The sequence below is a fragment of the Rutilus rutilus genome (assembly GCF_951802725.1).
Source record: "Rutilus rutilus genome assembly, chromosome: 19".
NCBI classification, from domain to species: domain Eukaryota; kingdom Metazoa; phylum Chordata; class Actinopteri; order Cypriniformes; family Leuciscidae; genus Rutilus; species Rutilus rutilus.
Window position 1 is genome coordinate 12,940,124 of NC_140232.1, and position 72,089 is coordinate 13,012,212.

The 72,089-nt window shown below is 37.3% G+C and overlaps 4 protein-coding genes and 2 long non-coding RNA genes across 7 annotated transcripts in view; 3 read left to right on the forward strand and 3 right to left on the reverse strand.

Moving 5' to 3' along the window:
• Positions 1–436, forward strand: part of LOC311277952 (uncharacterized protein) — a 2,481-nt gene extending 2,045 nt beyond the window's left edge. The window contains exon 3 of the mRNA XM_084388457.1: positions 1–436. This exon is cut by the window's left edge and continues 292 nt beyond it. The gene's annotated coding sequence lies outside the window, so the exon portion shown is untranslated.
• Positions 437–4,815: 4,379 nt separating this feature from the next.
• LOC311277950 (uncharacterized protein) lies at positions 4,816–10,459 on the reverse strand. Of its 2 annotated transcripts, none has more exons than XM_084388456.1 (13): positions 9,947–10,459; positions 9,701–9,823; positions 9,266–9,581; positions 9,093–9,178; positions 8,769–8,821; positions 7,576–7,615; positions 7,431–7,498; positions 7,226–7,315; positions 6,787–7,100; positions 6,459–6,637; positions 6,056–6,228; positions 5,315–5,529; positions 4,816–5,235 (listed from the first exon to the last, which is right to left on the reverse strand). In XM_084388456.1, exons 1-13 carry the CDS (start codon positions 10,115–10,117, stop codon positions 5,000–5,002), a joined length of 2,064 nt encoding a protein of 687 aa, XP_084244582.1. In that variant the 5' UTR covers positions 10,118–10,459; the 3' UTR covers positions 4,816–4,999. The 2 variants fall into 2 exon arrangements, with proteins under 2 accessions (XP_084244582.1, XP_084244581.1); XM_084388455.1 differs by having other exon boundaries at positions 4,818–5,235; positions 9,701–9,826.
• Positions 10,460–13,397: 2,938 nt separating this feature from the next.
• On the forward strand, positions 13,398–15,612 carry LOC311277957 (H-2 class II histocompatibility antigen, E-D alpha chain-like). The gene is made up of 4 exons (XM_084388462.1): positions 13,398–13,532; positions 13,939–14,184; positions 14,335–14,613; positions 14,806–15,612. The coding sequence occupies exons 1-4, from the start codon at positions 13,475–13,477 to the stop codon at positions 14,925–14,927; spliced, it is 705 nt and encodes a 234-aa protein (XP_084244588.1). The 5' UTR covers positions 13,398–13,474; the 3' UTR covers positions 14,928–15,612.
• A 1,446-nt stretch (positions 15,613–17,058) lies between these two features.
• Positions 17,059–19,389, forward strand: LOC311277954 (H-2 class II histocompatibility antigen, E-S beta chain-like). The gene is made up of 6 exons (XM_084388459.1): positions 17,059–17,175; positions 17,384–17,659; positions 17,999–18,280; positions 18,453–18,566; positions 18,664–18,691; positions 18,795–19,389. Exons 1-5 carry the CDS (start codon positions 17,112–17,114, stop codon positions 18,684–18,686), a joined length of 759 nt encoding a protein of 252 aa, XP_084244585.1. The 5' UTR covers positions 17,059–17,111; the 3' UTR covers positions 18,687–18,691; positions 18,795–19,389.
• Positions 19,390–20,652: 1,263 nt separating this feature from the next.
• Positions 20,653–41,577, reverse strand: LOC311277962. Its single transcript, XR_014625361.1, has 3 exons — positions 41,275–41,577; positions 40,696–40,831; positions 20,653–21,888 (listed from the first exon to the last, which is right to left on the reverse strand). It is a non-coding gene; the product is annotated as an uncharacterized lncRNA (long non-coding RNA).
• Positions 25,164–28,187, reverse strand: LOC311277961. Its single transcript, XR_014625360.1, has 3 exons — positions 27,959–28,187; positions 27,344–27,499; positions 25,164–25,399 (listed from the first exon to the last, which is right to left on the reverse strand). It is a non-coding gene; the product is annotated as an uncharacterized lncRNA (long non-coding RNA).
• Positions 41,578–72,089: the final 30,512 nt, after the last annotated feature.

Below are 72,089 nucleotides of genomic sequence, written 5' to 3' on the forward strand. Positions count from 1 at the left end.
CTTAATTGTTTTTAAGTGTGAAGTAAATGAATCAAAAATAGTACTGAGTATTTATTGTTTCTTTATCTAAAACAGTGAATCACAAAGGGATCCCAGTTTGAGAGTCATGGGTCTAAAACATTTTCAAAATGTTAACTGAGAAAAGAACATGCTCACATACTGTAACATTATAACTTTGGCAACGGCACTTTAAAGGGATACTCAACCGTTTTTTCATATTAAACTATGTTATTCCCTTAAAGGGATAGTTCACCCAAAAATGAAAATTCTATCATTGTTTACTCACCCTCAAGTTGTCCCAAACCTGTAGATCTGTTGATTACAAACATTCTTCCAAATATCTTCCTTTGTGTTAAGCAGAACAAAGAAACTCATACAGGTTTGGAACAACTTGAGGGTGAGTAAATGACAGAATTTTCATTTTTGGGTGAACTATCCCTAAGACGAGTTGATACATACCATTCTCTTATCTCATTGCGTGCACTCAATCGCTCTGGCGCATGGTGACACTTTGATAGCACTTAGCTTAGCCCAGTTCATTCATTAGAGACCAAACAGAGATGAAGTTAGAAGCGACCAAACACCTCCACGTTTTCCCTGTTTAAATACAGTTACACGAGTAGTTACACAACCAAGTATTTTTAGATTAGATTAGATTCAACTTTATTGTCATTACACAAGTACAGGTACAAGGCAACGAAATGCAGTTTAGGTCTAACCAGAAGTGCAATAGCAGCAAGTGCAGGATATACAGTGGTTCATAAGTGCAGAACATGGATATGTACTGAATAAATATAGAGTTGAATACTATTATAAACAAAAATTTACAGATAGATTGTCCTATGAATATAATATACAGATAACTCTTACTGTGAACAGAATTTACAGCTAGATATGTACTGAATATAATAATATACAGATGGCTATTACTATAAACAGAATGTTTACAGATAGATATGTACTGAATATAATATACAGATGGCTGTTACTATAAACATAATTTTACAGATAGATATGTACTATGAATATATATACAGATGGCTGTTACTATAAACAGAATGTGAGCATAATATACAGATGGATATTACTATAAACAGAATTTTACAAATAGATATATGTATAAGTTAGGCTAATGAGCAGTATAACAATGGATTTAAAGTAGTGCAAATAAAGTTTGGACAGAAGCTATCCGAGTGAGTGCAGTGGAAAGTAATTGCATATTACAGTTAAGGTACGATATTGCAATGTATATATAACAGTCGGTACTGTAAATAAACAGTCGGCAGTGCAAATGAGCATATTCCAGTCAAGGTAGTAGTGCAAGATGCATATGTAAACAGTTGTTACTGTAATAACAGTCAGCAGTGCAAATTAACATTATAGTATTGCAAATAACAAAATGGAGGCAGGTGTGAGGAGGGAGAGGAGAGTCAATCAGTATATAAGGGGAGTGGGATCAATGAGGGTTAGAGTTTAATAAAGAGACAGCTCTGGGGAAAAAACTGTTCTTTAGTCTGCTGGTCCTGGTCCGGAGGCACCTGAAACGCCTGCCGGAGGGCAGGAGAGAAAACAGTCTGTGGGCTGGGTGAGAGGAGTCCTTAAGGATGCTGCGAGCTCGATGCAGACAGCGTTTCCTCTGGATGTGCTCGATGGCAGGTAGTGGAGTCCCAGTGATGCGCTGGGCGGTTTTCACCACCCGCTGCAGTGCCTTGCGCTCTGCAACAGAACAGCTCCCATACCACACTGTAGCACAGTTGGTCAGGATGCTTTCTATTGCACAGCGATAGAAGTTCACCAGGATAGTGGAGGAAAGCTGATTCTTCCTCAGTGTCCTCAGGAAGAAGAGGCGCTGGTGAGCCTTCTTGACCAGGCTGGAGGTGTTGGTTGTCCAGGTCATGTCCGCCGAGATGTGGGTCCCCAGGAACTTGAAACTGGAGACACGCTCAACAGCCATTCCATTGATGTAGATGGTGTCGTGTGTGCCTCTTGACACTTTCCTGAAGTCCACGATGAGCTCCTTCGTTTTGGTGGTGTTGAGGAGCTGGTTATTTTCGGTGCACCATGTGGCCAGGTGCTTGATCTCCTCCCTATAGGCAGTCTCATCGTTGTTGCTGATGAGACCAATCACCGTAGTGTCGTCCGCAAACTTGACGATGGAATTAGATCCGTACACAGGCTTGCAGTCGGAGGTGAAGAGGGAGTAGAGGAACGGGCTTAGCACACAGCCCTGTGGTACACCAGTGTTGAGTGTGATGGATGTGGAGCAGTTGGAGCCTGATCGAACATTCTGGGGTCTGTTGGTCAAGAAGTCCAAAATCCAGTTGCACATGGAGGTGTTGAAGCCCAGGTCTCCAAGTTTGGCTATTAACTTAGTTGGGATGACAGTGTTGAATGCTGAGCTGAAGTCAACAAACAGCATGCGTGCATAAGTGTTCTTATTGTCCAGATGTGTGAGCACAGAGTGCAGTGCCATGGAGACTGCATCCTCTGTGCTCCTATTGCTACGGTAGGCAAACTGGTGTGAGTCCAATGTGGATGGTAGAGAGTCTTTTAGGTGTGCCAGGACCAGCCGCTCAAAGCACTTCATTACGATGGGTGTGAGTGCTACAGGGCGGTAGTCATTAAGGCACTTCGGGCTGGAGTGTTTTGGCACTGGCACAATGGAAGTGCATTTAAAGCATGTTGGTACAGTTGCTTGGGCAAGAGACAGGTTGAAAATGTCTGTAAAAACCCCAGCGAGCTGCTCCGCACATGCCCTGAGTACGCGTCCAGGGATGTTGTCTGGTCCAGCAGCCTTGTGCGCGCTGATCCTGCTCAGTGCATTGCAGACATCTGTGGAGGAGAGTGTGATCGGTGGGTGGTCAGCTGAGGATTTGAGCTTGGTGGCAGTTTCTCTGTTGTCTCTTTCAAAGCGAGCATAAAAGTCATTTAGCTCGTTCAGGAAGTTGACATCAGTGGCTGCGGGGGTGGAGTGAGAGGGTTTGTAGTCACTGATGGCCTGAATGCCCTGCCACATGCGCCGAGGGTCAGCGTTGGAAAAGTGTCCCTCTATCTTAAGCTTGTAGCAGTGCTTGGCCTCTTTGATGCCCCTTTTCAGATTTGCTCTGGATGTACTATAGGCTTGTGCATCTCCTGATCTGAAGGCAGTATTGCGTGTCTTCAATAGGAGTCGCACTTCCCTGTTCATCCATGGCTTCTGATTTGGGTATGTGGTGATCTGCTTCTGGGTTGTGACACTGTCAATGGTGGTATTAATATAATCCAGTACAGAGGAGGTGTAGCAGTCAATGTCCGTGTGAGAGCCACTGGTGGCTTGAGAAGCAAACATACTCCAGTCTGTGTGTAGAAACCTTTCCTGGAGTGAGAAATCTGCCCCCGCAGGCCACACCTTGATGGTCTTCACTGATGGCTTCACGCGATTGATCAGAGGTGCATATTTGGGGGTGAGGAACAAAGAAAGGTGATCTGACTGTCCCAAGTGGGGGAGGGGTGTCGCGACGTAAGCTTCAGCCATGTTTGTGTAAACATGGTCTAAGGTTTTGTTTCCTCTGGTGTGACAGGAAACATGCTGGTGAAATTTCGGTAGCACTGACTTTAAGTTTGAATGATTAAAATCACCCGCAACAATAAACGCAGCTTCCGGGTGAACGGTCTGTTGTTTACTGATGGCTGCGTGAAGTTCTTTCATAGCAAACTTGGCATCAGCATCCGGGGGAATATAGGCTGCAGTTATAATAGTGGAAGTGAACTCCCGCGGTAGATAAAACGGTCTACATTTAACCATGAGAAACTCAAGGTTAGCTGAACAATGTCTCCCAACAATAGCAGAGTTTGTGCACCAAGCTTTGTTAATGTAAATGCACAATCCACCACCTCTGGTCTTACCGGAGCCATGTAATGTTCTATCCGCCCGGAATGTATGGCGTCCCGCTAGCTCAATAGCGTTGTCCGGTATTCCGCTGTTTAACCATGTTTCCGTGAAAATTAGAACATTACAGTTCAAAAGTCTCTTGCTGTATGTGATGTTGAGTCGAATCTCCTCCATTTTGTTCAACAGCGACCGTACATTGGCAAGGAAAATGCTGGGTAAAGAGAGCCGGTGTGGTGTTAGCTTTAGCTTAGCTCTTAGTCCTCCGCGCTTCCCCCGCCTTTGTTTACGATCTCGCCGGCGCCTGCGAGCACTTCCGCCCGGCCGGGCAGAGTGCATAGCCTCGGGTGATCTGGCGATCTCAGGAAGGAGTCGAAGGTTGTCCATAAAACTGTCGGAAATTCGCAAACCAATATCCAAAAGCTCACCTTGGGTGTACGATGTTAAGGCACAACTGTTCTGGACGAACAGACCCGAAATGAGCAAGAAAAATACTGCTAAATTACAGAATCTGGAGAGACCGCGAGCCTCGCGATGTACTCGCGCCGCCATCTTGGATGAGTTCCAAGTATTGTATGGTGACACAAAATAAAACGTGGCGCTTTTCTAAGCGGGTTAAAATGGATAACTATAATGTATGGCGGAATAGCACTGTTGGGAGTACTTTGACTCGGTGCAGTAAAAAGACACGTTTGTTCTATTGACAGAAGTGAGAGGAACAGGATCAGGCGTGACTTTTTACTGCACCGAGTCGAAGTACTCCCAAAAGTGCTATTCCGCCATACATTATAGTTATCCTTTTTAACCCGCTTAGAAAAGCGCCACGTTTTATTTTGTGTCACCATACTTGGTCGTGTAACTGTATTTAAATAGGGAAAACGTGGAGGTGTTTGGTCGCTTCTAACTTCATCTCTGTTTGGTCCCTAATGAATGAACTGGGCTAAGCTAAGTGCTATCAAAGTGTCGCCGCGCGCCTGAGCGATTAAGTGCACGCACTGAGATGAGAGAATGGTATGTGTATCAACTCGTCTTATTTAAGGGAATAACATAGTTTAATATGAAAAAACGGTGGAGTATCCCTTTAACAACAACTTTTTCAGTCTTAACTCTAGGGGTCATCCATCATATAGCTTAGAAACAGCCAAAACCTGGACTATTTTGAATTCCAAAGTCCATTTGTGACTTAAACAAAGGGTATGAGTCTAGGAGTGGTAATCTCAAGGAGTTTGAACATGTATTTGCCATTGGGAACGCAGAGTCATCCAGGAACTCTATTTGTGGCAGTGGTTCCAAGCCAGATGGGGGAAGTGAAGACAGCCCAGTAGCAAACATCAAAACATCTTCCACAGACACAGCAGCCTGGCCTTCTGCAAAGAAAAACAATTCAGATACATCATTGCCATGTGTTTTCTTAACTAGTTATAAAAAACAAATGAACTAACAAACCTTCACAATCAAGGAGATAGTCTGCCCAGTAGGCCATGGTTTGACTTTCTTTAAGTCTTCGATTACTCCCCGAAGGACTGAGGTCAGGTTTGAAGAGACTCTCAAGTTCAAAAGCAGTGAGTCGCCTTTCAGAGTGGCACAGGACAGGGGCCAGCAAAGTAGGGTGTTGCTGTAGTGCATTCAAAAACTCAAGGGTTGAAAGACCATCTCTGAATCTACAGAGTGAACACAAACATTGTTTCACTGCTGTGTAGTGCCAATTGAATTTAAATTATCTAAAGAAAACTATTAAATATTCTCTTCTCTACAATTTCTATCCACCTTAACAAACATACATTTTGGGGGGGAAATGGTTGTGTTGAAAATTGATCTAAGAAACCCTATTTTTGCGTTGCACATTAAATGTTAATTGTTACAGACTGTAAGTATAACACATAGAAACAAAAGACAGGAATGACACAGACGACTGGGTGGATTGAGCACTCAAACAATGCCTTCAGAAAGTCTACACACCCCATGTACTTTGTGTGAAAACTTAAGGCACTGTAGTTTGACAAAGAATGAAGCAACATCACATATCAGTTGAAATGCACTAAGGTACAAATTCTGTCACAGTGACAAATTGATAACAGATATACATGCTTGCATAAACCAAAGATGGGGACCATGAGGCATTTTAAACTAAAAATTCATGCTTAAATACATAAAAAAAGAAGAAAATCATCACAAATATCATCTTACCTGTCAATAACAGATGAGTTGCGGTCAATAATATACCATTGGAGGTAGTCTGACACGATTTCTTTCTTTTCTTCCACAGTAGCCACATGTCTCAGACAACCTGCTGTCTGTAACATTGTGCTGTGTCTCATCATACATTCTTGCAGAGCATCCAATGAAGCAGCATTCTCAATCTGAAAGACATGAAAATGGGCATAAACACCCGTCAATAACTGTGTGCACTGTATCTCCTTGCCTATTTATTAATGACATACATAGCATGGTGTAATCTTACACTATCGAAAACTAATAAATTAATTAAATAAATTCTGCACGTAATATAAGTAAACATTGTCTCAAAACACTGCAGGAACTATGTAAACTTCTGCCCTACCTACCATACGTAGCCTTATGCTATTCTCACCTCTTGCAAAGCTTTCCCTATTTCTTCATCAGTTATTAAATTATTTGTTGCTTTGAATGAAGGCTGGCCTGCAAGATAATGTACAAGATCTTCCGACAGGAAATGGGGTCCTGGACCTCCATGCACAACTGACACAGCAATCATCTTTCCTGCCAGGTAGTATTCATCCTCCCTAACAGCTGTGAATTAATTCACATTGCAAAATAAAACAAACAATGCATTACTGTATAAACTGTAATATACAAGCATATGTCATGTGATATATGTGGTCAATGAGCATTAACCAACCATTAGTAGCCTATAGTACACATCTAACCAATATGCATACCATTTGCATTGTAGACCAAGAACCGATGTCCTTCTGGTCCATCAAAAATGGGCCGGTCTTTTAGGTGTTTCATTAGTAGAGTTAAAAACTCTCGTCTTGGACCACCAGTGTAAATTCCCTCTTCCAGAACACCAGTATCATCAGTAAATTTCACCAGCATGTCACAGGTTTCAGAATATGTTGTACGCTTGAAACCTCTGACTGCCCCATCCCAAACATTAGCCCTTGAGATGTTGAACCGGCTGACTTTTTTATGATCAATAGGAAGTGACAGGTTTGCTACGATGTCAGGTAATGTAATGTCCGTCTCCTCTCTGTAATGACAAAAAGTGACTTCATTTGTGGATATTCCAGATATACCAGAACTATTGTACAGTGAAAAAACTACTAGCTACTACGAGTAACTACGAGTGCTAATAGTCAAAAGCTGTCATATTACATTGCTGTGTGTTGGAAATTCTTCACATTGACAGCAACCGGCTCTTCGTCCTCTTGCTCAACATTTGGTGAATACAGGTCTGTGTATTTACTGTTGGGAAATTACCATTTCCATGTAAAAACATCTTACAAACAAATGTCTTCCCCATGTAATCAGTTAAATAAATCTAAATTATGTCAGTCTTTATCCTTTTTTTTTTACTTACCTGTAGCAAGAAGTTTTTTCTGGATTTGTTTCAGGTGGATCCAGATCCTCAGCATCAGATATTACTATCTGAAAACAGATTAAAATGTCTGAAACGACAACACTGAAAGCAAGAAATGTCATGCTGCCACAGTCTGCCTTATTACCTGTCCTGGCTGAATTGTTGATGATTGTCCTGGTGCATCTCTGAAACATGATAAAACATATTAAAATGATTAGCTCCATGATAAAAGCTATAAGGTAGTTTTGAGTAACATGTAGTAGTAAAAACATTATTTTGTTATAAATCACACTATACATATGGTATTTTCTGTTTCAAGTTCATCCGAGCAAATTCTCTGATCACATCAACAACTTAAAGATAAATTATTTCTTAAGAACATGTGGATAGGAGCGCATCCTGGACTCAAATCTGAGTTTGTTTGAGTTTCTTTTTGAATGGAAAAGGTATAAAATAAGAGAAAGCTCAAACTACTAATTTGTAACTATTAAAATGCTTGTATTGCAAGTGGCCAAGTCATACAGAACCAATTTAAAAGAACTCTGATGCGTTTTGGCATCTAGCCTTCGTCAGCGAGTCAAATGGATGAAATGAGACAATGGGTCTTTTCTAGTGTCCAAAGCTTTCTGGGCTAGAGTGGGTGTTGTAAACATCTTAAAACCAGCAGGTGTCCTTCAGGCCTGCAATAGTCAAATCATGTAAACATTATGTATACAGCAAATTGGTTGATTACCACTTGAAAAAACCCATTGTCTCTCATTACATCTATTTGACTCCCTGACAAAGGCTAGATGCTGAAACGTGTTGGAGTTATTTTAGTTGGTTCTGGATGACCGTGCCACTTCAATAAAGGCCTATAGTACCTATGTAGGATCGACAATGATGTGGGACAGTGGATACCCCCCACTTCATTCTCATGTGTTTTTTTTAATGGTTTGGTTAATTTATGTTTATTCACCTGCAAGAGCAACTGTATTTCAGTAGATTTATTCTGTGATGTTAAGTAAAGCTCACACAGACAGCTGTGGGTCCTTTAGGTAGGGAGCGAGGGGGTGCACCTCAGTCAGTTACAGAAACAGCCGATAGCATGTAGCAACGTTGAGCTCATGTGCAGCAATATACATGCATGTATAATGTGTATGTGAATAAGTAGTGAAATATCTGCTAGTAGTTTTATCAGTTTTGTGAGTTAAATGAAAAAAAACTTTTCTGGTAGTGAAAGCACTGTAGGCCAATAAAATATGAATTATTATTATCATTTCCAGTCAAGAAGTAAAGAAATAATTTCAACCCATGCACTCCTGAAAGTTCCTTTGTGTCCATTTGTGCAACACCTACCTTTCATCTTCCAGTTTGTATTTGGGAGTACTTCGATTTTGTGGTTCAAAAACCTGAGAGGAAACGGATAAAATGATCAACAACTTTCAACAGCTTCTATTATTTTTCCATTACCACTTACAGTATATATCAATGCTGAATGGTTGTCTGTGTTACTGTATAATAGTAACTGTATAATAATCAAAACAAGCCTTTTTCCACTAAAATATTGACCAGGACATTGATGTTATGCTTAAAATTCAATGTACATCTAATAAATTATATGAAAATGAATAAATACAAACATACATAAATGTTTTTAAAAAAGAGAAATAACTGATGTACCAAAGTGTCAGCTCGATTGAATTCAGCTGTGCTCCTTGTTGTGATGGCAATTTCAGAATCAGAATCAGAGTCTGAGGTATCGTACTCTGAAAAAAATAAATCAAACAACCATTATTTATCCTCCAGCAAAGTATCTAAATATGTAAAAATATTGAATTATGAGATCCACTAACCTCTTTTATAGTGTTTTTCTAGGCAAATGAAAAAAGTAATCCTGGAATATGCCTTTCCTATTTCCTTTTTATATTCTGCCAATTTAAATGACCTTTCTGACCCAGGCACAAGAACCACCTCTGAGCAGTCTGGATACAAAAGGACATAAGGTCCTTCGTGCATGTCCTTGTTAAATGTTCTCATTTTCTGGACAGCTTGTTTCAGTAGATCAGGTGCTGCTACCTCTGGGTCAGTAAATAACGGAAGTGTTTTTCCTCTTAGAGGTTTTAAATCAGTTCCATCAGTTCCATGTGGCCCCATCAATCCTACGTTTATCTAGTAAAATAAAGATATAATTAATGTATGGGTAAAATAAATACACACGCACGCACGCACACACACACACAAATACATAGAACATTGCACAATTGTATAGGACGGTCATTACAACTTACCTGGACTTGCTTTCTTTCTTTAGGCCTAGATCTTCCTTTTGGCCCATAGTTAAAAGACTGTCGTTCTTTTGACTTCGAGCTTCTGTACTCCATGAACTGTTTGTATGATGGGCATGGGTTGTTCTGCTGAAATGGACAGAGTTACGTTTCAAAATAGAAAGTTCGCTCGAAAAATCATTAGCAGCTAGCATTACTACTGACTTTTATTCACATGTCCTCAGATAGCTAGGGTTTTGCTACACTTACTTTGCTTAGCACTGTGTCCAGCTGTCGAGAAGTCCCCTGTGTTTCCAATGTTTCCGTCTGGTCCGCATCCTTTAAAAACTCCAAACACCGACCACACGTAAAGCAAAACCGCGTTAAGCTGTTCATGTGTTTGCCACAAAACGGGCAAAACATCCCTCGGCCGCAGTCCATGTTCGGTCACCATAAACTTCATTCACGCCATATACTCATAGACTGTAAAAAAATATACTCCACATTGACAACACAAATTGACCGCGCTCACCAACAACACCTATCACCCGCTTTCACCTCATTACTTCCGTTCCGTGTCACTTCCGGTATGTGGTACATTCCCTTTCCGTGAAGAATCTATCATTTGTAAATTTGTTTCGGGACTGGTAAAAGTGTTTTGCGTCTTGTTAATTTGTTTTCTAAAATGTTAATTTGTTTTGTCCTTGGTAAAAGTGTTTAGCCCATGTAATTGTGTTTTATGGTAGGTAAAAATGTTTTCCAAAATGTAAATTTGTCTCGAGCTTTGTAAAAGTGTTTCATTCTTTCTAAAAGTGTTTAATTCTTTGTAATGTTGCTTTGCACTTCCCGGCCACCGTAGAAAACGAACAGTATTTATATCGTTTTTAGCTCTTGAAAACAGCACACCGTCCAAATGATCTGACGGCGCGGGCGGCTATAGATGTATACTTAGATGTCGCCTTGACTACTGCAGTTCATTGGAACGAAACCGTAGCCAAGCGACATCTAGTGTATATATCTATGCGGGTATAGATGTATACACTAGATGTCGCCTTCTCTACTGCAGTTCATTGGAACGAAACCGTAGCCAAGGCGACATCTAAGTATACATCTATAGCCGCCCGCGCCGTCAGATCATTTGGACGGTGTGCTGTTTTCAAGAGCTAAAAACGATATAAATACTGTTCGTTTTCTCACACAAACCGCTCGTTTCGTGTCTTAGGCCATCAATGTGTACTTATGATGGGGAATTGTTTCATTTGGACGATGGGGAATTGTTTTAATTTGGACTCTGCGCTTGGGGTTTGAGACAGTGACCACAGACCTGCATTATATGACTGACAGACAAGAACGGTTTGACCTAAAATATCAAAATTGAAACTACTGCGGAAACAAAGACACCTACATCTTGGATGCCCTCGAGGTAAGCTAAAACATATCAAAAATTAATTTCAAAGTGAACTATCCCTTTAAGAACTATGGCTGAAGCAATTGTTACTGATCAAGTTGTAATTTTGATTTTTTGTGGTACAATTTACTATCATTTTGCAGCTACTTGGAATCCTCTATTACTGCAGTGGTCATTGAGGTGTTAGGCTCTGGCCTTACAGTGCTGCCATTATGTCACCTGTTTTTTAGCCAGCTTTGTCCCAGAACACACCACCCCTTCAGGGTTTTCCTAATTTTTTAGGATTTTTTTTATTGTAATTTAAATGTTATGTCTTTATTATGGCTTATTTAGTTGATTTGGGAATAGCACCATTGTACCAGTCACAATGAGACATTTTAATGTGATAAAGGGTAAAATCTCTTTAATTCACTCATAACTTCTTAAATGGTATAGACATTCCTGGTAATTGATAGCAGCAAATGCACATATCGAGCATCACTGAATGAGGTTTAGCATTTTTTTCTAAAACCTAAAAAATGCTGCCATTGCAGGCATTGTACAGGAAGGCCTCTCTTCTTGGTTCTTAAAATTCTTGAAATTGTTCTAGATCATTAGACATTAGACAGCTCTTTTGTCACTGAACTGTTAGTGTCAACTACATAATTCATCTGGGCTTGCAGATTTTGACACACAGGGATCGGGGACAGGTAACATAAGATGTAAAGAACCATAATGCATGGTAAATATTAAAAATGCCATCTAGTGGCCATTGATCCAAATTACAGTTTTTTTCAATTGCTTACACACTAAAATTAAAACTTTCCCACAATTAGCAAAACCTTACACTCAAGGAGCAAAAAACCGGCCTATATTTGCACGATTGTAAGCACATGCTCAGCTTCACACTTTTTGCAAAACATTACACACAGTGATTTGCAAAACACTAAACACACTTGCATGCATTTGACACAGAAATTTATCATGATGTAATTTCCTTGCAATTTCAAAGCAAAGGCTTTCAAATGAACACACCCATGAACCAATTGGTTAAACACAGCCACCAGATGTGCACACACACTGGTGCTTAATTGTAGACACACCAATCAGGTTTACAGTAAGCAATATAAAGGGCAACAGGTAAGTTCACCTGTCTTCAACAATACTGTAAAACTGTATGAAAACTGGAAAATATTTTGTTATGAATGTTTTGTTGAAATGTTCAGTATTGACTGACTTGAGTATATGAAAAGAAATAAATATTTTCATTAGTCTGCACAATTGGTGTCGTGGTGTTGGTGAATTTATTTTGACCTTATGATGGTTGTGTTTATGTTATGACAACAAAATAAGGTTTTTATAAGATATTGTATAGTTTTGACAAAAGTGTTCCATTTTGCAAATGATCTGTGCTACTTTGGTGTAGTGTTGTGCTAATTGTGTGAAGGGGTTTGAAAACCCGGGCCCTGTTTTCAAAATTGTGCTTAAGCAATTGAAAAAAAAAAAAAACTGTAAACTGACTGATGGATTTAAAAGGTTTTCAGTGTTGCAACGGCTAAGACAGTTTTGCAAAAAAATAAAAAATAAAATGGTTTTGCACAAAAGCAAAAGCAACACATGCAGAAAATTATTTTGAAGTTTGATTATTTTACCTGCTATGATTTATGGTGATTACATTAAAATTATATTTAAGACTGAAATACATAGGTTACCTATTGTATTTAGAGTTTGTGTTAGTCCATCCATCCATTCTCCAGTCATCTTGTCATATTGTAAAAGTGATGCTGGAGCCTAACCAGCTTCTCAGACAGATGACCAGTCCATCACAGGGCCCACATACACATTCAAACTCAGGCAATTTATATTCTCTAATTCACCTGCGAGTCATTGTATTGTTGGAAACCAGAGCCCCCAGATGAAACCCAAAGGGAACATGCAAACCCCATGCAGATTAGTATTGTTTCAAACATATCCTGGACACTTTTTATTTGATATATCTCAGTTCTCATGCACAAAACCACACAATCATGCACAAACAAGGTTATTTAAAATGTTCCTGCCCTCAAAAGTAATCCATGTATCACTGCATTACTTGTATGAACCGTTGTGCGTTTACATATAGGCTATAGTATCTTATGTAGTAGATTATTATGTAAACCAGTTTTTTAAATACAAAACAAAAAAGATTGCAATTGTATACTGAAAAGTCATACATAACAAACTGTTTGTAAATGTAAAACAGGAAAAATATATATTTTGCCAAGTTACAAGAATATCAGAGTTAGGGACGATTTTGATTGGTTGAGGGGATTATGAGGCTGTGACATGAGCCACAAGGCGGAGTAAAGATCTGCTATCATCAAACAAAAAAAGAGTTTATGTAGTGTTTGTCCCATTAAGCTTTGAGAAAGATGGAGCTCTACGTGTTTATGTTCATGCTTGTCGCTCTTGTTTCTTCACAGAATAAAGGTAAGTCATTAGATTCATAAAAAAAAACCATAACAACTTAAAACACTTAACATTTTCATAATCTTTAACTGTATGCAAGGAATACTGATAATATAATTCATAAAAGGCTGTTCTAGTGTTTAAATGAGTATGGCTTGAAAATATTTGTTTTGTATTAATATTTAATTTATAATAATAGTATAATATTCTGTAATCAGACAAGGCTGAGACAGAAAAATCTACAGCTCATACAATTATGGCATTTTTAATTAACAAAAATTATTTTGTTCTCATTTGCAATCAAATGAATACATCTCATATTCAAATAATCCCATATTAACCTTTCTCATGTACAGTATTTTGTCTAGATTGAAAATAATGTGTTGTTATATTGAGCTAATACTGTTTTTTTCCCCCTTTTTTTCAGTTGTGCATGAACATTTCTATTTAAGTGGATGCTCTAATACAGATAAAGAATTTATGTATGGGCTAGACGGAGAGGAAATATACTATGCAGACTTTGTTAAAGGAGTAGCAGTAGATGCTCTTCCTGACTTTGTAGAACACTCTTCCTTCCCTGGTCTCTATGAGCAAGCTTTAGCTGTGATGCAAATTTGCAAAGCGAACTTAGATGTCGCTATCAAGGCTTATAAAAATCCACAAGAGAAAATGGGTTGGTATGCATTTGAATTACAACTATTTAATTACTTATATTTATATTTATACAAATACATCAGTTTAATAGTGTTCTAAAGTTGACTGTTTAGAAAAAACTGTCTCTCAGAAATGATAACAGCATCAATGTATTTCCCCGTGTTCACAGACAAACCTCAGGCTTCCATCTATGCTAAGGATGATGTGCAGCTGAATGATGAAAACATCCTCATCTGTCACGTGACTGGATTCTTCCCTCCTCCTGTCAGAGTCTCATGGACTAAGAACAACGAGGCTTTAAAAGAAGACAGTCTAAGTCAGTATCGCCCAAATGATGACGGCACTTACAACATCTTCTCCAGTCTGAAGTTCACACCTGTAGAGGGAGACATTTACAGCTGCACTGTGAACCACGCATCTCTCGAACAACCTAAGACCAAAACATGGGGTGAGTGTGTGTTTTGTTTGGAATCACTGGACTATTAGATTTCTATAATTTTTTTTCCCCAGTTGTTTCTATACATAATTTATTTAATTATGCCTAAAATATACATATGAAACCATATACATAGTGCAACTCTGAAAAAGTCTACATTATTAAAAAATGCATAAACAAAATGGCTGTGTGTGTGTATCCTAGACGTGGACGTTGCTCTCCCCAGTGTTGGTCCAGCTGTGTTCTGTGGAGTGGGTCTGACTCTGGGACTGCTGGGAGTCGCTACCGGAACATTCTTCCTCATTAAAGGAAACAACTGCAACTGACATCCCTGAAATGAAAGCATTCTTTGAAAAGAAATTGTGTGTAGCAGGCCCTGCAAATAAAGTCTGTTTCAATTGGCACCAGTGGAATTTAAAACAATAATACTGTGCATCATTCTGTCTCTCGTAATTAGATGCCTATCTATCTATCTATCTATCTATCTATCTATCTATCTATCTATCTATCTATCTATCTATCTATCTATCTATCTATCTATCTATCTATCTATCTATCTATCTATATCAATGTAATCTTTAACATTAATATTTCCTGATATTTCTAATAATGCACCAATGTGCAACATCTTTGCTTGAAATGTAACACCATATACACTTACATACAGATGTCTAAAAATCTTAAAATGATAGTCGATCTCTTTGCCTATACATCACATTTTCAAATCATCCAGAGTGATATCTCGAGTTTGAACTTTTAATTTGAATAAAAGCTTATTTATTGTCTGGTTGAGCGCTCATTGTCTTTCTCATTGCTGGATCAATTCAAATCTTTTCCCACAAACATTATGACATTTTTAAAAATTGTGGTAAGGTGTGCTTGAAAATAAGGTATAAATTACTTTGAAATTTAGAAATTTTCCATCATTGTTGTAATCAAGTTATACATTTTACAGGGTCTTGTAAGTTTTCTGACATACACTCCAAATAAAGATTCTTCATTTTGATTTCACATGTGATTTTATATTGTGTTGTCATTTATATATCTGTCCCAAAGCAAGGTAGCCTCAAAAGCTTATTAGATAGTGTCATCCATAAAACAACAGACATGGCTATATGTTTTGACAGACAGAGGAACAGCTGAGAATAGAATTGACCAGAGGAACAAAAACAACAAGATATTTTAGAATGACCTATAGAAATATAATAGCCAATATCTACATTTATAAATTTTGTCAGACGCTTTTATCCAAAGTGACATTGTATTCAAGGTACAAATATTATCAGTTCTTTCTTTCCTTGGGAATCTTTTCTCCTTCCAAGTTGCATCAGGGGACCCTAATCGCTCGTACTATAACTGAGATGATTCTCCCATGCCTAGTCTCTCCGGGCCTCCAACACCAGACGCCCAGATCAACATGACAATCATCCCATTTTCCCTTTCCCTTCATCTTCTCCCTATTCATCCATAACATTCTATTCAATAAAATAATTCTTCAACATTCATGGTTGTGGCGTGATGCTTGCTCATAAATAAGAGATTAATAATAATAAAACAATGAATACACTAACAGTTTGAAGAGGTGCTGCAAAGGTGTTTTTTTTTCTCAATTGATTTTATATTTTTCTCACACAAAAACACATTCATCTAAAAATGTAAACAGATATAGTTAGATTATTAATTTAAGCATAAGAAGGAAATGCACTAAACTGTTAACACAACAATTCAAATTTTAGTTAAGTTTAAGGGAGTTGAGGGAGGTCATCTGTGAATTCCCAATGCAAACAAACATTAGAGGAAAGTGGAGAAATAAGAAAAATGAAAAGGGAAGGAAATGAGTGGAAGAGAGAAAAGTGCAAGTCAACAGAGGTGGAAATAGCAGAAGAAGAGGTGAGAGGAAGAGTGAAAGGGATGAAATTTGTAGCAATAAATATAGAGTACTGAAATGTACTGAAAACTGATTTTTAATGTAGGCTACCAAACTTCAAAAGAGGACAATTGGTACCACATTATAAAACAAATGAATTTTCATCATTGTATTTGTGCATCTGTAGCTGCCATCAGGCAGTGAAATAGAATTTTACAGCAACAATTTTCAACCTTGTTACAATCAGTATAATCAGGGACCTCTTCCTATTTTCTTTTCATTTACACATAATAATAACAATGCAGAAAGCAAAACAGTTTGATGTAAATAATTGAAATGGCCATTATAATTGTTGCTTTCGATAAGTTCCTGTAGAGATTTGTCAGATTTGTATTTGAGTGTTGCAACCAACTTTAAAAAACGAATTATAAACTTGAAAAAAGTTAAAATATGTCAAAATAAAATTAGCAGAGATGCTTGAAAAATACAGCCATGTAATGTGTTTAGTTCTAAAATAAAACAGGATACTGCTTAGCAACACTTGACACTCATATGTGTAGTAGCTGATTGGCTGGTTGATTTAGATATTCACATAATGTATTGCAGGATTCCTCTTCATTTGGGACTGTTACAGTGAGAGAAAATGTCACTGCCGAAGGTCTTGAGTTTTCATCTTATATTGATGCTGTCTGCATTCACTGGAGCAGGTAAATAAAATAGCGTAATGCAGAATGGATAGATAAATAAGGACAAAAATAATCTTCTAATTATTAATTATTATTGGAATTGTTAGTAATAGAAAAGACAACTCACTAATGCAATAACTGACTAACGCATCTAAGTCCTTCTGTTTTTCTGTGGTTGATGTGAAATCATCTGACATAATTGTAAAACTGCTTTAACATTATTTTTTAGCTAATGGATACTACCATTCTCGGTGGAACAAATGCATCTGGAGCTCCCATGATCTCAGTGACATGGTGTTCATTGATAACTATATCTTCAATAAAGATGTGTACATACAGTTCAACAGCACTGTGGGGGAGTATGTGGGGTACACTGAACATGGAGTATATAATGCACGAAACTGGAACAACGATCCCAACCTTCTGCAGCAAGAGAGAGCTGAGCTGGAGAGATACTGCAAATATAATGCTGAAATAGATCAGAGCACTATCACTGGTAAATCAGGTAAGCAGCACAAGATTCTGATCTCTCCTGTCCCACACAAAACACTTCTTTTAAATGCTTACACTAGATACTTTTAAACAACAGTTTGCTCATTTTCTTTTTACTATTTTTAAAAATTGTATCATGAAAACACCATGACATGCCTTAAACTTTTTAACTAACATTTTAAAATGTCAAAATAAAAATGGCTTATGTTTTAAGTTTTGTTTGCCCTTGGAAATACACTCTCAAACACACACAATAATATTCATGAAAGTTTTTATATTGTAGTACACATTGCATGTAATCACAATATTTATTGTGGGATGTGTAATTAATATGTTATTGTTATTGATTCAGTGCCACCAAATGTCAAGCTCAGTTCAGTGACTCATGATGATGGCAGACATCCAGCTGTGTTGATGTGCAGCGCTTACGACTTCTACCCACAGAGGATCCAAATTTCCTGGATGAGAGACGGTATACTTGTGAAGTCTGATGTGACTTCAACTGAGGAGATGCCTAACGGAGACTGGTACTACCAGATCCACTCTCACCTGGAGTACACTCCCAAATCTGGAGAGAAGATCTCCTGTGTGGTGGAGCATGCCGGCTTAACTAAACCCCTCATCGTAGACTGGGGTAAGAGGAAACATTTATCCCTCACATAAGACTTATGTGAATGACATATTTTGACAAACAACATTAAGATTGAATTAACAAAAGTATAATTCCTGTAATTACATTCACACATTTTAAGCCAATATTAAACACTGCAAATGTTCAAATAAAATGTGGATTCTGTACCTCACAGATCCCTCTCTTCCTGAGTCTGAGAGGAATAAAATCGCCATTGGATCCTCTGGTCTGGTGCTGGGAATCATCCTAGCAGCTGCTGGACTCATTTACTACAAGAAGAAATCAACAGGTCAGTGGAGATGAGAGCAGATCAAACTGATACTCATCTATGTTTATACATAAAGTCTCTTTTAAAGTTCTTTATTAATCACTTTTTATTTTGATAGGGAGGATCCTGGTACCATCTTAATAATGGTAAGTGTTTAATTAACACTTTGAAAACTCAAAATGTTTGTCATTATAAAATAAATTATTACTGTTGTAAATCTGAGTTACATAATAATCACACAAATTACAGGTCAGACTGACTGGATGAGGATTCAACTTGACTCATGGATGGAGAACTCACTTTCTGAACTTTACAGTGATGTTTCATTTTTAACAATGAAAACAATGTTGGAAAAGAAAAACAATAACAACAAATCTAATAAATTAGTTTGAAATTCACAATTTTTTATTGAATGTTGATGATGATGATATAATGATGTATAAAATATGGAGATTATATAGAGAGATGTAGAGATTATCATTCTTGCTGGCTTCTTTTACAGTACTTCTACTGGATTAACATGCACATGGGTTCATTTAAAGTTATAGAACACATTATTGTAAGTCATTGTTACTAATAAGTATCAGTCAGGATCTGGGTCTGCAGGGTACTCTTAAGTCATTTCTTTATTTCTGTTTTACTCTTATTTACCATAAAACATATATTGGAACTAAATTTGTGCAGTCTTATATGTAATATATTTGATATATTTTTATTTTATTTTATTTAGCATAAACCTAGATCATCAGCAGTTTATTCTTCCTTCTTATTCATTCTGACAGTGATTCCTCTGTATGATTTGATGACTGCAAAATATTGTAATAAATTTTTTTCTTCAGAAACACTTTTTGGTTCTGTGCTGTGTTCATTTCAGCTCTAAATAAATATTTATTTACAAAACAGTTTTAATTTTTTTATGGGTTATTATAACATTGATCAGTATTCAGAATATTTTTTTTAAAAACTCCTCACGCAGTTGTTTTTAACCTCACTCCTCTTTCTTCCAAAATGCCCTATAACATTTAATTTACGTCTGAAAATAAACTCATTCTAATACCATACTATAGCAAACCTATGACGCAATGACCTCGCTGCATTGCAAAACCATTTATCTAGATAATCTCGGATTCCTTTATAAAATAAAATAGATGGCAACTTTTTTTGTGTTTCATGCACTGCAGTACATGTTACTAGGACAAATCAAAAATGTTGTATTTTAGCTTTTTCAACATGTAAAAAAAGGACTTCTCAAGTACTTCTCAAAATCTAAAACAAAAACATGCCTACAATATATCCATCTGTAAACAGATTGATTGTGTATAAAGTATAATGCTAGTCAACTAGCATTCAAGCATTCTTCATTAGGTCAGAAGATCTCATCTGCATTATATGTCCAACTCTGGCAGCCTTTGCAGATATGTCCAGACATCAATCCTTTATTCTATGTGGATACATCATATAATTCTACAGTGGTCATTTACTTTCCACCTTCATGAGGATAATAATTCCTTTTTTGGTTTTACACCCAGCTAACAAAGTCAATTTGTGGAAATGTTACTGGACCATATTCGTTGCAGCTAAGTAACTTTGGGATTCACATATTCGTCGAGGCGATGTTATAGTGGTATGTTGCTGGAATGTGGCGAGTGACCAAATTACCCACCTTTATTTTTAATATCTATTTCTCTACCATTACCTTGAAATTCATAGAACTAAACTAGTAAACATTTCATGCTCTATTTAAAAAAAAAAAAAAAAAAAAAAAAACACCTTCTAAATTCTAATGGTTTAATGGTTGTCAGTGAATAAATTGGGATCAATACATAATGGAAACCAATACAAAACCCTATACAAATCTAAAAGAAAATGGCCAAAAAACAAACAAACAAAAACAAAAAACACACTGCATTCATTTATTAAACAGCATTTATTCTGTGTTACTTTGTACAAATAGTAAGCTAATCTGAACATGTCCGATTCTTTAACCATGAGTACAGAAAATTGAACACATCAATTCAAAAATTAAACAATACAATCAATGAATAATGTAACGAATGACTAAAAAGTTTTTATTTTTATTTTTTATTAAAAACATATAAGTGTCTCATCATTAGGGATGGGTATACAAATTTAAATAAATAATGAATTTATAACAGATACTTATGCATACTCTCCATAATTTGGAGCAAAAAATAAAGACATGATAAAAAGATATGAAAAGATTCAGCAGTTACTTTATTATTATTATTATTTGGCAGAAATAAGTTAAATTGTTTCCAAAGTTTCCTGCTTCCAACTGCTACAAATGTCTAGTGGTGATGTGCTTTAATACTGCTTCACTTTCAGAGGCTAAACTTAAACAATATTACATAGTCCTTAAGCTTAGAAGCTGACAGAAACAAAGAAAATAACAATGCTCATAAAGAATAAAGACATGTGAAAGGAACAATATAGAGATTTCTAGCATCTCCTCTGTATTATTCTGTATTACCCACTCCAAAAATACATAAATAATTTTTTGTTCAAGAAAAGGAGCATGACTCAGGAAGAATCTGAGATCTTTCATTACTGACAGTGTCCCAGCTGTGGAGAGGGCAGGGTCTTCAGGAATAGGAGGGTGGTCTCTGTAAAATGATACTTCACTATCAAGAGTGATGGATGGTTTTTACATGGATGGTTGATACAGTGTTTTACTGTAGAACGTGTTCTTCTAGTGCAGTGTCAGAGACTTTGAATTTCTTGCAAACTGGAAGCTGAATTATTTTTAATGTATTTTTTTATTATTATTGTAGTCAGGTTTTTTGCTTTTAGTTATAGGAGCAAATAGCACATAGCAAAGGCATGAGAAAAAATTAGTCTAACTAACTTGTTCCTCCTCCTCCTCTTCACCCTCTTCCCCATCCTGAGCCTGTATAGTCGCCTTATTCTCTGGCAACTGAAAGGGGGGATTACCTTGTTTATTTTGCTAATCATGTACACAACCGTAATTTATTCAAACAAAATCAGCATCGTTACTCATCATACAGTCTTCAGTGTCACATCCTTCAGAAATCATTATAATATGCTGATTTGATACTCAAGAAACATTTCTTATTACACTTTTTTTTTCTTTTTCTTTTTTTGCAGTAAGGTTTACATTTTCAAAATTGTACATTTTGAAATTAACTTTTCAAAAATACACCTTGTAAAACAGTACACACATTCTCAAAAAAACATTATTTTGATGATTACTTTCCCTCACTGCTGCCTCTTTCAGTCGCTCCCAGACTTCCTAATTTTTCACCTTTCCCTTGAATCTAGGGTCCATTATAGTGGCCTCCTCAAAAAATACCATAATATCATCCTGTAAACAGAAAATATTAAACATTAATTTGACAGTAATTGTATATCTCATAGCTTTAAATATATTGTGATTATTATTCTTAAAAATGATAACAATATGTAACATGCTATGACCCTTTCCATTTTAGTTTAACGCAGTACATGTCATATTTTTTTTATTTTATATTTTTAGATAGAGAAGAGAAGAGAGATTTTGTCAAACCAAAATGAGAGGTACTTTCACACGATTAGGGAACTTTGGTTTCAACATCGGCATGTTCACTATTGTTTGAGGAAATATGAAATTTCACAGATTTAAATGTAATGCAGCTTGTCAGTGTTTATTACTGCATGGAGATTTGGGGATTTTACATATTGGTTTAACTTCCACAGGCTTGGTCTCACCAGTTCACACCAAGACAATAACACTGATTGTTTACCACTGTAGCAATATGTTATAAGGGTTGATGAGTTTTGTGTGTTTTGATTAGTTGAAATACAACAAAGGCATGTTATCAGCAACTTAAAAGTTATTTTCTCACTTTTACAAAAGACCTAATGATGTTTGTTACTTTTTAAATATGAAGGTGATTTAACACATGCTGACTTTGATTAATCTGTTTGTATGGGGACTTTTCCAAACTGGTTTAACCTAACTGTTAGCTAGCTAGACCTGGTTTACCTATATCACATGCTTATCCTCAAAATAATTATGTGATTGTATTTATACATTCCTGTCACATATACAAGAAATAAACTGCACATATACAGTCACATATACAATAAATAGATTAGGGCTACCATTCAGAATAAATTGGCAAACACACCATTGCTTAGGAAACAATGTTATCACGAAACATAGGAAACAATGTAGGCTATTATCACACATCAAACTATCAGTTATGATGATGGGCCAAGATTGGCATTTATTTGTTGTTTATTTCACACTGTGGCAGTAATTACTGGCACACATTCAAACACTGTTTGTTTTGTCTAATTGTTTCCTGGCCAAATTAGTTCATAATCCAACCTTGGCTCTAAAGTTAGGAATGAACACTAAGGCCCCGTTCACACTGCAGGCAAAAGTGGCCCAAATCAGATTTTTTTGGGGTCAAGTGACCAGGTCAGACTTCTTCAGAGGTAGAGTGAACACTCAAATCTAGCCCAGATCTGATTTTTTCAAATCAGATTTAGACCACATACATATGTGGTCCTGAATCAGACCCAGATCTGATTTTTTTCAATGTGGCCACAGTGTGAACAACCAAGGCAGATTTGATGCGACTTTTACGTCAATCTACGTCGACATTTGTCACAATTGACACAACAGACACAGACACAGATAGCCTAACATTAAAAACTTGACTAGATATGGAGAACAGCGATGGAGCGAGTCAATGGAAGGAGAGTGATGTGTTAGACCTAATTAGTATATGGGAAGATACTTCAATTCAAGCTAAACTAGAAGGATCCTACCGTAACCGCTCCGTTTTTTAAAAAATTGCACACGAAATGGAAGAACGGGGACACAGGAGAACGTGGCTGCAGTGTCAAACTACGCATCCACACAGACCTCTGTAGTGAATTTGCAGCCATAAACCCGCAAAAGGCAAAAATAGCCAATTTTGCTCTCTTTCTCTTCGTTCTTCTCCTCCTCAGCACCTGCTCATTAATGTTACGGCTTCCATTACACAAACATTTTGAAATAAATGCGAATATGCTTACTTCCTTCATAACCTCCCGAACTTTAGTGCTACCGCGTGCTGTGTATGATTTCATTGTTATTGTTCTTTTGTGCATGTGGGTTAGTTTGAAACCTCAAACAGTTCACACTGCAATCAGATATAGATCACATTTTAAAAGGTAATGTGAACAGCCAATCAAAAAATCGGATCTGAGCAAAAAATCAGAATTGAGCATTAAGACTTGCGGTGTGAACGTTTTTTAAACAGAAACGGTGATGCGTTGAACACACTGTTCTGATGACGCAAGAGTTGCAACTACGGCAGCTGAGAAGGCCATTCTTTGTGTTCTTTGTGAAGAATTTTCGGAGCCTGATGAAGTCGGTATAAATATGTGTTTAATACTACAAAATATGCCCGATGTTACAGTTAATGCACTTGCCGCCCAGAACAAAAGAGAACATCCCAATCGAGTGAAGGGATTGCTGAAACTGAAATAGAAGCACACATCTTACCTAATTCAGACTAAAACACATCTATTTAGCCTCACATACTGACTTTATTTGTAGTTTAATTACCATTGTTTATTTCTATACCAAATGTCGTACACTTGCAATGAAGCTAAAAATATAAACAACTACATCATTATGTTAATATCCTATATTTTTACAATAAAACTTTCGACAAACATGTCTTCAAATATCCTCAGTTGTTGCGTATACCGAGCTACATCGAACACATTTGTAAATTACTTTCCTTGAACCCATTGTGCAAGTTCACTTTAATACCGTGTGCTTTATATACATGTTGCTGCTGATTGGACTGCAGTTCTGACACACCCACCAAACAAGAGGAAACGTATCTCAAACCCCGTTGCACACCGGTGTATGCCGTTTCCAGGAAACACACTGATAAAAATTCTCTGCTTGATTTACTTAAAAAATATGATGAATTCTTTTGCATAATTTTATTACGTAGATCCAACAAGACTAGTCTTTGTACAAACTACTTAACTTTTCTGTTTGTTAAAATAAAATTTGTACATAAAGTTAACTTAATTTTTTTATTTAATTAACTTAAAATTTGTACATAAAGTTAACTTAATTTTTTTATTTAATTAACTTAAAATTTGTACATAAAGTTAACTTAATTTTAGCATTGCTCTAGTCATTTTTGTGTGTGTGATCTACATAACTTTAAGAGTTCTAAATGTTTATTTTTGATTGAATCCAACTTAATTTTTACATTTCCAGATTACAAATTTCAAGTGGGATCTACTGTTTTCAAAATTTGTTAGTGTATTTTAGAGTTACAAGTACTCAAATTTTATAATTAGCAACTGAGTATTTCTACTGAAAGTATAAATGCAAATAGTACATTTTTTACTACTATAGTAAAAGTTCAACACTGGTACTTGGAATGTTTGAATGTGGAATGTACTCATCAAATATGAAAATCTAGTTATTACATTACATAAAGCTGACATTTGGCCATTTGATAGTAAAAATTGACAAGGTCAAAAAAGTATAATAAAATATATTCATCTCACAGGTTGAGACATTGTGTACAACAGAAAATTGTGCTTCATGGTGGTGCTAGAGGAAAACTCATTAAGTGAAAGTTCACAAGGCTTTATTGTCTTCAGAAAAATAAACATTTACATAATATTTTCTATAAAGATGTGTTTTTCAGTCCTGTACAGTAACATACTCTAAGACTTTAAAACAACACGCTCACACAATCTTCTGGCTTCTCAAGACCACCATCTCTGGCTTTGCTGACCACAAAGATGTCGAGCAAAAATGAAGTGATGGCCTCTTGGATGGCTGCAGCATCGTCGTCATCACAAACCTGTGAAATATACCAGAGAGAATTTAACCTACTTTTTGTTTGCTAATGTGAAGAATGCATTTAGCTCTTTGCTCTCCCTCTGAACAGAAATCTGGGTGGAATTACGTGGTTGCTGTGGTAGTTTTGATCCATATACTTATGTAAAAATTGTGCATGAAAGTCACTCGAAGAACGCAAGTCAATCGAAGATTGAAAGTCACTTGAAGAATGTGCTGCGTGTTGTCAGGATTTGGGTGGGATTACGTGGTTGCTGTGGTAGTTTTGAGCAGTGTTGTGATTTAAGCCCAATTTTTTTCACATTGATTTGAACGCAAGACTTTCGTTCATCTTCGGAACACAAATTAAGATATTTTTGATGAAATCTGAGAGCTCATCATGACCACTTTCAAGGCCCAGAAAGGAAGAGATTGTTAAAATAGTCCAAGTGACTACAGTGGCTCAACCTTAACTTTATGAAGCGTTGAGAATACGTTTTGTGCGCTAAAACAAACAAAAACAAATGACCTTATTCAGCTATTTATTTTCTTCCGTGTGGGACTCTGACGTGAGTTCATGAGAGCATCACAACGCATGTGCAAGAACTGAGAAGATGCTGAAGATAACGTCCTCATAGCCAGAAGCGCTTCACTGTCTGTTTACAAGCAGAGGATGATGCGCACTGTACATAAAACTTTGTAACTTTGTCTTTGTAAATATGTCTGCAGATTTCAAACACTTAAAAACCATTTTATACACTACATCGAGACCTAAAGCATAATCAATGTCGAATTCAAATAGCTTACATACACAGTATGTCCCCTGCTTGTAAACAGACAGTGAAGTGCTTCCGGCTATGTCAGGACGTCATCTACATTCTCGCGCATGCGTCGTGGGGCTTTCGTGAACATCAGAGTCCCACACGGAAGAAAATAAATAGTTGAATAAAGATGTTATTTTTGTGTTTTTTTTCACACAAAAAGTATTCTTGTCGCTTCAAAAAGTTAAGGTTGAGCCATTGTAGTCACTTGGACTATTTTAACAATGTCTTTACTAACTTTCTGGGCCTTGATAGATGCAATTACCAATCAGCCTATGGAGGAGTGAGACAGCTCTCAGATTTCATCAAAAATATCTTAATTTGTGTTCCGAAGAACGAAAGTCTTACAGGTTTGGAACGACATGAGGGTGAGTAATTACTGACAGAATTTTAATTTCCAGGTGAACTAACCCTTTAAGTTAAAATTCTGTCAATTACTCATCCTCATTGCTCTAAACCCGTAAGATTACACAAATGAAGATATTTCTGATGAAATCTGAGAGCTGTCTCAGTCCTTCATATACAGCAACGTCATAACCACTTTCAAGGCCCAGAAAGGAAGTATCATTAAAATAGTTCATGTGACTACAGTGGCTCAACCTTAATGTGATGAAGTGACGAGTATACTGGCCGATGCTGTTCACGTAAGCACAATGATAAATGCATGTGGTGCTGACGCAGGAGCTGGCCAACCAGAGGCCAAAACTAAGCCGGCGTTTTGAAGTAGAACACCGAAAGGCAATGCTGTGTTTACTACGTGAACAGCGTAAGAGACTGACATAGAAGAGATTAAATAGTTGAATAATATCATTATTTTTGTGTGCACAAAAAGTATTCTCGCCTCTTCATGGCATTAAGGTTGAGCCACTGGAGTCACATAGACTATTTTAACAATGTTTTGACAATGTGCCTTTCTGGACTTTAAAAGTTGCAATGACGTTGCGGTCTATGGAGGGTCAGAAAGTTGTCAGATTTTTATCAAAAATAACTTAATTTGTGTTCCGAAGATGAAAGAAGGTCTTACGATTCTGGAACGAAATGAGCGTAAGAAATTAATGACAGAAATTCAATTTTTGTGTAACCCTTTAAGTACAGATATCGGAATGCAACAACATTAAAGTAACTCCTACAATTTTAAAAGTACATGCCTCATTCATGATTTCAAGGGTCTCATCAAGTTTCTTCCCTACAGCTCCTCCCGTCCCCCTGTAGAGTCTCAACAATTTAGGCGTGTATTCGTCCAACTTCCCAAAGAATGTGGACTGTAGTGGCTTCAGTGTGATCCTCCAGAATTCCTCCTCGATCTGAGAAAGAGACCAAGAGAGATGGAGAGACATCTATTCTTCAGATACTGAAAGAATTAGAGACACAGTGAAAAAGAAACAGAAACAGAATACCAACTAGAAAAACACTAGGAACAACATTTAGGTGGCCTGATGTCTGGAAAGACAAAAATAGATTACCATGCAATGCAATGCAACTAATGCAATGGCAGACTTTGAGCAGCTATCAACATATGGTGCATACACGTTAATAAGTCACTTTTTTGACGAAATTTTTGACAGGACTATAAATTTGTTCTGTGAAATGAAAAAAAAAAAAAAAAAAAAAAGAACAAACAGGAAAACTGGAACTTTGCCTTTTGAAATGAAAAATTTTTAAATTTTGTCTGGCCCATGAGCTAACTGAGTTATAACTTCACCCCTAGTTTCCTCACTACATTTATTATAGAATTTAAATACAACATATTGAAAGTTACATACCTTTATCCAATGTAGTCAACTTGTCAGTAGAATAACCTGGTAAGGACACAGTGTTATGGTTAGTAACTGAACAATGCAAGAAACCCAAATCGTAGCAAATCATTTAACTATAACTAGAATTAAAAAAATAGTTTCACGTTTTTTTCTCTCCACAAAAACTGCAGGTAGTTGACCTGCCGATCAGACAGTTAATTGTCTTTGGTTTCATATCAAATGTTTCTTTGTGTTTGTTTTCTCTCAGAGCTATGAGAAAAGAGTACAGGGAATGCGTCATGCAGAAGGCAGGATTATGGTCACGTAAGATGATTGACAACTGTAAGCGCTCTTTCAGCTCGCGTAGTTCAGTGGTAAATGGAGTATGCATTCTGTATGACGAAATAGTTTGAAAACTAAATCGATATTTCTACAAATGCGCGCACGCTTGGAAGAGTCCTAATGGACGCTGTCAATTGTATCTTTTGAACAAATAAATGGATTATTTGCAATATTTGACAAATTAATAAATTAATGTCACTACAACTTTTATCATAAATAGTGTCCAAATATCTGGAGTCCGATCAGGTAAATGTTTTAAGGTGCAGTGAATATTAAACAATAATCTTTCTACGTAAACGGGTTAAATAAAAAGGATCATAACAAACATGTATGTCGACTTCTGTAGGGATCCGTTCCATAATGTTGTCAGACAGTCTTAGAATAATAATCTGAGCATGTCAGTGGCGAATAAGCAGGTTTTGTGGATGTAAGTTAAAGATACGCAATTGCCCATTAATGTAGGCCAACTGTTATTTTTTTCGCCTCTGCAAACTGCTAACAAAGATTGTTGTTCCCATCAGTCACTTAAACACAAAAACATATATTTTTTTAATAAGACCCAGATTGAAAAGAAATGACGTTACCTTACATTATTCATGGATGTTTTGAAAATCCACGTGCTTACACTAACTTACATCCCTTATTTCATGGCTGTGTATTCTAATGTGAGCTTCAAATTACACTAGAACAAACTATTTTATTATCACCACTTGCAAAGTTTCAATTAGGCCTACCGTTAAGCTAACGTTACAAGTAAAGCAACCTATCAGCGTAACCACATGGTAAATTAGGCCTAGGCTAATGCTAATTAGAAAATCCACATACAACAATCTTCAAATTACATTTGAAACCTCGTTTTTGTACAACAATTTGACAACTGTAAACTAAAGAATCTACCAACCCAAGTAACATTAACTGTTAATTTGCTAACTTTATTCTTACTTTAAGTTCAGTCCGCGTCTTCGTCTTCGTCTTCGTTTGGAATTGCAACTTGCAAGGGGTTTCCAGACCAACGAATCAGGAAGGGGAGGGGTTTTTTGTACCGAGTAAATAAAACAAGGTATTGTTTGTTGTGCGTGTGTACCTAAAAAGTTTGGCTGGGATTACTTAGATTAATTTTGTAAAGGAAAAAATGCACATTGTCTTGTGTTTTGAACAAATGCAGATTAATTCAAAACTAGATATATTAATGTAAATATACAAACTTAACCTTTTATTGTTGATATCACACATTTTAATTACTTAACATTTACATCCACTCAGATTTATTTTTTTCAGTGCATGACGTTCAACCCGGAAACGTCGCGCACCGTTTTGAACTTGAACGTGCCCCTGGAAACCAATGACATAACATATAAAAAACTACTCTCATTGGCTAGATGTCACCTTTTGTTTCTTGTTCCTGGTTCTTGTCTGTCATGTGATCCCCTGTTCTAGTCATGTGATCTTGCCATGTGTTCCCTTGTCTGTTGTGTCATTGGTTTATTGTTTAATTGGTCACAGGTGTCCATTGTCTAGTCGTTAGTCTTGTATTTAACTTATATTTAAGCCCTCATATTTGCCCTGTGTCTTTGTCTAGTATTGTTTCCTGTACCACTGTTGTGTCTTTATTCATGTTCATGTTTTGCACTGTCATGCCTTTGCTCTATGTTCTAATTGGGGCCATGTTTTGGAATTAAAGTTGCACTTGGGTTCTAAACCAGCTTGCCGCCAGTGGAAATTCATTACACTTGTAGCTCTCTATCTTCTCCAAACCGTTTGTATCTATTTATTTGACTATTTAATTATTTTTTTAATTGTTATTATTATTAATATTTGTGTTCAACTGTTCTTTTTAAAGGAAGGTCAATTACAGACTGCCCAGATGCTTCACGTGGAAACATAAAAATAAAAAAATAAATCTGACCTTCCATCACCCCCAGTGGTCCCCCTAGTCAAACGCCACTGATCCTTAAACCATTTGCAATCAAAGCAAATCACTTATTTTATCACATCTATAAAATATTTATAAGAAAAACAAATACATATATAAATAAAATAAGAAGCTGGAAAGGTTGTCTGTCTGTTAAATCTAAATTTGAATCATCATTAAGAAGTAGAGTGGCTGATTGCATTGAATCCCAAAATTCATAAACCTTTTCACATTCCCACACCACTATATGCAAAAAAATGTTCCACTTGTTGGTAAGGACAAAAACTGTAGTGGGGATTTGGAGATAGTTTAATGAGGAAATTCTTCTTTGGTGTATAACCTGTGGCAAATTTTAAAATGAATTCATTGGGGGTTCAAATATTTTAATGCACAGCAAATATTACTCTATACAGATAAATACTACAGACAGCTCATTTTTCCAGATTGTACACAGTGTTAGTCACTGTTTAACTACAGGAAGGTAAGGATGACACTACACTTTGTTGTGAGTGATTAAAGAGCCAGCTGGGTGTGCCTTAAGAGCTATTACCGGTTTGTGTTTTTGTAATATAGATATGTTACTGGGTGCTGATGGTGGTTTAATGGATTGGGGAAATATTTTTCAACCTTGAATGCAGTTTTGGTTTTAGATTTTGAGGTCCACTTACAGTGATAGTATTTTAGTTTTTCATGACCATTTTTTCCACTCCTGGACTGCAGCCTTAAAACTGTTTTTTTTTCCCTTCTTTCTATAAAGTCTTAAATACTGTAAATGTGATCTGGTGTTTACAGACTGTTTTCTGTCATGTCCAATATACACCGTAAGTCCCCCACCATTTAATAACAGTCTCTTTGCAAAGTCTCCATTATATTGTGACAAGATCACAAAATATTCCATGCTGAAATGTGCAGCACAAACAGTTAAACTATGACTGAATCTATCAAGGGCCTAAAGTCACTTTTTCCTAACTTTGTGATGATGCTGATTGTTGTAATGTGTTCATATTTAGGTCAGTAGTCTGTTTACAGATTTAATTACCTTTTAAACAGCCTCTGTTTCCTTTTTTATTTAGCATATTTCATCCATAGGTTGTGTTTGTAATATGCTTTAATTTCAGCAGACTGACAGACAAATCTGGCAAAAATCGTTTCATAGATTGTGTAATGGATTTGAAGTGTGTACAAATCTTCACTATTTATATATAGGCTACCATTGATATTTCGACACTATTAGACTCACAATCTTTTTCCATGAAGGCCCTTTCAAGTCTTGTCTTGTCTTAAAAAAGGCTTCCAGTCTTCACCAACATAAATCTACCTAGATACTGATGACATCTAAATTCCCTCCTCTCATTGGTAGATCATTGGCAGAGGAAACTTCTTCAAACTGGTTTGTGTCTGATGACGTTTCACATGAACAATGCTACCAATGAAACAGAAACTGAAAGCAGAACAGTTTGTTAGTTTCCCCTTAAAGCTTTATTTTATTTTAATTTTTATTATATCATTTTGTTTTATTTTCTTATCTTATTTTATAAAAAAAAAAAAAAAAAATTATATATATATATATATATATATATATATATATATATATATATATATATATATATATATTGAATGGAATCGTGGTTTGACAGTACTTTTAATAACTCCACACAAGTCCCAAATGGCTTTTTTTTCAGTCAAATGTGGATAGTAATATTGTTGTAATATTATACTGTTCACAGCATTTGTAAAAGGGTAAGGGGAGATTTGGGGATTTTACATGATGTTTTATTAACAAAGTTCGGGAGGAGCACGTTCAGATAATTAACATGAGTGGAGAGCACTCATCAATCAACAATAAGAGGTGTATATATAACCATTTACATACGGGGGGAGTACTCTGGGTTCGGGCCGAACTCCGAGCTTGGAGCCCTCCCTCCGGACAGCACGCCAAATATGCATTATTACTCCCTCTAATTTTATGTGAACTCCCTCTAATTTCATGTGAACTCATGAAATCTCGTCTTGTATGACTCTGGGGACTTTTCCAAACACTGGTTTAACCTAACTGTTACCTAGCTAGACCTGTACCATGATGGTAGTTGAACAAACTCAAGAGTTACAGGATTAGTTTCGAGTTGACAAAACCAAACAAATCCAACCAGGCTTTGTTGGTACCATGATGCTGATCATCAACTTTCTCTGTCAACTCAGGCTTTGATCCTGAGTTTAGGAGTTTAGGTGTGACATCAGTAGCGAACAGCCAATCACATGCTGGGAAAGAGTGAAACCGCGATTCATTTCTCGCGAGAGAAGCAGCGTGATTCACTTCTCTCTTCTGCAGGATATTACGAGATTAAAAAATATTAAGAATTTAAACAAATTTACACAGCAAGAAGAAAATAGCTGTCTATGAAAGAGGACAACTAAAAGAAAAGGTCTTGCTATATCAGTGCAAGAGTAAAAGTTGTGAAGTTAGTTTATACATTTGATAAAGGTATAGAGAGAATTGAACATTTAAGCTCACATGTAGTCATTTTATAGCTTTATCTATTGATAAAGCGTATTTATATTATCTTCATCTTTTTTTTCATTTAAAATGTGCGTAATAATAATTGATAAACTAAAATTGTAAATTGTAAATTGTAAAACATAGTTAATTTGATGTATTATCACACATCAAAACTATTAGTTATGATGATGGGCCAAGATCAGATGCATTTATTTATTGTTTATTTCACACTGTGGCAGTAATTACTGGCACACATTCAAACACTGTTTGTTTTGTCTAATTGTTTCCTGGCCAAATCCAGGTTCATAATCCAACATTGGCTCTAAAGTTAGGAATGACCACTAAGAGCTCAATTCAAATGTAGACTCCATAACAGCATTTTAATGGACTTACAGCTTTAACCACTTTAATTTTGTAGTTTGCTTGAATAGATTTAAACAATTGGTCAATTTAGTTCTTCTATTTTCCTGTTTACAAATGAACAACTCCAATTTACCTGGAAACCAATGACATAACATAAAAAAACTACTCTCATTAGCTAGAAGCTCTCCATCTTCTCCAAACCCGTTGTATTTATTTATTTATTATTTTTATTTTGTGATCAACTGTTCTCAATTTGTTTTATATGAAGAGGGTCACTTACAGATTGCCCAGATTCTTCATATGGAAACATAAAAAAAAAAAAAAAAAGCTGATCCTCCATCACCCCCAGTGGTCCCCCTATTCCTGCACGCCCCTGATCCTTAAAACATTTGCAGTCAAAGCTAATTACTTATTTTATCACATCTATAAAATAAAAAAAATAACATAAAAAAAAATACATATAATAAAATAAGAAGCTGCGGTTACATACAAATAGGCCTATAACCTGTGTAAGGACTGATTTTCCTGCTAAGATCAAACTCTGCAATAAAGTCATAAAACGCACCCTGGGCAGAAGATAGCAAAGACAGAGCACAGGGAGTGTGACTTAACCTGTCCAAACTTTTCTTCTTCCTTATCTCTGCATCCCCCTCTCCCTCCTCCCCTCCTCTTCTCGCGAGTCAAGTCACCAAAAGTTCACTAAGAATGTCTATATCATATATGATGTATCTTGTGAATATATTGTTTTTCCTTTTCATGTTTGGTATCATTTTAAGTGTCTCAGTGCGATTGGTAAAATGGTCTTAATTTTATTGCAGTCATTGATTTAATGAGAAAGATTGAGAACTTAGGAGAATCCTGTTCTCCTCTTTGGGTGATGTCTCTTCAAGATATCTCTCAAAACCAGGTGCTACCCCCTGAGGTACATGAATTGACCCAAAACAACTCTAAACAATATTTGTATAACCCTTTTGTTCTGGTCTGGGTATTTAAAGGGCACCTATTATGACTCTTATCACAAGATGTAAAATAAGTCTCTGATGTCCCCAGAGTATGTATGTGAAGTTTTAGCTCAAAATACCCAACAGATAATTTTTTACAGCATGTTTAAATTGTCATTTTTTGGAGCTCAGAAAAACATGCTGTTTTAGTGTTTATCCCTTTAAATGCAAATGAACTGATGCTGCCGGCCCAGGGGGCGGAGCCTCACGAGCTCACGCTCAGAGCCAGGACAATCTCATCTGATAATATCAGAACAGAAACTCTCAGTTGCGGTGTTCATTTCGACTCGGAGTCGGACAATAATGCCCACAGGGCCAGAGAATATGCTGTATGGAGATAGAACAGGTATAGTTTAGTTTAATTATGGTTATAACTTATTTGTCATCTGCTTTTATCCACTATTAATACAAGCCTGCTGTAGCAGACCCTGTCCGAATGATGACCAAAATATACTGATGAGTTCAGTGAAGTTTATTGTACATCACACAAAAGATGAGCGTTAGTTTTACTCCAGAAAATCACTGTAAGAGCTTAATAAACACAGTATAAGATGTGAGCATTAAAGTCTTATCCATAAACTCTCTCTCTCTCTCCCTTTCATTATCATCAACATACACAGCGAAGTACACAAAACACTCGTTACAACTAACAGTAAACAAATATATACACACCTTTTCAGTGGGTGCTTAATAAACTGGTAAACCTTATATCCGTAACATGACTCGATGAGCTGTCATAAAGTGCGCGCGCTCTCACTTTCATTTCTGCCGTGGTCAGTAACGTTAGTCCTGTCGCTCCGGAGAGTGTAAGCTGCATAAAAACAATACAGATCCATCCTCGAGTAACAATGAGAGTAAATGAAGACTGCTATGTTCATTCTTACATCCAACAACAAAACACCTCAATCGCTTAGGAGGCATTCTTGTCTACAGCTGCTCAAGCGTCGAAACAATGGCAGACTCAGTGTCCAGCTCACTCAGGGCGGGTCTATGCTCAAACTGCAGTGTCAATCAACAGTCGTGGGTGGGGCCTGTGCAAAGTGACGTCACATTGCCCCGAATCTGAGAACAGCTTGTTCTGAGACAGTGCTTATGATTTATGGGGATTATAAAAAAAGCACTGGGTGGATTTTTATCATTATAGGGTGGTTGTGTACACACACTGCCAACACACATTTATGTTCAAACACCATGTAAAAGTGAATTTTGCATAATAGGTGTCCTTTAAGGGTAGGTGACAGAGCAGTCTTTGGGACCCTTTACCAGGATCATCCCCCATACAATGCTGTTTCAGTGTTTTCCTGTTGGAAAGCACTGACACATCACAGTGTGTCTCTGTCAGGAATGCATTGCTTACTTTTAGAGTCATCTTTGAGTAAATGATGTCATGTATTTATTATTTCTGAATTGGCTTTTAATTATTTACTTGTGTAATTGGCATGATACATTTTTACCTGACAAATAAATGTTACATCTTGATTTATTCTGAAGTTTTCTGAAATCATTATTTTAGTAGATTATGAGGAGGCTGGTGCTACTGCAGCTCTGTGTCCAGGATAGGTCAAACTAAAGGGCATATGAACGGAGCAGTAGGCACGTCATCTGAAGACCTTTTGATTTCTGTCTATCACTGACTTGGCAAGTTGTACGGAAGTGGCTAAATAAACTAGCCTACACTTTTTTGTGTGCGTGAGCAGTAGGCAACTGACTTAAGAGGTATTAGCAAACCTTACACCCTCTGACCAAGATCAGACTGGCAAGACTGTGTCTGTGAGATCCACGTAAACCCGGGGCGTGTGACTCTGTGTGGCATCGGGTCCCTTAGTCAATTAATAACTGAAAGTATGGGATACTCAGAATAATCAAAGATCTAAATTAATTCATAATCAATATTTATGACTATTTTCTAATCAGAAACACAATCTAAATTTGATTATCATTTGAAATTGGAGTCAGAGTAAACGTAGAGCTAAAGTAATATTGAAACTAAATTCCAATAGCCTAAATTAAGTGAACTTCACTGGAGCGCTGAAAAGACATACACGCATTATTCCTTCGCCCACCTTTGGATTCTGTCGTTGGGCCAATGGGTGGTCCTTACACCTGTCTATCTGTTAAATCTATTTTGAATCATCGTTAAGAAGTCGAGCAGCTAGTTGCATTGGGATTTTTTTTCCCTATCATATCAGACAGTATATGAAATCTTCTCCCAAAACTCATAAACCTTTTCACATTCCCACACATTAAGCATAAATGTTGGTAGCCCAAGCTCATTAGAAAAATGCACGTGTGGCAAAATTTTTGCAAAACGCAAAATACGTTGCGACGTGCACGTTTCGCGAAAGTTTCAAAGTGAACTGTCCAGTGAGTGGCGCTAAAAGCGTGTTTAGTTTTATTCCGGGACATATGAACGTGAATATGGCAACGTTTTATTACGTCAGAGTTTTGTACGCATCACTGCAGTTCTGAAAGATTAATACTTAATAAAAGGGGTGGTATAATGCCCTTTTCACAAGATGTAAAATAAGTCTTTGATGTCCCCAGAGTGTGTATGTGAAGTTTAACTCAAAATACTCCACAGATATTTTTATATAGCATGTTAAAATTGTTACTTTTTGAAGGTGAGCAAAAACGCATCGTTTTGTGTCTGTTCCTTTAAATGCAAATGAGCTGCTGCTCGTGGCACAGAGGGCGGAGCTACAGCCACTTGTGTCCTTTTACCTCACACAACAATTTCAAAAACTTTTAGCCTTTTATGTTCAAACCGGATTCAGACAATGATGGAGAGACTCAAGAAGAAGTGACAACATGTAGAAGCAACAGGACATTTCTATATGGCTAGTTGATGAATTTATGTAGCTTATGTGTAGTTATCTTGTAGTCATTGATTAGCATATTCTGTCATGATAATCTATAAATAGTGTTCCCGGGGGCAGGGTTTATGTAAATTCTAGGGTTTGTGATGTCACTAACCCGGGAGGAATGTCGTGTAGTCCCTACCTGCCGTTTGTTGTAGTCCTTAAAAAGCAATTTCTTTAAAAGCAAATATCTCCCTTTGCTTTGAACTTTGAGCGTTGTAACTTTGCAGATGTTGTTTATGCTCAAACAGCAACATTACACACTAACTAAAGTTAGAAAAGTGAAATCATATTCAACCACCCCTTTAAAATAACGTACACCTAAACTAAACCCTTAAACCTACTCAATAGTGTTAACAAAAGCAAATGCGACATAAAACGTAATCGTAACCAGGGCATTTTAGCTTGTTTTTGAACTTTGAACAGTGACTCCTTTTACGTGCTGTTTTACTGCCTATAGTGTTCATTTGTTTTTGAAACTGCAGCGAAATGTAGGATAATTGGTAGTATACTTATTTTGCATTTTGCAAAAATGTTGTGAACATTATTCCAATGAGCCTGTGTTGACTGCATTGGGGATATGGAGTAGGGATGGCGAAAACTAAAAAATTTCTTGACCGACCACCGAGCCTCATTAGCCGGTTGAAACCGGTTAACCGATTAGTTTAAAATATGCTATGCTATTTGAAATAACAGCCATTTCGAGCCGCGCCTGCAATTTCGCAACTGTCGCATCTCTCTGCCGCTCTGCCTCCCGGCCCTTCCACTCACGTCACTTTTTTTAAATCCCCTCCAGCGCGAAACATGAGTCCCGCAAACGCGGCGCCGAGGAGCTTGTATGTAATCGGAGGAGAAATGGCTCCTTAGTTTCGAAATGGTCTGGGTCCAAGGTGATCGCGTTGAAAATAAAGGCGTTTGTCTAGTGTTAGAAGCTCATTTGAAACATTGCCGCGGCTCATTTAAGAAAATGACAGCTCCGAAGAGACGCCGCTTTAGTTTGAGGTAGTGCTAACAATAATAAAGAAAGATGATGATCATCAGGTGTCGCGTTTTCAGGTGATACATCATAGATGATGTGCTACTACTGTATTTAAGCACTGTATCACACAAGTTGCCACTTACATCTGTGTCATTCTTTTTGGTGAAATGGTCCCACACACTACTTTTCTTTGCACGCTTCATCCTGTCGTCTGCCCTCTAACCTCGAGTGTTTTAGCCTGTAGCCTTTTCTTTTCGCAAACCTTGTGAGCGCGCAAACCCAAACCCTGTGACCTCGCGCCAAATGTTTTTATTGGTTTATTAAGTACAAACAGGCGAGTGTAGAAAAATTGAGTGTGAGGTATTTGTTCACTTCACACAAAAAGATCTTGGAATGAGATGGCTGACTGTAGTAGCGTTTAGTCCACTGTCTATAATAGCCTAATTTAGAGATCACTTTTTTTTTTTAACCGACTACCGACAACTTTGATCGGTTAACGTTGCTACGGTCAACCATTGGTCAAACGGTCATCGGTTAACATCCCTAATATGGAGACAGTTTAATGAGGAAATATTTATTTTGTTTATTGTTTATTTTTATTTATTTTATTTATTTATTTTTCCAAATTAAAATGAACAAATTGATGGTTCAGATTTTTTAATATCACAGCAAATATTACTCCATACATAGCTCTACAGATAGCTCATTGTTCCAGATTGTACACCAGGGAGGTGCATTTCACACCTAGGCCTTCAGTGGTGTCCTAACTGAATTAATCCGCCTCTTAATACGCTTTTAATAGTGTAGCGCACTCTTTTTAATTGTTGTGAAATTGCTGTTTTATTTTGTACCGACAGTTATAGGGTTAATGCTGTGAGTTTGGAAAAGGCCGGGTAGAGAGAACGCCGGCTGGTGCGTTCATGTTGTTTTGCGTTCCGATTTAAAAATTCAGAAATGGATTCTCCCTTGTCTGTCGTTTTTCATTCGTTACAATAGTATGAATGTTTGAAAAAAGAGTTTTGATCATAAATTTACAAGAAAAATTAAGAAGAAAATCATATTCAGCACGGGAAAAAACTGGGACAAGAAAGCGTACCTTCCATCGGGGCAGCCATTGGCTAGCAAGCCATCACCTGCTGTTAGCATTCCATTGACTCCCATTCATTTTGGCATCACTTTGACAGCGAATAACTTTACATCTGAGGCGTTTAAAGACTCTATTTGTCCATTGTTTATTTCTAAAGAAACACAACAATGTATTAAAGGCTCCATTACCTTGTATCTTACGTTATGGCCCCGTAAAAGCCATTTTTGTAAAAATAGGCTAATGATTGCGTCATAACCAAGCGACTCTCTGTCGCACAGTAGAGAAATTACCGTATAGACTGGAGGAGAAGCTCGCAGTCAATCAGGGGGACGTGGAGGTATAAAGTCCGATAAAGTCAAGGGAGAAGCCCATAGAGAGTCAAATCTCTCCAAGATTCGGAAGGGAATGATTCAGATTTCTCTTGGCACAGCTACTAGAAGACCTACAACTGTAAGACAGGTTGCTCACGTCACATCTACATCATCAAGCTCAGTTTGAGTCTGCGCAGTACGCTCAGCCATCAGGAAGTGAGTGCTTCTAATTGACTTCACTTTTGTCCGTTGAACTCTATGGGGTCGCTGTGTCCATTTCTTATAGTGTCCATGCACGTGCTACTCGCCAGTTGCAGGCCGATCTCGATCACGAGACACCGTTACTACACAGCGCTGGGAGATCCAGTGAAGAAATCCATTGAATTCGCCACAGAATTAATAACATCACTGCGAGATCCAGTGAGAAACATTCAGATTCGACGTAGTGTTCTGTTATAGATATTAGATCAAACAGCGCTGGCTTTGGAAACCAGGAAAAACATTGTGCCATGAATGAACAAGTTATAGAAGGCTTTAAGTCCACAAATCAACAACATTCACCATGGATTTAATGTACTAACACTAACCGTAACTATGGTATTGTACTACACCTCTTTTTTCAGCACTTTAAAATTGAATGAAAACTCAGACTTATTTAAAAAAAAAGATTAAATTAACATTGTAAACAGTAGGTAGCTGCAGAGGACGCTTATTGGATATTTTCAGTCCCTAATATCCTTTTTTTTCACTCGTATGATAATAATTAAAGTTAGTAAGCTCAGTGCTTTATTATCAGCCCTGCATTGCTACCCTTTTACAATTTTTTGGTTTTTTTTATATGCAATTACTCACCCTCCTGTTTGACCTTTGTTCATCGTCGGAACACAAATTAAGATATTTTTGATGAAATCTGAGAGCTGTCTCACTCCTTCTGTGTCCTATATTATATATAGGTTTTTAGGTGAAGTAATCCTGTGTAATTTATTTCACAGAATCATGTTAAATGCCTTAATGCGAATGTCAATATGAGGGGTGGTGGTCAACTTGAAAAGAAGCCATTCAAAGCTACACCTTTGTACGATGTAATTCAAGGTAATTTTGGCCTTATGACAATCAATAAAAATCTCTTGTTCCTTGTCTAATATTAATGCAATTTTTATTGTTAACTTTTTATCTATTCAGGACATTCTTTAAAAGACCACCTGTCTTTATCAGAAATGTCCTTTTCACTTTTACGCAGTTACACACCTAGTGAAGGGTCTTTCTTAAGGGCACCACAGTATTGAAGAGGGCAAATGCTGTTTTTTCACTATTCGAACACATTTAATGCAGAACATCTTTTATTGGCCTAAGATTATGCTGTAAAAAAACATGGTTATTTTCTGACACTTTAAAAAAAAAGTACGTCATTTACCTCAAAATTAGCCTTTTTTTTTCTTCAAAACCATATTCTCTTTCCTCAGATGCTGTGATGAGGTGGAGCCCAAATGCTACAGACTCAGACATTGATGCAGCAGTGGAGGAACACCTGAAGAACGCTCCAGGAACAGCTGGGGGTGGTGGATATAAAAAATGAGCCATAAACAAAACAAAAACCATAAAGCCATAAACAAATTTCATAGACTCAAACATTTTTTATTTATGGCTGTGTAACAGTAATGTATGACTGTTAGTAACTGAAAGCTAGTACTGCCACAGCTCTGACTTCTATTCATCAATGATGAAGACTAATTCAAACTGCCGTTCTATATACTATATGATATATACTATAGGCTATATACTATATGAGCCATTGAGACTCATTTAAACTCATAAACTCTAAACTCATACACTTATAAACTAATTAACTTATAAACTCATGAATTCATAGACTTATGAACTCTTAAACTCATAAATTAATAAACTCTGAACTCTTGAAAGGTCCCCTGTTATGCAAAATTCACTTTTGCATGCTGTTTGGACATAAATGTATGTGTGTTGGCAGTGTGTGTACCAGTGGCGGCTGGTGAAAAATATCTTTGGTGGGGCTGTGTCATATTCAGTCGGTTTCAATAGTCTGGTAACCATGGGAGTCTTTTAGCACAGTGGCTCCGAGGTTGTGGAATGCTCTTCCTCAAGACATCCGTCAAACATCCACCCTTCTCTCCTTCAAAAACACATTTTTTATCTGAATATTACTCTTCAGCTCACAGTCTGTAAATTCTACATTGTTATTGATATGCTATTTGTTTGGATCCCTCTTTGTTTTGTGTCTTTAACCTAACTTTGTAAGTGACCTCTGAATATTAGGCCTACTTTTTGCACTTGGTGTATTGTGCTTTGATGTTGATGTTTATTTTGTTCTATTCCTTAACTCAGTCTCAGTGGTTCTCAAACTTTTTAGAGTTGTACCCCATGAGGCTTTTAACATCCTTCTGTGTAAGTTACCCACTCTTCAGTCGCACCTTTTTCAGTAAGGGACAATATTTGCCCCCTTAAATCGATTTTTCCAATGCATTTTTACCTTTACAAATACCTTTATAAAATAAATAATGCTTTAAATAATGAATGTTCATAATAAATGTTCAATAGAGAAATATGCAATGGTAAAAACGAAGTGATGCTTTTAAATATTGAATTAAAACCGCCAGTAGGTGGAGAGTCATCGAGTCATTCATTCAGTAATGAAGCAAGTGGCTGTATTTATGAATTAATCATTGAATCATTGACTCTAATGATTCGTTCAAAACTGCAGATTCGTTCACAAACACTGCTGTGTGCTGCAGTTCTGCTGTGGCTTTCGTTGGAGCTATTATTTTGTTGTAAAAAAAATATTGACAACTGTGTTGAAAATGAACATCACTTAATATTAATATTTCGTTTGTTGAACTGTTGTATAAAATCAATGTCACATTCGCAATCGTGTGGATCTTCATATAATGTGATCATCATTAAACACAGAAACTCACACAGGGTAACTTACGTGTTTGTATCGAAGAAAGTTTGAATCTTATATCGATCTCCATGCTCAGCCTGTGTCTATATTTGTTCTTCATGCTAGTAACGTTAAGTGCTAAATCCTTATACTTTTACAAAGGTAACGTACATACATTGTCGAGAATGGTAGCGCGATTTGCCGAGGCAGCAAGCGGCACGAGACCTGTCATATAGCCTACACACGCTGCTTAAATGCAGACAGTTTTGACCGCAAAAGATGAGGTAATTTGATCGGATGTCATGTATTTACAGCATTTTACCTGATAGAAATGCATGCTCAGTTTAAATCTTATTTTAAGGTGAGGTAGTATTAAAGGAACGGCAAAATTCAGCATTTTGTTCCCGTACCCCCTTCTGTCACCTCACGTACCCCAGTTTGAGAACCGCTGCCTTTTACATATCTTTGTAAAGCGACCTTGGGTGTTGGAAAGGCGCTATATAAATAAAAATAATTATAATTATTATTATTATTAACCACCCAAACACAATTTAACTCAAACTGCATGATACCAGTGCTCTGTGAAAAAGTCAGTAATTATTTAATGCCATATTACAAGGCTGAGGCGTCCTTACACAAAAACAAACAAATTGCACAAACTTTCCATTTGCATTTGAAATTGAACTCACTTCATTCAGTCCGGTAACTGTCCATGCCGGATCTGTCCCCGTTGTTTTAAAATGTAATCACGGAAAGCAAAACAAGGCATTAGCATGACCGCATCCAGCTAGCCAGGCCGATAGACCGCTGTCTGATGGAGATAGGCGCGCATGAGTGCGCGCGCAGCTTGGGGCGCTAAACAGAAAGCCCCCATAGCTGACTAGATTTGAGCTCGCTGATTGGCTACAGTTTATGTCAAACATTTATATATTAAATCAGCAATTGGCTATGCTGCTCCACAGACCCGCCTCTTTGGGGCATTGACTCCAGCGCCCCAGAGCTGATGAGACGTGCACGCAAGTTGAGGAGACGTGTTGAAAAAGCAGAGATTTTAAATTTCTATCATATTTTTCACATATATTGGGTGCATTTAATATCTCAAAGACACAAATACTGACAATTTGTATGTATGATTTATGTATATATTTACTTATTTATTTAATGAGTGTGGCTCATGGGGGGGGGGGGGGGGGGGGGGTATTATAACCGTAATTATATATTAATAATAATATTTATAATTAATATAATAATTAATTATATTAATAATTAATAATACGGTATTATAACCGTAATTAAACTACAAAACTATACCTGTTCCATCTCTATACAGCACTCTGACTCTCTAGGCATTATTGTCCGACTCGAAATGAACACCGTTACTGAGAGTTTCTGATATTATCATCATTCCGTGAGATGAAATTGTCCGGAGAGACTGAGCGCGAGCTCGTGAAGCTCCGCCCCCTGTGCCGTGCAGCAGCAGCTTATTTGCATTTAAAGGGCACACACTAAAACAGCGCGTTTTTCTGAGCCCCAAAAAATGACAATTTAAACATGCTGTAAAAAATGATCTGTTGGGTATTTTGAGCTAAAACTTCACATGTCACTCTGGGGACATCAGATACTTATTTTACATCTTGTGAAAAGGGGCATAATACGGGACCTTTAAACTCATTTAAACTTATAAACTCTAAACTCATTTAAACTTATAAACTCTAAACTCATTTAAACTTATAAACTCAACTCAAAAACTCGTACACTTATAAACTCATCAATTTATACACTTATAAACTCTAAACTCATAAACTCTGTGTGTGTGTCTGAGTGAGTGTGTGAGCGAGTTAGTGGGTGTGTGCGTGTGTGTGTGTGTGTGTGTGTGTGTGTGAGTGAGTGTCTATCTATCTTATTTATCTATCTATCTGTCATAAACTTCAAACTACTTTAAACTACTTTAAACTTCAAACCACTTTAAACTTCTTAAGTTTAAAGCTCCCAGCTCCCAAGCAACTCCATAGCAACCAAACTTGAGTACCCTAGCAACCATTTTGCAAGACTTATATCTCTGTATCAGAACATCGTACAGAGATGAGGTTTGGCTCTTTTGACTCATGCTAGCAAACAGCACTTCCAACATGCTACACATGCTACATGCTAATAGCGATTAGTTAAGTTCTAAATCATGCCGAGATCATGCTAAGAACTCTATAAAAACTCCATAGTAACCATCTGTGACAACTGCCAACCACCTAGCAACACCATAGCAACCACCCAGAACACCCTAGCAACCACCTAGCAACACCATAGCAACCACCCATAACACCCCAGCAACTGCCTAGCAACACCCTAGCAACCACCCAGAATAAACTAGCAACAGCATAGCAACCACCCAGAACACCCTAGCAACCGCCTAGCAACACCCTAGCAACCACCCAGAATAAACTAGCAACAGCATAGCATCCACCCAGAACACCCTAGCAACCGCCTAGCAACACCCTAGCAACCACCCAGAATACCCTAGCAACCGCCTAGCAACACCATAGCAACCACCCAGAATACCCTAGCAACCGCCTAACAACACCATAGCAACCACCTAGCAACTACCCAGGACACTTGAGCAACCCACTAGAAACACCCTAGCAACTTTTTAACTTTAAACTAGTTGTACTTAAAACTTTAAACTACTTTAAACTTTAAACTACTTTAAACTTCAAACTAATTTAAACTTCAAACTACTTTAAACTAATTTAAACTTCAAACTAATTTAAACTTTAAACTAATTTAAACTTCAAATGAATTTAAACTTTTAAACTTTAAACTAATTTAAACTTTAAAGCTGCAGTCGGCAAGTCTGGCAGATTGAGTGGACTTAGCCAAAATTTTGAATGTTTACAACTCTCATGCCCCTCCCCCACTACCAACGAGCACCCGCCCATCGTCAGTGCGTGTGTACCTGATTTTCTGTGAACGCGCGCGTCTCTTCTGCATCGATCAACACCATGGACTCAGAGGTAGACTGCCCTGGCTAATCTATCCATAGATAGCAATAACCGAGGAATTGGAAGCTTGTTAGTAGATTTTCTCTCCGCCATCACGCTTCGTACAATCTTCAGGCGAACTTCAGGCGTGTCGTGTGCATGTGATGTGCGCGTCTGCGCGAAGGAGGGGGGATCTGTGGCGTGTGCACGAACTGTGATTGACAGTCAGATCTCACACCCCCCTACGTTGATTGGACCCGATGAGACGGGAGCGGTGGATTTTTGCAAAACAAATAACACGCTCCAGGTGGAGTTAGAAGCTCGAGTTTTTTTCTAAACCACCTTTTTTATGTTGTTCTGTCGGATTATAGTGTCAATTTCACTGAATTTGATCAAAAAAATGTTGCCGACGGCAGCTTTAAACTACTTTAAACTTCTTCAAACTTTCTGGAACAAACTTTCTCAAGCCAACTTAAAGTTTGTCTCGACAAACTTTTTAATCTATTATATTAATCCGTTATTATACGCCTGCTAGATGGCCCCAGTGCAATCAAATCGAAATTTGATTGGCTGATTAAATCTGACTGATTATCTGATTGGTTAAAGCAACAGTTTCATTGCTATTCATTTTTAAGTGACAGGCACCCACATTATCGATTCTGCATGTCATGTCCAATTTAATTGTAAAGGCCCTTTCACACCGGATGCGTAACGAAAAAGCGAATAGTTCGTGTGCGAATAGTTCGCGTCAAAACCCATCACATGAGCCGCGTAAACACGGTCTCTATCTCTATCTTTGACGATTAGCTTTCTATCCCAAATGTAGTTTAGCCTGCTAGCCTACACAGCACAGGACTATACAACAACTAAAACTATCACACAACATACTCACAGTCGTGATAACCGAGTTGGTTGGCAATGCTACGCCACACAATCATTATCCTTGTAGTATGCGATTGGCTGAAGCCTTTTCTGTCGCCGCAAAAGGAAAAAAAAATCGACATCGAAACGAAAAAAATAAAAGTCGTTTTTTCGCCGCAGCACATTCGCGTTCGGTGTGAAAGCACTCATTACACAAACAGCTGATCAAAAAATAAAACCATCGCGCGAATTATTCGTGCGTCAAAATCGCGTCCAGTGTGAAAGGGCCTTAAGTCCCCCAACCCTTTAATATTCTTTGCAAAGTCTCCATTATGGCAAGACCACAAAACAATCCATGCTGAAATGTGCCGCACAAAAAGTTAAACTCAGACTAAATCTACTGTATCAAGGGCCTAAAGCCCTTGAGTTTTTCCTAACTTTGTGATGATGCTGATTGTTGTAATGTCTTTATATTTAGGTCAGTGGTCTGTTTACACTTGAGATTTAATTTCCTTTTAAACAGCCTCTGTTCCCTTTTTGATTTCAGCAGACTGACAGATACATCTGGCAAAGAATTGTTTCATAGATTGTGTAATGGATTTGAAGTGGTACAAATCTTCACTATTTATAGATTTCATTGATATTTCTACACTATTAGACTCACAATCTTTTTCCATGAAGGCCCTTTCAAAGAGTCTTGTCTTTAAAAAAGGCTTCCAGTCTCCACCAACATAAATCTACCGAGATACTGATGACATCTAAATTCCCTTTTCTCATTGGTAGATCATTGGCAGAGGAAACTTCTTCAAACTGGTTTGTGTCTGATGTTTCACATGAACAATGCTACCAATCAAACAGAAACTGAAAGCTGTAGAACAGTTTGTTAGTTAACTCTTAAAGCTTTATTTTATTAAAATTTTCATTATTTTATTTTGTTTTATTTTCTTATCTTATCTTATCTTATTTTTTTTTTTTTTTTTTTAATTATTGAATGGAATCGTCTCAGGTTACTACTGTGACCTCTGTTCCCTGAGAACAGGGAATGAGACACTAGCAGGTGTGTTCGACATCGCCTGCGGCTGGATGCACCCGATCGGCGAGAGTAGCCGAGTGCAGGCGGGGAGGAGCTGCAGACGGAGACGTGAAGTCGGACACTTTTTGGTTCCCGTAGTGACCGCACACGTGGTGTTCGCATACTTTACCACAGCTGCAGTGAAATAAATGCAATATTTGCCCAAATATAGGCAACAGATGTTTCAGAGACATTTTCATTTAATATGTAGCTACTGCTTCATACAGCGTCTGTTTTAGAATAAAGTTCAACATAAGCTACTATCAATGAAGTGGAGTCTACGTTTTTTAAGCAGTTTTAATTTGATAAACATGACACAATATAACATGACAAGACAACGACATGAAAAGAGTGTTAACTGTTATAAAAACCTGATTTGAGAGCTTTAGAGGAACTAAAGGTGTCGAATAAACACGAAACATACGTGATCGTTGTCATGCAGTGAATCCGGCCAATCGTGGAACAGCTGTTTCGTCATCAGCCCACGTGCAGCCGCTCTTGAGAAGCTGCGCTGGCTGAGTTCTCCGGCTACTCTCGAATCGCTCTCGCGGTACTTTGATTGCATACGTCACAGTCACGTGGTGTCTGCGCTGTATCAAGTCGGACAAAATTTCTAACCGGCATGCACTGCTTTAAGTCAGCCGCCGATCGGTCTGCGCAGAGCTGTATGAAGTCGAACAAGCCTACTGTGTCGATGATGCTTTGGGGAACACCTCAGGCGTGACAGGTGTCTGAAATCACTTTAGGCTTGTTCGACTTCATGCAGCTCTGCGCAGACCGATCGGCGGGTGACTTAAAGCAGTGCATGCCGGTTAGAAATTTTGTCCGACTTGATACAGCGCCGACGCCACGTGACTGTGACGTATGCCATCAAAGTACCACGAGAGCAATTCGAGAGTAGCCGGAGAACTCAGCCAGCGCAGCTTCTCAAGAGCAGCTGCACTGGGCTGCACGTGGGCTGATGACGACACAGCTGTTCCACGATTGGCCGGATTAACCGCATGACAACGATCACGTGTGTTTCGTGTTTATTCGAAAAACTTTAGTTCCTCTAAAGCTCTCAAATCAGTTTATAACAGTAAACACTCTTTTCATGTCGTTGTCATGTTATATTGTGTCATGTTTATCAAATTAAACCTGCTTAAAAAACGTAGACTCCACTTCATTGATAGTTGAACTTTATTCTTGTTCAAACAGACGCTGTATGAAGCAGTACATAAAGTATTGAATGAAAATAGGCTTGTTTGAGATGAGCAAAATCTGCGCAGAACCGATCACCGGTGATCAGCGCGAGATGCATGCCGGTTAGAAATGTGTCCGAGTGCGGTCCGCCTTGCTCTGATGTCATGCTGACGTATGTCAAAAATCTCTCGCGAGCGCTAGGCGGAGGTGTCGGATTCTGCAGTCGAGCGCAGTTGCTCTTCACCGACTGCGCTGATCAAAAGCATGATGGGAAACGACTTGCTGACGACACAGCTTAATGCTCATTGGTTTAAACAACTGTGATGTATTGTTCTCTTTTAAAATGTTTGATTTTAAAACTCTAATATCATGTTTTATGTGTATATGTTATGTGTGAATATTCCCAAACTATCTGACAGTGCGATCTCTTTGGGTTATGCAATTTAATTTGTATAAAAAAATAAAATAAATAAAAACACATATGTCTGTATTAAAGAAAAAAATATTGATAAACATGTATTTGGAATGGAATTAAATAACAAGTACTTTGGGTGTCTTGTTCATTTTATTTATTTTCATATAAAAGCAACAGAACTCGAATTACATCCAGTTTATTAGCAACACTGTGCACGAGCGTGAATCCCGCGATATCCATCTTTGATCTCGCAGGTGTCAGATCCACTGCGAGAAGAGAGAAGTGTCCGGCTTGCCTGCGCTTTTTTCACTCCTCCCCTCACTGCAGCCGCCTACTCTCGGCTACATTTCAGGCGAGGCAAGGCGCATCTCAAACAAGCCTAATGTCTCTGAAACATCTGTGTATTATTTGACAAATATTGCATTTATTTCACTGCAGCTGTGGTAAAGTATGCAAACACCACGTGAGCGGTCACCACGGGAACCAGAAAGTGTCCGACTTCACGTCTCCGTTTGCAGCTCCTCCCCGCCTGCACGCGGCTACTCTCGCCGATCGGTTACATCCAGCCGCAGCCGATGTCGAACACACCTTATCAAATCACGGCAATCATATTGACCGGCGACAGCCCGTGAATCATTAGGCTTGTTTGAGATGCGCCTAGCCTCGCCTGAAATGTAGTCGAGAGTAGGCGGCTGCTGTGAGAGGAGGAGTGAAAAAAGCGCAGGCAAGACGGACAGTTCTCTCTTCTCGCAGTGGATCTGACACCTGTGAGATCAAAGATGGATATCGCGGGATAAACGGGATTCACGCTCGTGCACAGTGCTGCTAATAAACTGGATGGAATTTAAGTTCTGTTGCTTTATATGAAATAATAAAATATAATTTTATATTATATTCATAAATATAATGAACAACACACCAAAAGTAGCCTACTTATTTAATTCCATTCCAAATACATGTTTATCAATCATTTTTTCTTTAATACAGACATGTGTTTTTATTATTTTATTTTTATATAAAAATTACATTGCATAATCCATATCGGACTGTCAGATAGTTTGGGAATATTCACACATAACGTATACACATAAAATATGATATCAGAGTTTTAAAATCAAACATTTTAAAAGAGAACAATACATCACGGTTGTTTAAACCAATGAACATTAAGCTGTGTCGTCAGCAAGTCGTTTCCCATCATGCTTTTGATCAGCGCAGTCGGTGGAGAGCAACTGCGCGCGACTGCAGAATCCGACACGTGCGCCTTGCGCTCGCGAGAGATTTTTGACATACGTCAGCATGACATCAGAGCAAGGCGGACCGCACTCGGACACATTTCTAACCGGCATGCATCTCGCGCTGATCACCGGTGATCGATTCTGCGCAGATTTTGCTCATCTCAAACAAGCCTTTTACCATGAATCCGTGAATGATTAACGTGCGACCTGGAAGTATAAAAGACCTTTTATAGGGCTATACTTTTACATACCCTACTAAAAGTGGGCCAATTTATGCTGCGTTCCAGTCCACTTTTAGACACGCACTTCCCCTCGGGGGAATCCCTGCCGCCATTTTGAAGTGCGTTCCACTTCGTGAAGTGGACGAGGGAAGTTTATATGGACAGACCCTCTTCCCTCGATTTTGACCGAGGGAGCGAGTCTACTTCAAATGTACACTTCAGGCACCTATGTCCCACAATGCAGTACGGTAACTTGTGACGTCACCACAGATCTCGTATAATCACCACCACACAAGGCTTGTTCGACTTCATGCAGCTCTGCGCAGACCGATCGGCGGCTGACTTGAAGCAGTGCATGCCGGTTAGAAATTTTGTCCGACTTGATACAGCGCCGACGCCACGTGACTGTGACGTATGCCATCAAAGTACCGCGAGAGCAATTCGAGAGTAGCCGGAGAACTCAGCCAGCGCAGCTTCTCAAGAGCGGCTGCACTGGGCTGCACGTGGGCTGATGACGACACAGCTGTTCCACGATTGGCTGGATTCACCGCATGACAACGATCACGTGTGTTTCGTGTTTATTTCGAACACCTTTAGTTCCTCTAAAGCTCTCAAATCAGTTTATTATAACAGTGAACACTCTTTTCATGTCGTTGTCATGCTATATTGTGTCATGTTTATCAAATTAAAACTGCTTAAAAAACGTAGACTCTACTTCATTGATAGTTGCTTATGTTGAACTTTATTCTTGTTCAAACAGACGCTGTATGAAGCAGTACATAGGCTATTGAATGAAAATGTCTCTGAAACATCTGTGTATTATTTGGCAAATATTGCATTTCACTGCAGCTGTGGTAAAGTATGCAAACACCACGTGAGTGGTCACTACGGGAACCAGAAAGTGTCCGACTTCACGTCTCCGTTTGCAGCTCCTCCCCGCCTGCACGCGGCTACTCTCGCCGATCGGTTGCATCCAGCCGCAGCCGATGTCGAACACACCTACAGTCTGCCACCACAACAGACAACTCTATTATATATTAATTATATATATTTTTTAATTTAAAACAACCCAAACACACATATAAACATTTGGATGCCGCATTAAACAAATTCTTAAAGGAAAACATTTTTAAATAAATCAACTCCACAGCTGATTCCAAGTGATCAAGGACGTTCCAATTCAGCCCACCGCAGTTTCCGCCAGTAGTGGGCACTCGTGCAACGTAAGCAATGACGTACATCCGAGTGAACGAGACGGAGGGAAGTTAGCGAGTGAAGGGCATGACAATTTTGGACTGGAACGCAGCATTAGTCCCAAACAGTATTAAAATAGTACACGTTTACTACAAGTACACATTGATATTAGTATACACACCCATTAATCATTAAGAGAATAGGGACAACCCTTTTAGACCATGGGCCAGGTGCGCCGACCATTTTAAACTAGCAAAAGTGGTTTTGGACACGCCCTAAGTGCACTCTATTTTTGTTGGACATAGAGATGGTGAAATGGAAGAAGCTTGCCTACATATTTCAGTTGATGCATGTCAGGGGTGGATCAGGCATGCAAGTGGATTTCACCCCCTGCTGCCTGGCTAGGGCCAATATAGCCTGTGATGTTGATGAGATTCTCTGTCCCAGACCAAAGACGGGATGCTGGGGCAGAGTATTTTTTTTGTTGTTATTTGATGTATAGAACTGTAAAGTACATTAAGGAATACAAATGTGCAAATGTATACATTTGTTGTCTTTTGCTGTGTTCATCATGTTAAAACTATTTGTCACACATCACAGCACACATCAAAACTATTAGTCATGATGATGGGCCAAGATCAGATGGCATTTATTTATTTATTTGTTTGTTTGTTTGTTTATTTATTATTGTTTTTCTGAATTGCTTAAACAGATTTCTTGAAACCATCACTCACTTTCTCAAAACCTTAAACACAAAACCAAATTTTCACACCACATTCAGAGAATCTCTGACTCTTCTGGCAAAATCAAACAATTGCCTCAAAACCATTTTATCTTTGCTCAAAATCAAACAATGCTTTCAGATCATACACACAGCGAGTCAATGTTATAAACACTACAGATCATTCATTAGACACTGCATCAAAAAATGGAGAACACAGAATCCAAAGCATGCAGTTACAGAAAAAAGTATATTGTAACAAAGTAAACAAATTTTTCAATTACGTAAAAAAGTATAGTAATGACAACTTACAGTAGTAAAGTGAATACATTTTATACTGTATATACGGCAAGTATAGTATTGTACTGATATTGTATAGTTGGCCTATCGAATGTCTGTATATTCAGCACTTGCATACTGTGAAAATACAGTGATCCAACTGCAAAAGCCAAAAAGGTCACAGTAATAAAAGCATGTTATAGTCACTCTAAAGAGTTGTGCAACTGCAAAATCAAGGTCAATGAGAGAGATTTTATTCTGCTTCAGCATCACGTCTTCATGTTGGTTCGGCCTGAGGACTTTGTTCACATCTCAGATAATGTCATCTCTGCAGACAAAGGGAAAAACCCTAAAGTCAGATCCAGCCTTGACAACATTATCCACACCTTGCTCTTTCTCGTCCTCTTCCTCTTCTTCCTCGTTCACCATATCTAACTCATACTCTTCCTCCTCTCCCTCTTATATTGTTTCCATCCATTGTTGGAATCAACATTCAGTGCAACATTTTGTCAATTTTGGCACTCTCTGAACTGATTTGTATTATATACAGTTGGTTTGGTCTCATCATTAGAAATAAGTGTGAACACTTTTGAGTCGTTGTGTGTAAACGATGACAACTGTGTTGTAGTTGTGCTTAACTTTTATTAAGGGATTAATATTTGTGATCAACTGTTCTATACTTGTTTTATATGAAGAAGGCCACTTAGATTGCCCAGATTCTTCACATGGAAACATAAAAATAAAATTAAAAAAACCTGACGTGACACATGCACAACTGTTTGTCAAAAGGACAAAAACTGCAGTGGGCAGTTTAATGAGGAAATGCTTCTTTGGTGTCCAGTATAACCTGTGGCAACATTTAAAATGAATTAATTGGTGGTTTAGATTTTTTGATGCACAGCAAATATTACTCCATACAGATCTACAGATTTAGAGATCTACAGATCTACTCATTTTTCCAGATTGTACACAGTGGTAGTCACTTTTGTTTAAGGATAGACTTGACACTACACTTTGTTGAGTGATTAAAGAGCTGTAGACTGGATGTTCCTCAAGAGCTGTTACTGGTTTGTGTTTTTGTAATGTTACTGGGTGCTGATGGTGGATTAATGGATTGAGGAAATATCTTGCAACCTTGAATGCAGTTTTGGTTTTAGATTTTGAGGTCCACTTACAGTAATAGTATTTTATTTTTCATTTCCATTTTGTCCACTCTGCAGCCCTTAAACAGTCTGTTTTTTTCTTTCTTCTTTCTATAAAGTCTTAAATAATGTAAATGTGATCTGGTGTTTACTAGGGCTGGGACAATACACCTATCTCCCGATTCGATACTATCACGATACAAAGGTTTAATAGACAGATGAAATTGAAGAAGATCGCGTGGGTGTTTGAATCGAGATCACAGTCTTTTAAAGATGAATCGTGCAGCTCTAGTCTTATCTCTCTCTCAGCACATGAGTAGCGCAAGGGCTTTTCAGTGCTTTCAGTCTCACGTCTCTTCTACGCGTACACTTGAAAAGGATGTTTCTTCACTTAACACTCAAAGATAACGACACATTTCATCCTCTGTTGGAACGAAAGTGGCCAACTTCAGTCAACCTTGTCTATAAGCAAAGACAAAAATAAATCAATTTAATTTGAATTAATATCGATTCTGTAATATACAAAAATTGATTTTAAAATCTTTTAAAAAAAAATCGCGATACCATTTTTCTCCCAGCCCTAGTGTTTACAGACTGTACGTTTTCTGTCATGTCCAATATAATTGTACTGTAAGTCCCTTTAATAACAGCCTCTTTGCAAAGTCTCCATTATATTGTGGCAAGATCACAAAACAATCCATGCTGAAATGTGCAGCAGAAACAGTTAAACTCAGACTGAATCTATCAAGGGCCTAAAGCCACTTATTACTAACTTTGTGATGCTGCTGATTGTTGTAATGTCTTTATATTTAGGTCAGTGGTCTGTTTACACTTAAGATTTAATTACCTATTAAACAGCCTCTGTTCCCTTTTTTATTTAGCATATTTCATCCATTTTACAAATCTGCCATAAATTTGAATAGATTAAAGATTGTTTAATAGATTGTGTAATGGATTTGAAGTGGTACAGATCTTCACTATTTATAGATATGTTTTGACACTATTAGACACATATTTTTCTATGAAGGCCCTTTCAAAGAGTCTTGTCTTTAAAAAAGGCTTCCAGTCTTCACCAACTTAAATCTACCTAGATACTGATGACATCTAAATTCCCTTCTCTCACTGGTAGATCATTCACAGAAGAAACTTCTTCAAACTGGGTTGTGGCTGATGTTTCACATGAACAATGCTACCAATCAAACAGGAACTGAAAACTGTTGAACTTTTTATTTTCCCCTTAAAGCTGACGATTTTATTCTATTTTATTTTTTGTTATTTAATTTAATTTAATTTGAATTTAAATGTAATAATTTTTTTATTGGTTTGACAGTGCTTTTAATAACTCCACATAAGTCCCAAATGGCATTTCTTTTCAGTAAAATGTGGACAGTAATATTGTTGTTATATTGTGACATATTATTTAGAAATAATTGAATTGAATTGAATGTTTAGATTTCAATCTGCCTAGAGACTGAATATGTAATTATATGTCTCTCTTGTAATTGGATGGTTTTGGAAAGTGGTTTAGGAAGAAAATGCTATAACCAGTTCATGGTTGTGGTTTTGTTTGTCAAACGCCATGCATCTGAAGTGAAACCATAGGGAGTTTATTGTCAGCATTCTGTGGGAAATGTCAGCGTGTGTTTACTTTCTGATGAGTGGGCCAAACCAGATACACAAGACCACAGACAAAATATAAATTATTAAAGCACTTAAAAAGAAGTTAAAATTAAATTAAAATTCACCATTTAAATTGCCTGATTAATTTATACAATTTTTTGAAGACCATCAAACATTAAAATGGAGGTGTTTAATGCAGTTGTTGATTATCAATGTTAAAACACTGGGCTGTGACTAAATATTATGAATAACAAACAGAATAAGTTAAATCTTCATCACAATGACATGTCACTTTCACATGATTAATGAACTTCCTTATAACCATGTGACTTCTGTATGAGGAAGTATCACAACCCTAAACACTTGGTTTAGGTTTGGCTGTGTTCGTGACAGCCATGGAGCTCTGGGGACTTTCCAAAACTGGTTTGACATGATTCGGTTATATAATGAAACAGGCTCTGTTGCCTTTAGCAGGAATGGTAAGGCATCAAGTAAACAATGATGATTTGCCAAACTAACCAAAAAATTCCCCATATTTTCATTTCATAATACTGTTATTTCAACAATAATTTGTATTGTTTTGATGAACAATTGTGCCACAAAACAGGACGTTTTAGTCTGAGATTCTACAATGTTATGTAAATCGTTCACACAGCAAACCTTTAATTCATATACCATATATCTATAAAAACAGAATTACTTCAATAGTTGTTAGACTGCAATATTCCATATATCCATCCATTTAGACTGCTTCTGGTGGGGTCCACATGTTGGAGAATATCTTAGTATCTCAGATTAAAGAGTTTAGACTGCCATCTTGTGGTTGTTAATATTTCACATAAGATCACAAGATTTAATTATTGTGATATTTACTGTTGGGATAATACTGTCACCTAGAGGTTATAAATAAAAATTACAGGCTGTTGTCTCAAACACGTTAAAGCCACCATAAAAATCTAAATTTTATGGAATATTGCAGTATGTTTTTTTTTTTTTTCATAAATGATTGATCCATACACACAATTCATTCAATCTTTAATCAAAATAACTTCCCCTCCCCCTTGGAATGTTTTTGAGGACTGCACAACCTGTCACTCACATGAGATCACATTAAAAGCAAACAATGATCCAATCAATTTCCAATGGACAAAATTAAGTCAATGCACGTCACAATATAGGGACGAAAAGACTATCGTAATCAGTTTAAAAAATGCTGTAAAAGTATATATGGTGAATAGGACACTTTTTGCCATTGAGATGACTGGAAAAATGGAAAAAGTGTCCCAATCAACCTGAATTCACCCTATATATATATATATATATATATATATATATATATATATATATATATATATATATATATACATACATACATACATACATACATACAAATAAAATATATAAATATAATTATTATTATATATATTATTATTATTTTTACTTACTTGGCAAAAAAGTAAAGTTCCAACTCATATGAAAAAAATAAAAAGGGTTATTTTGCAGTTTGGATTATTTATTTCCTTTGCCTTTTCATCAAGTTGTTTGTGGTTTTAAAACCAAATGCTCACCCCTGCACACCTCATGTCTATTTGGTAGGGTCTGTGCCAAACTGAGATCTGTAAAAATGTATTCTGGGACCTGGAATGGATTTAATCCAGTGATCAAAGTTTTTTTTTATTGTTCATGTGTTTTTGTATTCACTGCCATAGACCTTAGTCAGGACAGCATTATATTAAATTTGAAAATGAGGCTGTGATGGATAGAAGTAGTGTGTTCAATGGATTGTACTGCTGTTTAACAACATTATTCAGCTGACAAAACAACCCCCCCCCCCCCCCCCCATATTAACTATATTAATTATAGTTAAATATACAAAAACTCCATTAAAACAGTTTTGAAAGTTCTGATTTTTGAAAATTACACATGATCTAGGATCTTTATAGTGTGGGCCATTGTAAAGACTAAGTCTATCCCTCGCAGCCTCATTTTAATTCACAAGAAAATCCATATGACATCTCTTACTTTGCAGCTTTGACTGTCATGGTAGATGAGCAGTCTTGTGTGCACTAGCGGCACCAGGATTTTGTAGGTGGGCCACCAGAAAACTGGATTGGCCAGTTAAAAAAAGCAACAACAACAACAACAACAACAACAACAAAAAAACGGGTTCCCCTTCATCTCCATTTTAGCGCTTTTCTGCGGCACTGAGGACAGCGACTCAGGAGCCTACCTGTGTGGCTCTTGTATCGCTGTCCTCAGATCAGTGCTGAAGCGGACAAAGACACACCTTGGCAGTAAGCCTAATTCATTTATCTCTTTTGAACATTTAATACACAAAAAGACTGAAACGGAATTATATCTTTGGAGGGTCTGTTTCTCTGTCCATTTATTTACCCAGCACGGCGGGCAGGGAACTGTCCAAAATTATGTAACTGTTTCTTATAAATTCAGAATGACAGAAGAACTGTATCGACATGAAATAATAGCAGCATTGGATCTGACACAGCTGCTAAACACAAACAGCAGGAAAACAATCAAAAATGATTTCTCCTGTAGCTTATTTCTTCAGAATAATTAAATGAATAACATATCTAACCATATAAACAACAGCATAACAATCCGAGATAGCTGATAAATAATCACACATGCACACAATTAAATTCAAACTTGCTTGTCAGAATTAAGGCTTGTTACAGCAGGAGACGGCGGGGTTTCATGCTGAACACAGTAAGAATGTCTTGATATTCCAGTGAATCAGTCATTCTCCGTTCAAATGAAAGCAGGGACAAAGAGTTCAGTCTATCTGTCAACATTGTTGCCCTGGTGCCTGTTTTTATCCGATTGACAGCTGAAAAGAGTCTCTCCACAGTACATGTCGTCATGGGCAATGTGAGGAGGGCCCGCAGGAGACTGTTCATGTTGGGGAAAATATCACGGGGGCATGCGTCGACCACTTCTACGAGTGTTTCTTTTTTCTCGTTTGTGGTCTTGTTGGCCTTTGCCTTTCTTTTAAGCTGCTGCACAAACACAGTGTGCTCCTCTTCCACGGGAATGGAAAAGTGCGCGCAGGTGGGCCGGATAAGAGCCTTGTCACCAAAAGTGTCTGACAGTGGCAAGCAGGCAGCAGCGGCTCTCATAAAGCCATATGTGTCGGGCTTGAAACGAGTGTTCAGCTCCATCATCGGCTTGTCCAGTATGTCATTCCATAATTTCTGTAGGTCCGAGTTTTGCTGTACAGGTGATGATTTGCCCAGAGTATAATCAACGTGCGTATCATCTAACCTGGCCGGCAACTTCCTCTTGCGTGATCCACTGATATGCAGCGCACAATCTCATATTTATTCATCAGCTCATCTGTCAGTGCCATTACTTTATCAAATGCATCATTTTCATTCCTGAATTGTGTGTAGCTGTCCTTGAGCCCTTCAATCAGATCAATACAATCTGTAACTGATGTGGAAGATTGCAAGTCCTTAGTGGCGTAGTCGCTGACTTCAAATAACTGGTTGAATGTGACAAGCAGAAACAAAAACTTTTTCGTTTGCATTTGGTGCAGTAGGGAGTCAGCTTCAAGTTTTGTTTGGCCAGAACTTTCGGAGAACGTGGCCAGGGTCTCCAAAATAATTCCCAGGAGCATCAACACCTTACCCAGACAGCATAGTAACATTGATTCAATATTGAGTTTTGATCCAAACCATCATTTTGGTTGACATCAAAATTTCAATGTTTAAAGTGTGTTGGATCAGCATTGAAATGTTGATGAAAGGGAACAGCACACATGGTTGAAGACAGTGACATTGAACTAACAGTGAGTCTTAGTTTATGAGCACAAGATCTTGCAGGCATGTATCTGTGCAAAACACTACTGGGTGTTTCCCAATCAGTGGGGTGTTTCAGTTCATTATGAGCACTTTCAATGGTGTTACCTCATTTGTTCTAATACACTGGGGGTTTGGTTTAGGGGTGGGCCCATATGATTTTAGCAAGTCTTATAGTTTGCACTAAAAGTTGGCACTAATTGGTATACGCCCATTTTGGTTTTGCATGTGGGCTTCTCAGTAGTTAATTGATGCTTCCTTATTAGAGAGAAAACACAAGGTGCATCCTATACGGAAGTCTTGTGTGTTTGACATGCATGAACTCTCCGAGTTTCAAACAATGGTGCATATAATGTATTTCTGTTTTTAGCATGCTTTTTACTTGCATTTTATTTATTGTTACTAAATCTACTAACATACATTAATTTTCCAAGTAAGTAAAGTGTTGAAATAAATCGCACAGATAGCATGGGAACATTAATACAATGTTGAGTTTTGATCCAAACCATAATTTTGGTTGAGATTGACATTTCAGTGTTTAAAGTGTGTTGGATCAGCATTGAAATTTTGATGAAAGCCAACAGCACACATGGGTGGAGACAGTGACATTGAACTAACAGTGATTTGTAGTTGATGAGCACAAGATCATACAGGCAGGTATCTCTGCAGAACACTAGTGGGTGTTTGTCTATCAGTGGGGCGTTTTCAAACCACAATGGGCATTTTCAACCGCTTTACCTGATTTGCTCTAATCCAGTGGGGGCTTGGTTTAGGGGTGGGGTGGTTTAGCAAGTCTGTTGAAAAATGGTTGAAAAACATTTATTGTAGTTTGAAATTGGCCACTGATTGGTAAACGCCCATTTTGGTTTTGCATGTGCACTTCTCATGTGCACTTCTCAGTAGTGTAATGCTTCCTCATTAGAGAGAAAACATAGGTGCATCCTATACAGAAGTCTGGTTTGTTGAAGCACCTGACATACTTACATGACTTCTCTAGCACAGTTTCAAACAATGGTGCATCTACATACTTAAAAAATGCACATTACTTTAGTAAAGTTTATTACGAATTTTCTGAATAAAGTTCTAATGTCATTTAACACATTTCTTGAAGTGCAGAAGACATGAACATGAGCAAGAAAGTTACACTGCAAACATAGCCCATGTCTTGCATCCATCAGTGTTTGCATGCAGAGCACATTGCTCCTTTAGTAGGAATGAAGGCCGACGAAGATGGACAATAAATAAATAGAAAGCACCCCCTCCTGATAATGCTGACATTGATTATACACCGAGTTGTTGTCGACAGCATAATCACCTGACCTGGGACTTGATGATATCCTGTGCCTTATCACTGCTTAATCAGGTAATCATTCATATTCCTGAATCTGTATTAAATTTGAGAAATTTCCACTGAAACACAATAACAAAAAACATCTTGTGTTTATTAAGAAAGTGACTGACATGGCTATTTTATTTTGTGATATTTGAAGAGATTAAGTTCTAAATAAGGTGAATCTGCAGCTTCAAAGGGATAGTTCATCCCGAAATGAAAATTCTGTCATCATTTACTCATTCTCAAGTTGTTCCAAACCTGTATGAATTTCTTTCTTCTGCTGCACACAAAAGAAGAGAGTGAAGAATGTTGGTAACCAGACAGTTGAGGGTAGCCATTGACTTCCATGGTATTTATTTTCTACTATGGAAATCAATGGCCATCGTCAACTTTCTGGTTACCAACATTCTTTAAAATATCTTCTTTTGTGTTGTCTGAACCATCCCTTTAAAGAAATTTCATTGTTAAAACCAAAGTTCTTTTATTCTACAAGATAAACGTGTTACTTGAATGCTATGTAGTTTCACAGAAATTGAACTGAGATGTTGTTAATGGCTATAGCCCATAGGTGTTTGTTCCTCTTCATGAAGTCATGAGTTTAGCTCCAACACCTGCCTGGAAGTTTCCATTGATCCCAATGACCTTGATTAGCTTAATTTGCTGCTTCAGGTGTGTTTAATTAGGGCTGGAGATAAAATCGGACACCCCTGCCGTAGTGATTTTTTTTATATTGAAGCATTAATAGATTTAAAAAAAATAAATGAAATAATCAGAATTTAACGATACTTTAATCATAGTTAGAATATTTTGTGTTCAGCAACTTTTTTTAAAAAGCGAATCGTATTGTGTTTAGTATATTAACATTCTTGAATGTGGCAACTGAATTGACTTGTTCTCAAGTAACATCATGCTTTCTTTTTCAGATTTCAGAGAACCCAGAGGAAAAGAGGCAGTAGTCTGATGTAGGGATGGGGAAATGAAGCCTCATGAATCACTGAGGCTTTCCCCTGACTGTTCCGGGAAAAGATTCAAAGCTTCGAGAGTGTCGAGAACAGCGCTGAGAACAGCGCCATCTGGTGGTTATTTAAAATAAAGCAGCCAGAAGCCTGTGTTAGAAGCTCTGGCAGATGAAGCAACCACAACACACTCCATAGTTTCAATGTTATGTGTACAAATAAAAGCCTTACATGTTTGTGTTTGATTTGTTCATTAAATAAATTCATTTTCCCATTAAAGTGTGACAATAAAATATAGTAGCTTATATGATTCAATAAGATTTAATGTAGGCCTACTCTCTCTCTCTCTCTCTCTCTCTCTCTCTCTCTCTCTCTCTCTCTCTCTCTCTCTCTCTCTCTCTCTCTCTACACACACACACACACACACACACACAAAATGAATAAGGACATTGTCTGATAGGATCATCTGTTATTAAATGTCAATAATTGTAAATATCAACCAGACCGACTGAGGCAACAATGACTCGTTAAATACGATCTGAAGTTCGAGCCTTCTGACAACCAAAGCGAAACGCGCACGTGACTAGACAGAAAGTGAGGCATCGTTTGTCATCGATCACGTGACTTTAGCAAACCAATACACGCCTCGATACGGGGCTTCACTACAAATTGTGTCGCTTATGTGATACGCGCATCGAAGCTTCAGTGTCATATGTAACATCACTAGTCTGATGTATGACAGATTTTTAAAAACCTGAACCGTTGGACCACCTGTAGTTATGACATCAGACTTCTGAAGCCAATTTTATTTTTAAAGGTTGAAATGCTTTTGTCCTATTTCTCCCCCTTTCTTTTTTAAAGAATGATCTTTTAATATATTTTTGTCATTGATTGATTGAATAAAATAAATTAACTCAACTGCTGGAAATGTGTCATTTATATTTTAAAAGGTTTTTGCCAAATTTTTGGTCAGGAATTTGTTGACGCATCATTGAAGTGTAGTTTAAATATTAATGTTGTTTCAACATTAACTTATTACATCAGATGGCAACATTGGTTGACATTCCTTTTCAGTTGTATTTTCAGTGTTTCAACAAAATGTATTTAGAATCAACATCACATTGTAACATTGATCAAACCATATTACCAAAGATTATTTCTGTTAATTTCAGTGTTGATTCAACAGCAGTGATGTAGATTCAACATCATAGTGTAACATTGATCAAACCATATTACCAAAGATTATTTCTGTTAATTTCAGTGTTGATTCAACAGTAGTGATGTAGATTCAACATCATAGTGTAACATTGATTCGACAATATTACCATCGATTTATTTTAGTTAATTTCAGAGTTGATTCAACAGCAGTGATGTAGATTCAACATCATAGTGTAACATTGATTCAACAATTACCATTGATTTATTTAAGTTAATTTCAGTGTTGATTCAACAGCAGTGATGTAGATTCAACATCATAGTGTAACATTGATTCAACAATTACCATTGATTTATTTAAGTTAATTTCAGTGTTGATTCAACAGCAGTGATGTAGATTCAACATCATAGTGTAACGTTGATTCAACAATATTACCATCGATTTATTTTAGTTAATTTCAGTGTTGATTCAGCATTGGTGATGTAGAATCAATCATAGTGTAATGTTGATTCAACATTAACTGAGGGTGCAAAAGTGATGTTGATAAAAAATCACTTTGTAATGTTGAATCAATACTATTACCGTTGATTTTTGGTTGAAATCTCAACATTGCTTCAGCATTAACTGAGGGTGCAAAAGTGACATTGAAAACACATCACTTTGTAATGTTGAAGCAATATTAACACCATTGATTTGTGATTGAAATCTGAACATTATTTCAATATTAACTGAGGGTGCAAAAGTTATGTTGAAACAACATCACTTTTTAATGTTGAAGCAATATTAACACTATTGATTTGTGGTTGAAATCTGAACATTATTTCAATATTAACTGAGGGTGCAAGAGTGATGGTAAAACAACATCACTTTCTAACGTTATTTCAATGTAATCAGCGTTGACGCATCAACACTGACTCAACATTGTTTCAATGGTTACATGCTATCTGGGTACTGACTGCATTTGACCATGAGAGCTCCACCTCACATCACAGGATCTCTCCAGCTCCAGTGTTTTTTTGCCCTGGGCACAGAAGGACAAAGACTGTTTTATACCTTACCAGACACAGGCAATACTTATACTACGGCTGTCGCTGCACTGAAAAGGTATTTCGTTCCTGCAGCTAATTTTGTAGCAGAGAGACACAAATTTAGGCAAAGGACACAGTGGACTGATTAAACTATTAATCAGTTCCTGGCTGCTTTACGGGAGCTTTCGGTTGCATGTGATTCCGGAGAAATGGAAGAACAAATGCTACGCGACCAGCTCGTGGAGCGAGCAGCTAATTCACGCATTTGGGACAGACTTTTGCTTGAACCTCACGCTGAATAAAGCTGTCTCAATAGCAGTGCAAATGATGACCGCATTAAAGAACTCCAAGATACTTTCAGATACTTAAAGTACGGGCCATACAGAGTCACTGGAATGTAAAACAAAGGGACAGAAAGACAGTACTTTCCCCTTCGTCAGATCGGTCAGTTGCCAACGCGAGACAGCGGCGTTCGTGTTACAGTTGCGGATCCAACAACCATATGGCTAACAAACCTTCATGTCCAGCGATCAAAGCAGTATGCAATTCATGTGAAAAAATTGGGCACTTTTCCAAAATTTGCCAATCATCACAGAAACAGGTGCGTGAGATTGTTATACCAGAGCTCACTGTAATATACATGAATGATCCTAAGACGGTGACAGACAAAATTCTCTGTTCAGTGCAAATTAAAACAAATGATGGACATTGTCAACCAGTGGAGTTAATTGTGGACACGGGCTCATCAGTATCCATACTGCCCGAGAGCATTTACCGTAAACATTTTGCTTCATGCACCCTCAATTAAAAGGAGGGTAATTTTACCCTCAAATAAAATTGGTTTCTTATTCCAAAGAGATTATTCCAGTGCTGGGCTGTTTCTCTACAGACATCTTCCATGATGGTAGTACAGCATCGGGTACGTTCTACATAGTGAAGTCAGGCTCACCTTTGCTGGGAATGGATCTGCTGAAAGCACTTTACTGCCATATTGAAGGCGATACTGTGATTACAAATGAGAATACTGCCAGTGCATACTGTAGGATGTGCAAGTGGATTCATACACAAAGTGAATGTGAAAGAAGGTTTCATTCCTGTTCAGCAAATATTGAGAAGACTGCCACTGTCAGTCAGACAAGCAGTTTCAGATGAACTGAAAAACCTGTTGGAGCATGACATAATTGAACGGGTGGATGCATCTCCATGGGTCTCCCCACACAAAAAAGGAGGTGGAATTCGCATGTGCATTGATTTAAGGGAGCCTAATAAGGCTATAGTTGTAGATAGCCACCCATTGCCCCATATAGAGGAACTGTTGGCAGAACTGCGTGATGCGACAGTGTTCTCAACCATAGACCTGGCCTCAGCATATCACCAGGTTCCATTGCATCCTGAAAGTCGAGATTTAATGGCATTTATTACCCAGGACGGACTGTTCCGTTATAAACGTGTTCCGTATGGACTGGCTTCAGCTGCGCCTGGTTTCCAGAAGATGATGACAGCTATACTGCACGGATTGCCAGGTGTTCAATCCTACTTGGATGACCTATTTGTTTACGGTGAAACAGGACATCCATGACACTCGCTTAAAAGCCGTACTGTCTGAACAAGGCTGATCTGAAACTAAATATGCAGAAATGTAAATTTAAGCTGCAAACCTTAAAATTTTGGCACACAATTTCTAAAGAGGGGTTACATCCAGACCCTGATAATGTAGCTGCTCTCGTGCATGCACCTTCTCCCCATGACACAGCCTCATTTCGCTCATTCCATGGGCCTTACGTCTTGGTTTAGTAAATTTCTACCTGATTATGCAACAGTGGTTGAACCCCTGCATGGATTTTTGAGAACCTCCACTGACATGAACTTTCTCTGGACTTATAAGGCTAATCAAAGTTTTGCCACCCTGAAGACACTCCTATAGCCCCATTATAGCTCTATTCGATCCCCGATTGCCAACTTTCGTGAGTAATGATGCTTCTGATTACGGTGTGGGAGGAGTCCTTGCTTAGCTACATGCTGATGGTACGAGCGCATAGTGGCATTTGCCTCCTGAACTCTTTCGTCAGCCGAAAGAAAGTACTCGACTGTGGAGAGGGAAGCACTGGCTTGTGTGTAGAGCATTGAAAAATGGAGGACGTATCTCTGGGGTAGACATTTCGTTTTGCGTACTGACCACCAAGCCCTTACAATGCTTCTTACATCAAAAGGCACAGGTAGAGCTGGCATGCGAATTGCTAGGTGGTCAGCCCGTCTGTGATGCTATTCCTATGATGTTGCATTCCGCTCTGGGAGATACAACACAACAGCAGACTGTCTTTCTCAACTCCCCTTACCTGAGATGAGTGAACCAACAGATGAACCAGAAATGGTCACCACTGTTTCTCACTTACTTGTTTTGTCAGTCTCTGAGTTCTCTTCTGCATCGGAGAGCTGCCCCCAGTTAGCCCAACTTCGTGCACAGATCAAGAATGGCTGGCCTAAAAACAAGAAGTCAGTGAAACAAGAACTAGAAGCTTACTTTCACATCAGACATGAGCTTTCTGTGGAGGGTCCGCTCATTATGCGAGGAGATCACTGTTCCATTGTCGCTGCATACAAGACTTGTGAATTTAGCTCACGAAGGACACCAAGGCATTTGTACGGACAAAACAAAGACTTTGCGAGCTCTACTGGTGGCCGAAAATGGACAGAAGTGTAGAAACTCTGATTGCTTCATGTTTGACATGTCAGCTGAACGACAAAACAGCCAAGCCGGGACCTGCACCACTCATACCTGTGGAACTACCTAACGGTCCATGGGAAAAGGTAGCCATCGATATTGTGGGACCATTTGAGTTTGCTACATGGGATTGCCGCTATTCCATAACACTGGTAGACTACTACAGTAAGTGGCCAGAAGTAGCTTTTGCATCACAAGTGACAACAGATGTCATTATAACCTTCCTGGACACCATCTTCAGTAGAGAAGGTAATCCACACTGCTTAGTGTCTGATAATGGTCCACAACTAACATCTACTGCTTTTGCTGACTTTCTGAAGGAATGTAACAATGTAGCAAATTCAAGGAAAAGGACTGGGTGCGTATTAAGAAACCAGAGCATGTTCACAAAGGCTCAACAAGGTACACTGCTCCATGTCTGGTGAGAAGGAGAGTTGGTCCAAATACCTTCCTTTTGGAAGATGGGAAGAAATGGAATGCGTCTCGTCTCACTAGAGTTCCAAATGAGGTGTTGATAAGTTTGGGAAAAACACCAGAAAGGAAAGCAAGCTTACAGTCTCATGCTCATGTAAAGGAACAGCAAACAAGTCCTAGAAGAAGTGTGAGAGTTCTTAAACAACCAGCTTGGTTGAAAGACTTTGTGTTAGAGAAATAAATAGATGCAATGGTGCTGAAATAGTTCATGATTCTAATACAGTCAAGTGTTGTTTTGGTTCACTTGGATTAGTTTAAACATTATTAAGGCACTCCTTAAAGAGAGCGCTGGGATTTAATACATCATTTGTTTTGCTAATATAACTTGTTTTTATATATATATATACCGAAATAAACAATGTTAATTAAATGCCACATAACCCTGTTGAGCCTGTTGCAACAGAAGTAAATCTACCATATTTTCCAACAAAATTTTGATTAAACATTACACGGTCAAGAAGACATATGCACGGGTGAATTGTTCGCAATAGATCCATAACATACATTTAGAATGGACAGATAGGATGGAATTTCTTTTTGTGCAGACTTTAATTGAACTTTTACCAAAGATTAAAATGTTAAAGTTCAGCGCCTGAAGTGTTTATTAAATTGTAGCTATAGTGAAATTGAAACACAATGTACCGATTGTATATAACCCTACACGTCGACTTTTAACCAGTAGTCTAAATTCTGAATAAACATTACGTCTGTAAGATTTGAGGTGTGAAAATTGAATCACGGTTAAACAAACAAATAAACATATAGCCAGAAACACTGAGATAAACAGAAAAACAGAGGCAGCAACTTGATACATTACAATATCATTCTACAAATAGTGGTTTTGCTGTAACACAATGGGCTTTTCAATACATGTTGGCGTTATGTAACACATATATGGATATAATACACAGCATTGGAAGTTATTAAATCAAGCAAATTCATGTGAATACTGTTGTATATGAACAAATAGAAGACGAGAAGACCTCGAGTTCACTAACATTACATAGGAAACAGATATCCAGGGGAAAGTGTAAAGAAAACACTACCCAAAACATTACAATAACACCCGGCATTACAATAAGAATGGTGATGTTAAGAATGAAACCGTGGTAAACAGTTTAAAACAGTCTGTTTTAGAAAAATGAGAACAAAATCAAAGAAACATATAACTCAATCTCCATATTGCTACAACTAATTACTGTTTTTGTTTTTTGCTTCATAGTCAAAACTTTGTGGTTTATATGTGTACTCACAGTCATGTGACATTACCAGAGCCATTATCACTGGTAATAGCAAACTAATGTGACAGTGACATTCTGTGTAGATTATCTCTTCATTAGCATTTGGTAACAATTGAGCTGTGAGCTGATGCTAATCAATATTTATAATCGTGAAAAATTAAGATATGTTAAACTGATGAGGGACAAAGACTGTTTTTCTTAAAGAAACACACATTGTGAAGACAAACATGACAAATTGTGTGTCTGCGACACCTTGACTCGTAATGCGTAACTTAATTGAGGGATTTGTTTTAAATGTAACAGTCGTATGTGTATCAGAAAAACATCAAGACTCACTTTTCATGTTGGGCCTATTATGTGTCTTGTGACCGCTTCGTAGACAGACCTAAAAGAATATCGCAGTTACATTTTTGTAATTTTTGTAATTTTCTTATGCTGTATTTGTTCATAAAAAAATAATAAATAAAAGCATTATTCACTTGTCTCATCGTGTGTTAACTCTATATTTATCCGGTTGAAATTTGCAGAAATAAGATAAGTAGGCTACATTTATAACACAAAAATAACCAGTTAATGGCTTTGTGTCAGAACACACCAGGTATGAAGCTATGATTGATTTTAACTTTTTTATTCTAACTTTAAAGCTAGATTATCCTTTGAAAAGTGTAATACAAAACATACGGGGGGGGGGGGGGGGGGGGGGGGGGTATTTGGAAAACTACCTTACACACGCTGTGTTTTCACCGACATGAGTCGTTGACCGTCCTTAATGGTGTCATTGTGTGAGGAACTGTGTGGAGTATTGCAACAGCTAATTCTTAAAACATTGCGTCAGGCATATTTATCATATTTTTACTTTATACTTGCTTGGAAAATGAATTGAAATTGATACTTTGTAGACGTAAGAAAAGTAAATTTTATAAAAGAAAAAGTACCAATTAATGACATTGTGTCAGAACACAACAAAAAATGTGTAATACAAATTGCATACACTATTTGATTTTGGTAGGGAACACTGGAAACTATATTCTTTTAGCTTAATCTTTGGTTTTAAGGGAAATTAAATATTCTCGGGGATCCCCACTGACCCCTGAAGTTATGACTTCTGAAGACCTCAAGACGAGTATTACATATCCACTCAAGACAACTTTACTTATGCTACATCATGGACCACAGAGGCTTATGTGTGCTGATTTTCTGTAAACCCTAATGCTCAAAATAATGAATTGGTTGAGTAGGGCCAGCTTAAATTATACAAATTAGTTCAATCAAATGAACTTTTATGAGTATTAATGAATTTTCTTTTCTTTTGAGTTCACAAAACTTACACATTTTAATTATATTGAATTGTTTAATTGTTTTGAGTTCTATGAACTTGTTTCTTTTAATTAGACAAACTTAAATTTAACTGAAACGGGGCTGGGATCTCTATTCCCCAGCATGCTTTGCCATGAAACTTAAAGGGGAGAGTAAATGCTAAAATTGTTTTGAACCAGATTAATGTTAAGTGGGAGATTTAGTAATGTTTAATGTTTTGTTTTGCTATAGTTTAGAAAAGTTTCTGGTATTTTGGGGGTTACCACCATTGCGTCGAGTGGAGCATGAGCTTGGTTTGAGAACAGTGAATAAACCCTTTAGAATCTGAAGCTACAATTGGTGATTTTCACATAATTTGTTTTTGACTGCAAAATTCTAAAACAATGTGCACTCTTCAAGTGTAAGGTGTCATCTTTTCAGAAAAAGATGGCTTTGAATAAATTACAGCTAATGGCCATTAGTGTGTGTGTGTGTGTGTGTGTGTGGTGAGTTTGTAAATAAAATTTAAATAGACAAAAATAATATAAACGTGTATAAATGTACAGATTTTTATTTAGAAAAAAAATAAAAATAAAAAATCATGAACAAAGAAACTAACACTTTAAAGTGGAAAATCTAATTATAATGCATATATAGCCTACAAGTCCTTTTGTGACACTGGGTTGCACGGTTTTCATTTAGGATACTTTTTCATACACGCACGCATATACAGATACATACGCACGCCACAAATACATCATGCTGGTGTGTGTCGGTGGACAAAATACTGTTTGAATATCTTTGGATAAATAAGATTTAAGATGACTAAACACAGTCTTTGCTTTAAAATTGTATAGCTCGGGTAAAATTTATGCAAAATCATTTCTGGGTGATTTTAAGGCAACGTCCATTTTCTGTCCCTAGCCTTTACAGAAATATCACACTTGAAAAACACTTTAGGGTTACAATTTCTTTACATTTTAAAATAAAACAGTATGTTATTTGACCAATTAGGTCGTCTTGAGCCATCTATGTGGCAATATTTGATTTTTAATATTTGAAAGTAGTGGTCCCCTGGAGTTGTGTCACTGGCGTTACCGTTCAACAAAATCTAATATTTTAAAATAAAAATCATACTGATGACATCACTCGACTTCCTTCTTCCAAATTCATGAATATCTATGAAGAAAGACCCATGGCCTCTTTTCAGTTATCAAAAATCTTCTCATTTATCTCATGATTTCATATGAAGCTTTAGTTGAACTCACTGGTATGACCCACTTTACTGTTAGGGGGATGTAAAAATAAAAATAAAAATAAACTAGAATACTTATGGAATAAACAACTTCATTTAGTTAGTATACCATGACTGATCAGATGTGTTTTTTTTCATGAAAATTATCACTGGTGTTACAGTCGGTGTCTCTTTTCTTATGGGAGAACCCCAGTGACACCGGTGACCCCCATTTATAGATAAACTTTATTCGAAGCTATTCATTTAGATTGTATGCCAAATGTAACAATTAAGTCTCATCTACCTAATTATGGTTGAAGAATAATGATCTTTGGTCTTATGTGTGTCATTGGTGTCACTGTCTTTTCTATCACGTTAAATAAAATGTCACATGATAATAATTTTACATCCATTTAATTCTGATGCACTCAAAGTTGAGATTTAAAGGATTGCATCGTTACTTGAGTTTAACAGGTTTTTCAAATATTTCCATTGTTATAGCAAATACATGGTAGCGCAGATGAACTAACATCATTCATGCATACTTTTAACAAACCTGATTAAAATAAATAAGACATAATCACCTTATTTGTTGCACTATTATTATTTTCTATAACTCTGACTACATGTACTGAAAAATAGAAATAATATTTCATAAAAACCTTTAATATTGCCAAAGAAGTAAGGTAACACAAGCGTCACAATGGTAGGCCTACATGCGGTCTTTAAATAAATGCACAAAATATAAAAATCATTAAGCTGTCATTTTTGTGTATTCATAAAGTCAAAGGGTGTTCTATAATGTGTTTAAGTTTAAATGTTAGAAAAAGAAATCTGATCTTCAAAAGGTGTCAGAATTGAGGTGTCATTTGCGGTTTTATCTTTTATTCACACGTTCTCCTAGACCAACAGGCTGGGGGACAGCTCACCCAGGAAGAGGACGATTTAGCTTATCAGCACAATCACTGGATAAGAGTAGGCTATATAACATGTAACTTCCTGGCTCTTTTGTTTTGACCCCTGACTTTTATATGTTAATACATAGCAACTACGCATAGAGGAAGGGGAGGGCCTGTGCCCCTGCCATGATGGAACCAATCTTCATTTTCAATTTAGCAAACGGAGAGCAAACATCTCTTCTGCTCAAGGATTCTAAATTCAAGGATATATGATATATTTTAACCAGAGACAAAAAGACCTCCTAATTTCACCGATGGTAAGTTAACGTCAACACCTTTAAACCTTAAAACACTTGATAATTTAACGTCTTATTTCAAACAAAACAACCTATTTTATGTTTTATCTATGTAAGGCTTTGTTGTGTATTAGATTAAAATACTCATACTTGATCATTTAACATTTCAAATAATATGAACTATTATTCACTATTAAAATACTTATACATGATCATTTAACATTTCAATATGAACTATTATTCACTATTTTATGTTTTATCTATGCAGTCAGTCAGTGCAATAAGTCAGTGTTTTGTTGTGTATTAGATTAAAATACTTATACTTGATCATTTAACATCTTGTTTCATATAATCTAAATTGTTTTATTTATGCACGTGACTGTGTAATCTGAAAACAATTCACTCTGACATAGACATTTGTATTCTTAACTCATATAATGTGGTGTTTGAAAGGTTAAAACTTACTTTTATAAATAGTTAAATAGATGTCACCTTATTTCACATATCTGTTATTGTATCTGCTT

Bases quoted from the DNA above. Each gene is read 5' to 3' on its own strand.
- LOC311277957 (XM_084388462.1), top strand. From the start codon at position 13,475: ATGGAGCTCTACGTGTTTATGTTCATGCTTGTCGCTCTTGTTTCTTCA. The intron at 13,533-13,938 runs GTAAGTCATTAG...CCTTTTTTTCAG, and splicing joins TGTTTCTTCACAGAATAAAG to TTGTGCATGAACATTTCTAT. The intron at 14,185-14,334 runs GTTGGTATGCAT...CCGTGTTCACAG, and splicing joins AAATCCACAAGAGAAAATGG to ACAAACCTCAGGCTTCCATC.
- LOC311277954 (XM_084388459.1), top strand. From the start codon at position 17,112: ATGTCACTGCCGAAGGTCTTGAGTTTTCATCTTATATTGATGCTGTCT. The intron at 18,281-18,452 runs GTAAGAGGAAAC...TGTACCTCACAG, and splicing joins ACCCCTCATCGTAGACTGGG to ATCCCTCTCTTCCTGAGTCT. The intron at 18,567-18,663 runs GTCAGTGGAGAT...TTATTTTGATAG, and splicing joins CTACAAGAAGAAATCAACAG to GGAGGATCCTGGTACCATCT.
- LOC311277950 (XM_084388455.1), bottom strand. From the start codon at position 10,117: ATGGACTGCGGCCGAGGGATGTTTTGCCCGTTTTGTGGCAAACACATG. The intron at 7,316-7,430 runs GTAAGTAAAAAA...ATTTCCCAACAG, and splicing joins GAAAAAACTTCTTGCTACAG to TAAATACACAGACCTGTATT. The intron at 5,236-5,314 runs GTTTGTTAGTTC...TTTTCTTTGCAG, and splicing joins CTATCTCCTTGATTGTGAAG to AAGGCCAGGCTGCTGTGTCT.